Source organism: Panthera tigris, chromosome C2 (assembly GCF_018350195.1).
Source record: "Panthera tigris isolate Pti1 chromosome C2, P.tigris_Pti1_mat1.1, whole genome shotgun sequence".
Lineage (NCBI taxonomy): Eukaryota > Metazoa > Chordata > Mammalia > Carnivora > Felidae > Panthera > Panthera tigris.
Window position 1 is genome coordinate 14541520 of NC_056668.1, and position 72089 is coordinate 14613608.

The 72089-nt window shown below is 38.3% G+C and overlaps 7 protein-coding genes across 7 annotated transcripts; 2 read left to right on the forward strand and 5 right to left on the reverse strand.

Annotated features, from left to right (window-relative positions):
* Nucleotides 1-7458: 7458 nt before the first annotated feature.
* Nucleotides 7459-7923, reverse strand: LOC107180887 (keratin-associated protein 15-1). Its single transcript, XM_015543469.2, has one exon. The coding sequence runs from the start codon at nucleotides 7909-7911 to the stop codon at nucleotides 7459-7461; it is 453 nt and encodes a 150-aa protein (XP_015398955.1). The 5' UTR covers nucleotides 7912-7923.
* A 3488-nt stretch (nucleotides 7924-11411) lies between these two features.
* LOC102968132 (keratin-associated protein 13-1-like) lies at nucleotides 11412-11927 on the forward strand. Its single transcript, XM_007075054.3, has one exon. It carries the CDS (start codon nucleotides 11421-11423, stop codon nucleotides 11925-11927), a length of 507 nt encoding a protein of 168 aa, XP_007075116.1. The 5' UTR covers nucleotides 11412-11420.
* A 6603-nt stretch (nucleotides 11928-18530) lies between these two features.
* Nucleotides 18531-19040, reverse strand: LOC102950131 (keratin-associated protein 13-1-like). The gene has a single exon (XM_042956772.1). It carries the CDS (start codon nucleotides 19023-19025, stop codon nucleotides 18531-18533), a length of 495 nt encoding a protein of 164 aa, XP_042812706.1. The 5' UTR covers nucleotides 19026-19040.
* Nucleotides 19041-24590: 5550 nt separating this feature from the next.
* LOC102949839 (keratin-associated protein 13-1-like) lies at nucleotides 24591-25037 on the forward strand. Its single transcript, XM_007075066.2, has one exon. The coding sequence runs from the start codon at nucleotides 24606-24608 to the stop codon at nucleotides 25035-25037; it is 432 nt and encodes a 143-aa protein (XP_007075128.2). The 5' UTR covers nucleotides 24591-24605.
* Nucleotides 25038-40953: 15916 nt separating this feature from the next.
* Nucleotides 40954-41412, reverse strand: LOC102949536 (keratin-associated protein 13-2-like). The gene has a single exon (XM_007075065.2). The coding sequence runs from the start codon at nucleotides 41395-41397 to the stop codon at nucleotides 40954-40956; it is 444 nt and encodes a 147-aa protein (XP_007075127.2). The 5' UTR covers nucleotides 41398-41412.
* Nucleotides 41413-50401: 8989 nt separating this feature from the next.
* Nucleotides 50402-50962, reverse strand: LOC102949247 (keratin-associated protein 13-1-like). Its single transcript, XM_042956287.1, has one exon. The coding sequence runs from the start codon at nucleotides 50915-50917 to the stop codon at nucleotides 50402-50404; it is 516 nt and encodes a 171-aa protein (XP_042812221.1). The 5' UTR covers nucleotides 50918-50962.
* Nucleotides 50963-56852: 5890 nt separating this feature from the next.
* LOC102967836 (keratin-associated protein 13-1-like) lies at nucleotides 56853-57365 on the reverse strand. Its single transcript, XM_007075053.3, has one exon. It carries the CDS (start codon nucleotides 57336-57338, stop codon nucleotides 56853-56855), a length of 486 nt encoding a protein of 161 aa, XP_007075115.2. The 5' UTR covers nucleotides 57339-57365.
* Nucleotides 57366-72089: the final 14724 nt, after the last annotated feature.

A 72089-nucleotide genomic window follows, 5' to 3' on the forward strand; every position in this document is an offset into this window, starting at 1 on the left:
ACTTGTTTCAATGAGAAATAATAGAATAAAATGGGTTGGGATGGGATGAGAGGGGACAGAAAATGTTACCGTCGCCTTATACACTTTTTTTTTTCTGAAAGTTTGGTTTTTGAAAGAGGGGAAGAGGGAGAGAAGTGCATAGATTGTGAAGTAACATCTGTTTCTCAGTATGGGACAGGATGACACAAATTGGAAAGCCTCTGCTCTGTGAGAATCTTCCTTTGGGCGCATTGCCCAACTGCATGGTGAGGCCGGCTGTGTCAGGGATGGTGTGGACATTCTGCGAGAAGAGTTGTCCCGGATACATTTTTAAAGATTCACATACATAGAAGGAGAAATAATAAAATTCCTACTCAAAGTGTCCATTTGAATTGTACACTATTTGAAAACTATTTTCTTCCTTAGCAAGATAAAACTTATTATTTCTAATGTACTTAAATACACATGGGGATTTTCTTTCTACTACTTTAGGTTTTTTTTGTTTTTTTTTTTTTTTTTTTTAACTGCCCTGTGTTTTGTTTGAGGATAAGAACTGTCTTCTCATCTTTGTAGACCCAAGAGCAGTGCAGTGACGACCACACAGTTGACATTCAGTAAATGTTTGCTACCTATCCTCTAATGAAATCTTCATGTTTTAGGACATGCAAATCAAAACTAATAAAATAATAGCAGGAAGAATTGATTATCAGCTGCCTTCCATCAGTTAACAAGTGTTTTTTTTTGTTTGTTTTTTGTTTTTGTTTTGTTTTTACGTAATGTCTTGTTTTGTTTTAAACATTTTTTAACGTTTATTTATTTTGGAGAGAGAGACAGAGACAGAGTGCGAGCGGGGGAGGGGGCAGAGAGAGACACACACACAGAATCCGAAACAGGCTCCAGGCTCTGAGCTGTCAGCCCAGAGTCTGATGCGGGATCAAACCCACAAACCACAAGATCATGACCTGAGCTGAAGTCAAATACTTAACCCACTGAGCCACCCAGGAGCCCCACATAATTTCTTCTTTAAATCCCTAGACTAATCCTGCCAAATAGATGATTTAATCTAATGGTAAAAAATGAAGAAATTGAGGCAAAAATGTAAGTCACCAAACTCACCAGCTCGCATGCCAGAAAAAATCGTCTGTGATAACTAAGTTTAAAAGGAAGAAAAACAGGGGCACCTGGATGGCTCAGTTGGTTAAGCATCCAACTTTCAGCTTCAGGTCATGATCTCCCGGTTGATGAGTTTGAGCCCCGCACTGGGCTCTATGCTGACAGCATAGATTGGGATTCTTGGTCTCCCTCTTTCTCTGTCTCTCTTCCTCTGTCTGGCCCTCCCCTTCCTCGCCCTTCGCACATGCACAAGCGAGCCCTCTCTCTCAAAAATAAATAAAAACATTTAAAAAATGGAAGGAAAACAGTTAGATTTCTCAAGAATGTGTGGAAACTAAGAAATGGGATCTTAAGTCATCTTTCTACCACATCCCAGCTCATAGGGTGCTCAGGATCTCAGCCTTTCAATAAATACTCTCTGTCTGTCTTTGTCTCTTTGTCTCTTTCACTCTCTTCAGTTACTTGGTCTTAGTGGTTTTAGAAAACACTTTTAAAAAAGGAAAACATTTTTCTTCTTAATAGAGCTCATGTCAAGTTTTATTTTTAATAGATCCCATTATGTATATCAAATACAACATGGTTGTGTACATAAAATGAGTGTATGACTTCACTCATATGAGGACTTTAAGGTACAAAACGATGAACATATGGGAATGGAAGCAAAAACAATATAAAAACAGGGAGGGGGACAAATCATAAGAGACTCTTAAATATGGAGATCAAACAGAGGGTTACTGGAGAGGTTGTGGGAGGGGGATGGGCTAAATGGGTAAGAGGCATTAGGAATCTACTCCTGAAATCGTTGTTGCACTATATGCTAACTAACTTGGATGTAAATTAAAAAAAGAAATTAAAGAAAGAAAACAAGAAATAAAAAATGGTTGTATATGCAACAGAATAAAAAATATAAAGAAGTAATGAATAGTTATATATACCCATTGAAATATAGGGTATCTTTGAGGATTGAGGGGAACAGTGGAAAAACTAAATAAATCCTAATTTCTCATAATAGACTCTGTACAAAATTGGCATATTTTAAGGAAATGAAATGAATTTATAATTAATTGACCACAGCTTCACAGCAGCCCGGTAGTATGAGCTTGAGCAATTTAGATTTATCATTATAGACTTCCATTACTCTGTTTCAATATGCAGCAAAAATATTCTGAGCATGACATATGAAAGAGGAAAATTAAAATGTTCCCTATTCTTAATTTTCTTGCTTTTTTGTGTTCTTTTTGTGTTCCCTGTACAATTATGTAAAATCCAATTACTTAAGTCAATATCATAATAGTTAGAAATCTCTACTTTAGTAGTTATGAGAATGTGGTAGCCAAATGGGTTTATAGAGAATGCAGTGTATCTTATACAAGAAAAGCTGCTCTTCGCTTACGTCTTCTGCATGAACACTCCTGTCTTCGCACAGAGATGTAAATCTAGGTGGGATTTCTCTTCAGTTGCATGCAATATCATCTACTTCTCCACACTATTTCTTTTTTATTATTATCATTCCTCCATTTGTGCTCTACTTATCCAAATAAATATTCTTCTTAAAAATACTTTTATTGTGTATTTATTTTTGAGAGAGAGAGAGTGCAAACAGGGGAGGGGCAGAGAGAGAGGGAGACACAGAATCCGAAGCAGGCTCCAGGCTCTGAGCTGTCTACACAGAGCCTGATGTGGGGCTTGAATCCACAAACCACGAGATCATGACCTGAGCCAAAGTTGGACGCTTAACTGACTGAGCCACCCAGGTACCCCTCAAATAAATATTCTTAAATACTTCATCATATATCCTGCCACATCCTTGTAGAATGTTTTTTTAGCATTCATTTGCCTTTTCCAGAGAATAAATTTGTAGAAATGCAATTTATTAATGGCACAAAATGCTAATAACTAAATACTCCAATATCTAAGATCTTTGAAAAAGTACTGCTCAGTATTTCCTTGATGTCAAATGCTTAGATAATGTTAATAAGTAAAATATATACTACTTTAGTACCTAGAAGATTGTGACAGTTCACCGTTCTCAGGATGCGTACTCTTTTATTTATTTTACTCCTTGTAGTGGGTTATATGGTTTTAAAATAAATAGAGTTTTAAAAGTAGAACTGAGTTTATAATATACTACTAACTGTGTGATTAGAGACAAATAAACTCCTTCGTACTTCACATGTCTTAAAAAAAACAGACAAACAAGCAAACAAACGAACAAACAAACAAAACCAGATACCCAACCCAACTCTTTATGTGGCTTCATGGGTTATAAGAATATATTGTTATAGCATGCATTATTAAAAATAAAAGCCCACAAAATTTTGACCACTGCTTTTAGCAATAACATAAAAGTGAATAGGCTAATGATTTCAATTTTTTATAGCTAATTTTTATTTTTAGGTATAAGGATGGATCAATTGCTAACATTTTATTAAACAATACCCTGAAAGTAACAAATTATGTGGAAGACAACGTCCCTGTCATGAGGGCTCCTCTCAGACAAGCTGGCAAGAGTTGGAAAGTAAGTTATAGCCCACAACCACAAAATAATTCCAGTACCTTCCTGACCAGAAGGATTCTACTAACAAAACATGAAAAAAGAAAAAGTGAACTAAAAATCCTATTGCAAATGAAATATTGACTAAAACAATCAAATGAAAGTTCTCATTTTAAATTATATCCCCCCAAAGCATATTCAATTTAGGTGACAGAAGGAAATTCTAAAATTATTACTCAGGAATTTCCAGTGTTCTCCAATTCCTTATGCAGCATAATATAAATTTGTTAGCATGATATCCATGGCCAGATAACCTTTCTGGTTCCAGCTCTCTTCCACTTGCAAAGGGAAAAGGAGGGCCCTTGAACTTCCTCAAACAAGTGCTTTGCACATTGAACTTGTCCTATTTTCTTTCCTGTGATTTTGCTCTGCCTGTCCAAACGCATTATCCTCTAAGTCCCAACCTGAGCTTTACATTTCTGGAAAAAGTCCTCCGATCTTCATTTCTTTTCTCATGAGATTATGTCAGTCTAACTACAGTTATAGTTAGTTTGTAATGTTGTTGATAGCTGCGTGTCAATTCCATTACACTGTTGCTTAAACTTGTACCCTCCAAGACCTAGCATAAACCCTGGCATGTAGCAGGGACAAATAAATATTTATTTAATGAGCTTGTCTTCTTGTATTTGAAATATGAATCCCTTTGAGTAGATGCTTGTTAGCATGAAATATTTGGTAGACACACCTGAAGAAGTTCATAGACAGTAAAGTGCCCATATGATGAACTGAAATGAGGTGTCGAGATACTTAGAGAGTAAAGCTCGTGGTACCAGCTTCAAAGCTTCAAAATGAAGAAATGTAGCTTATGATCAGCTCCATCACTTCTGGTAGATACTAAAAGAATTGAAGGTGTTTTGTTTTGTTTTGTGTGTGTGTGTGTGTGTGTGTGTGTGTGTGTAGTGTGCATAATGGGTCAGACCAACTGAAGAATGCTCTCAGAATACCCAAAGGTATTAAAGCAGAGTCCATAAACCAGAAATTGGTCTCAATTGGTCTTAATTACCTGAAAGAAAGTAAAAAGGTAATCTAAGTCTTGCTATTTCTTCTAGGTCTAGGATGATCAAAGAACGGGTGTGATCCTAACAGACAACTTAGATGTTCTGGAACCGAGAAGTTCATCACAAACAGTGCCATTTCCCCCCTCTAATTGCAGTTGAACCAGTCATTGAAATTATAAACATCATCACAATTACCACATTCATCTGCAACAGTGGAATAATATTTACCAAGTGAGTAGCTCAACATTATTTTAGATTTATGAAATATCCATGCATTTATTCAGTAGTCCTCACCCGTAATACTTTATTCATGCAGGGAGCAATACAATATTGTATTTTCACTGTCCTACCTCCATCCCAATTGGGTGATAGGTCCAGTGTTCACCGTTAAGAACTATCCCAAGCAGCTCACGTCCCAAATACCCATCTAAATCAGAGGTTCCAAACAAAAGAATAATTTTGCCTCCAGAGGACAATTGGCAAGGTCTGGAGACATATGCAATTGCCACAACAGAGTATGGTGTGTGTGGGGAAGGTGGGGGAGGCAGTGCTACTGGCATCTAGTGGAAGAGGCCAGGGATGCTGCTAAACATCTTAGGACGCACAAGACAGCTCTATCCTAACAAAGAAAGATCCAACCCAAATGTGAATAGTGCCAAGAGCCCTGCAAACCACGGAGACAGTAAATGCTTGGTTAAAGTGCAAGAAACAAAGCAAAAAGGTAGAGAATGATAAGAGAAGGGCATGACCAAAGGGGGGGGTGTGGATCATGACAAAGTAAGCGAATAGAGCAAACATGAGAAATATGATGATGCGAAATAGCACAAGATGGGCAAACAGATTAACATTTATCGTGGAAAATAAATTCTCCGAACGTTGCCCTCTGCTCTAATATGTTTCACGTGCCGAGCTAGGCCTGAGTTGTGTTTTTAGTAGTACTATGCTGGAGAGTGTGGGGTGATCATTAGCAGAAAGGAAATTATTCCTATGAATACACATAAATGTGTATTAAGAGGTTTCAATATTCCAGTGAGCCATCACAAAACTGCTAGAAATCTCTCTTACAAATTAGACATGAGTATCTGAGAAAATGATCTTAAAAAACTATGAACATAATTTTATAAACTGAGAGGAAGATTCTTTATAAGTAAAATTTTAATTTAATCTTGCTTAAAGTCTTGGGCATGAATTTAAACTATATATTTTAGGAGATAGGTACTGTCAGCCCATATTTTCAAGAAAATGGAGACCATGGTAGTTAATTTTGTTTAGTGTTTATTATTATTATTTTTTTTGAGAGGGGGGAGGGGCAGTGAAAGAGGAGAGAGAGGATCCCAAGCAGACTCCATGCTGTCAGCACAGAGCCTGACTTGGGACTCCATTTCACAAACTGTGAGATCATGACCTGAGCTGAAATCAAGAGTCGGATGCTTAACTGAGCCAGCTAGGCGCCCCACCAATAAATCCCTTTTAGGGAAAACCCTATTTGGCATCTATTTATCAAAGGACTACAACTAACACATTGGATCAGCAACCAGGTTTGTTTATTTTTTTTTTTAATTTTTTAATGTTAATTTTTGTTTTTGAGAGAGAGATAGAGCATGAGCCAGGTAGGGGCAGAGAGAGAAGAAGACACACAATCTGAAGCAGGCTCTAGGCTCTGAACTGTGAGATCATGACCTGAGCCGAAGTCAGACACTTAACTGACTGAGCCACCCAGACACCCCAAGATTTGTTTATTTTTTTATATGAAGTGGTAACTTACTCTTTGGATTGTCAGTAATGAGTTTTGTGTGATTTACTCATGTTTTTTGAAATCATTTTTGTTTTATTACTATTGAAACTTAAATTTTTTTGTCTCCATTAGTGCACTTGCTACATGATGGTGAGTTAGAATTGTATGTGTGTGAACTTCATGAAGGCAGGGAATTTAGGCCTTTGTTCAGAACAATGTCTTGTCTATAATCAGAAATCAATAAATATTTTTCCATCGAATGCCTAACTAAAATAATTCTCTAAAGCAATCAGATGAACAAATCCACCTACCAGGGGAAATAAACCTTTTAACATGCAATATATGACATGTATTTGAATTGTGCTTTAAATTTCTTGTTTCCTATTGAGTAACTTATGTCATATGAAACAGATAATACAAAACAAAACAAAAAGATGCTTTCCTAATGAAGACAGTCAAAGGTGCGTGATGCATTCAATACATGTACCATATGAATAAAAAAAATGGAATGCCATAATTCATGGTAGAAAAAAAGTTTATTTTAAATGCCAATTCTAGGGATGCCTGGGTGGCTCAGTCGGTTGGGCAGCTGACTTCGGCTCGGGTCGTGATCTCATGGTCCATGAGTCTGTGAGTTCGAGTCCCGCATCGGGCTCTGTGCTGACAGCTCAGAACCTGAGCCTGCTTCGAGCTCTGTGTCATCCTCTCTCTCTGTACCTCCTCGGCTCACACTCTGTCTCTCTCTCTCTCAAAAATAAATAAACGTTAAAAATTGTTTAAATGCCAATTCTATTTGAAATTTAAGTGAAAGAATTCTAAGATAACAATAAGAGAAAAATCTTAGAAAGAAAGTAACAGAAGGGATTCTGGGCATTGACATAAGAATGAAACTTCAACATATATCTCATATGTCTGATTTAGAAAAAAAGGTCACTTTGTCCACAGTGAATCACAAACTTCTGGGAGGACTGTGACTGCAAGTCCTGCTGAAGGAGATGGTCAGTGATTGCAGATATTGGACAAGCTGCATGTTAACATTTCATAAGGTACAAACATAACCGTGAGATAATGGGGGATATTCAGTAAGCTGACCTAACAAAGTGAGAGCTAAAAGCTGGTTGGTTACAAGTTGACTGGCAACTCCTGGAAGAAAAATAAGTTGGACGACAGAAGCTGGACCCACAGCCCAGAGATTGGAAACCAGTGCTCCCATAACCAAAAGACCCAAGGCCAATGTTTCCACATCCCAGAGATCCAGTGTAATTTGTTTGGCAGGGTCCGAAGAAGATGGAATTCTTTGGATGGAAGCAAGATGTCTGGTAGGATCTGGCCCCAGTACAGGATGTCCAGCAGCTGGTGGGCTCACAGTAGGTCTCCTGGCAGCCACCAAAGAGAGAGGAGTCCAGCTGGCAGGTGCTGGGAGAGTAGACTGCATTGCTGGGGTAGAAAGAGTCATAGGTGGAAACGGGGTGCCCCAGGTAACCTCCAAGAGAGCTGGAGGAGAAGCTTCCGGAACTGCGGTTGTAGTGCATGTTGGGGGTTCTGAGTTCAGCTGAGTTGCAGAGAGGTTTGGTGAGTGTGACTGTTACCTTCTACTGGAACCTTATTATATACCCTAGCAATGGGGTAGTAGCATGTGCCCTTTTTAATAAGAATGCTTAATTAGGCTCCAGTCAAAATGAAATCCATTAACCATCAAAGCCCTTTTTTATGAACAAAGACTTTTAAATGAAAGAATCTCATTAGTTTTTCAAAGCGATTGTTCATGAGGTAAAAATGTCACCTCTCATTCACCTGGTTTGGGTGGATGAATGTAATTGTATGGTAAGTGTCCCTTTAAGATTGGTGTTTTATTCATCTACCCCTCAAGATATTGTATCGAATGGGTAACACAGTCAGAAATTTGCCATGTTTAAAGTTCTCAAAAAAGTGCTTTGTAGGCTGGAGGGGATATTTATTTTGTTCCAAGTTTAGGAACCCAATTGAGAACAACAACAACAAAATCCGTACTCTCTGTTTCCTCTCCCAAATCTTGTGGCCCTTATAGAAGAAATAAACCCCTATGCACTCCTAATTGATGGAAAAGCTAAATGAATATCCTACACATTTGGATTTTGGTTTTCCTACAACACAAGTGCCCAAGCTGCTTTTGTGTGTATAAGTATTTGATTTAAAAATAGAGGGTCTAATATCTGCAGGAGTACTTTGAAGATTACATTGTAAAAATACTGAAGTCGGGGAATCCTTGCCCTGAAGTTGACTTGCTTCCTGTTAGAGTCACCGATAAATTGTCAAAAACTCTTCATCCCTATAAAGTTTAAGTAATTTTTTGGTGGTGTTGATGTGATTGAAAATGAGAGAATAAGCACTACACATAAAAAAAAATGGGTCTTTTAGCCTCACAGTTTCCTCTCATAGGGTGGGAATTTTACTATAGAAGGTAAAGGAAATCAAGAAATTAGGAAAGTGTCTATGCTATGTAGACTTCAAAGAAATAACAAATGTTTGAAGAATTCATAGTTACAAATGACTTTTATAAATTGAAATGGGGTGGGGGAAATCAGAAAAGACGATAATGTGAAATTCAGAATGAATGCCTTTGATTCTGCCCAGAGAATTAGTATCATTAGTATCTTTCTAGACTCTCCGGCCAAGGTCATCATTGACTGCAAGTGGAGTAGTGCATGGTTACAGGAAATGGCTTAAAATATCCTGTGGGAATGGGCAAACCTCCTAGGATGCCCATCTTCAAAAATTGAAATGTTGTCCAGTGGAAATGAGCTGAGACTCATTCTAGAAAGAACTGAGATTACTAGGTGGAAGCTTTAAGGTAAGATTCAGCTAAAAATCTAAGACAAGCCACTGTTGTAGGTACTGAGATTTCCATCTTGAGGGCACTGGGAATAGCTTATCAGGATGTTGTCAATGGGATTCCAACCTGGTAGAGGACTGGAGATAATTGTTAAACTCCCTTCCAAATTGTAGACTTCATGGGTCTGAACTTTTTGAGTAGATGAATTGGTTTTCAAGAATGTTTCATATATTACCCAACATAGTTTGTCCTCTTTCTAAAATAAGCAAATCTTATTTATTAGACTTCTTAATTATGAATAGCAGAAAGCATTCTACTATATTCCAAACCTTCCTATTTTATTTGTGTATAAAATATTGAACATTGGGGTGCCTGGGTGACTCAGTCAGTTGAGCATCCAACTCTTGATTTTAGCTCAGGTCATGATCCCAGAGTTGTGAGAATGAGCCTTGTGGCAGGCTCTATGCTGAGCGTGGAGACTTCTTAAGATTCTCTCTCTCCATCTGCCCCTCTCCCCCGCTGACAATCTTTCTCTCTCTGTCTCAAAAACAAAAATAAAAACAAAAACGAAAATATGGAACACCAAAACATCCGTGTATTCAACTCACCTAAATCGAATTTGCTTGCTTGTTTGGATGTCATCTGCTCTTATATAAGCTGTTTCTGTGGAAGAATATTCTATAAGTCAGGTATTAGGGAATTTTTTTTACATTCTTACCTCCACAAAATGGAGGTTTTTGCACTCCAACACTTTTGTTCAGAAGTGGAAAGGAAATGCTCTACGGTGAAATGAACAAATCAAACAGCACAGAAGCCACAGGAAGATAAACTTTCTCAATCTCTCTACTTCCTCAAGGTATCAATCTTCATTACCCTACTACATTGAGGTGGAATATGAGTCATAGAACAAGAAAAAATATGACCATTATTTTAGAAATTTTGTAATGCTTGTCAGAAACACCTGAAAACAATTTAAGTCAAAGTGATGTATGTTGCTTTCTGAGGCAAGGAAGAATCTCCTTAAGATGGCTCCTTTGGTCCAATACTTCAAGGCAATTACCTTATAAACTTTCTTTAGAACAAGAACATTTTCCAGAGTCTGGGGAGTTTTTTTTTTTTTTTTAATGATCAACACTACTTCTGATTAAAGATAGAAATACATTGGGCATTTTTGCCACGTTTTGGTTTTTTAATGCTTTTTCAGCAATCCTAGATGAATCACCTCTAACATTGCAAAATAGCATAAAGCAATTTATAATATTTAATTTATACCACAGTAAACACACACATACACACACAAGAAAGAAAAACTAAGATTGATATATACATATATATATATATATATATATATATATTTAAGTTTATTTAGAAAGAGAGAGAGGGAGCAGGTGGGGGAGGACAGAGAGACAGAGAGAGAGAGAGAGAGAGAGAGAGAGAATCCCAAGCAGGCTCCATGCTGCCAGTGCAGAGCCTGACACAGAGCTCGATCCTATGAACTGTGAGATCATGACCTGAGCTGAAATCAAGAGTCTGACATTCAACTGACTGAACCACCTAGGCGCCCCCAAGATTGACTCTTACTAGTTTTCATACACTTTAAGCAAACCCTGAATTCCTCAATTCCCTGAAATAAGGGAATCTCGGTTAATATTTCACTGAAGCCATTCAAATTGAGATCTGACTTTTAAAAAATCCTCATACATCTTGCATATTACCATTGCTGCTTCCTGATGGCACCGTTCATTAAGGAAACTTGCTTGGCAACAATCAATGTATGTTTTTGTTTAAAAGAAATGACTATGAATAGATCAGTTAGTTAGCAACTTTGCCATCCAGATGGCAACAATTTGAGGCACATTGTGAAAGGGGTATCAATTATTTTTAATTAAGCCAGCTTTCCTCCTCCCAGACACTGTCTACCTCTAAAGCAGTTCTGTGAGTGATCTGCTGGGTGACCTTTGGTAGAGGAAGATGACTAATAGCTTTGAAGATTCAATGCTATTACCTGAATTCCAAGCCACAAACATTACTGTGCTTTCCAGTTGTAAAACCACAAAAACTACATGCGTTTGATTATGATGATCTTTTCAATTCAATTAAAAGCAGAAGGTAACCTGTTTTTATGTGTCATGCAAACGGCACACCCAATGATAAGGGTATATAAATGCCCCAGTCCAAGATGTGACATTCAAAATCAGAATCTTGCTGTAAAGCACATCTCCTGTCACCATGTCCCACAACTGCTGCTCTGGAAACATCTCCTCTCAGTCCCTTGGGGGGTTCCTGCGCTACCCAGGATCTTCCTGTGGATCTCTCTACCCCAACAACCTGTTCCTCAGCACTAATCTCCGCTCTCCCAGCAGGTGCCAGCTGGGCTCCTCTCTCTACAGTGGCTGTCAGGAGACCTGCTGTGACCCCACCGGCTTCCGGACATCCTACCTGGTGTCCAGCCCCTGCCAGACGTCCTGCTACCGACCAAGGACCTCCATGTTCTACAGCCCCTGCCAGACAATGTATTCTGGGTCTCTGGACTTTGGCTCCAATGGCTTTCAATCTTTTGGTTATGGCTCTCCCTTTCTGGGTTTTGGATCCAGTGGTTTCCAATCAATGGGGTGTGGTCCCAATGCTTTTTCATCCCTGAGTTGTAGATCGAGCTTTTATCGTCCAATGTCCTTCTCTTCTAGAAGTTGCCAGTCTGCTTTTTACCAACCAACCTGTGGATCTGGCTTCTACTAATCTTATGGTTGAACATAATACCTCCTATGTCTAGAAATTTAACGCAATAACTACTATATCAAGATCCATGCGACCTATTGATCTCCTGTCCTATCATTAGCTTACAAATTTGACTTATACTGTTACCTATTATGGATTAGAAACAACTTGAGTTCCAGTAATTGGAAAATACATTCATTGAAGAAAGATGTTGAAGCAGTTTTCTTGTAGTTATATAGATGTAGTACTGAGGCATGTTTCTTTCTTAATATCAACTAGTTATTTCTTCTAGTGCATTTGTTTCAAATTTTACAAAATGGAAAAATATAAGTTTAAATAAAAATATATTATATGGCCTTCACATATAAGATTTTCATATTATTTGTTTACTCTGTGTCTTCAAAACTACTTTTAAACATCTGAATGGATATTTCTGATATTTGTGTTTATCATTTAAAATTTTTTTATTTTAGCCAGTAAAGTCATCAGGGCACCTGGATGGCTTGAGTAAGCATCAGACTCTTGATTTCAGTTTGGGTCATGGTCTCACAGGGTGTGAGTTCCAGCCCCATGTCAGGCTCTATGCAGACAGTGCAGAGCCTGCTTGGGATTCTCTCTCCCTCTCTCTCTGCCCCTCGCCTTCTCTCATGCTCTCTCTCTCTCTGTCAAAATAAATAAATAAACATTTTTTTTAAGTCAAATCATCACCTGTCTTTTTGGTTTGAAAGAAATGATTTCATCTTTAATGTCTACTCCATATCTTCACATGATAAAATCTAGACATATATTTTTTATTGAAAATTTTTTTACATTTATTTATTTTTGAGAGACAGAGTGAGACAAAGTGAGAATGAGGGAGGGGCAGAGAGAGAGGGAGACACAGGATCTGAAGCAGGCTCCAGGCTCTGAGCTGTCAGCACAAAGCCCGACGCGGGGCTCGAATCCACAGACCGTGAGATCATGACCTGAGTCGAAGTCGGACTCTCAACTGACTGAGCCACCCAGGTGCCCCTAGACATATATTTTTAAGAAAACAAACAATTGTGGCCTTTTTTTCTGTATGGAGTGAGAAATTTCAATGTTTTTATGCAGAATAATTATAAATTGTAAAGGATATTAAACATACTACATAATTTTAGAAAGAAGATTACTCTAATAACTGTATCCTAAAATATAAGAGAAAGTGGACTGAAGTTCTCCAGTAGTAAGTTAGACGTTAGTGAATTAGATTTGGTGAGGCTTCCATTAACCCCATTCTGCTGACATAGAAGAAATCAAGTCTCAAGTGTTGAATCACTACATTGTACATCTGAAACTAATATAGCACTGTGTGTTAACTACAATGGAATTAAAATAAAATTTTAATAATAATGGGAAAAAAAGACCAAGTCTCTAAATTAAATATCTAACACATTCCAATATTTATTAGTAGGTAAGCACAGCAGAGTCAGTCCTGTAAGTTTGGTGAAGTCCCAACATGCTCCTGCTTTGCGGTTGTTTGGTTGATAACACTCATTGGAAAACACCAAGGACAAAACAAAACCCAAAGCCAATGCAGATATTCTGTTTCAGCATTCAGCCAAACATCCGGGCAGATGACAACCTTCGAATCAGCACCTCTGTCCCAGATTTTTACCCTCTCAGTCAAGGGCAATGTTACTGAAGGCACAGAGAGCTAAATTCTTACCCACAGGGTAACCGTATGTCTTGGTTTATTCTGTCTGGCTTAGCATCCAGTCTCATTTTTTCATGGTCTTAGAGTTTTTACTTATGAGTGATCATTGAATTAACATAAGTGAGATAGGTTTGAGAGGCCTCCACTTTACTTTGGTCATGCTTTCATCTAGTAGGGTATAAGATGCATATACAGTGAACAGAGTCTTTGCTTTAACCAATGTTAAATCGGAAAGAAGACAAGCCTTTTCTTATCCTTCCGTTGTTCACCCTTTTTGAATAAAATCGGATTATTGCTTTTCTTTCGAAGACAGTGTGCCAAGGGATCGCTGAGAAACAATTACACTCCGATACAAATGGTAGGACAGCTCACACATTCAAATCTTGGTGGAGGGTCATTTGTTTTTCTAACCTGGTCAGACTGCTTTGGCTCTCTTGATGGTGCACAACCTGTAATACAATATATCGTGTTGCCAGTGGGTGGAGTTAGTGAGAAATTTGAGAATTACTGATTAGCTGTATATGAAATGTGAGCATGCACTTGAGGCTGCCACACCACATATAAAGAATAATTTACATGCCCTTGCTGCCGTCGTTTGACCGCATATTATATTAGTTAAATCTGCAGCTATTAGTTTTGTTTGGAAACATTTTCTTCTTTAAACTTTGCAAAATTTTATTCTCAGGAGCAATTACTCAAATGAAAAGTTCATATGCAATGAAAAAGGTAAATACAGAATTTCTGTTATTAAAGCAGTTGACGGTAAATATATAATCTGAACCATAATTTGAAACTATTTACTATCCACTATGGAGGTCAGCAATGGCACTGACCACATGAAAAGTTAGAGACAATTTTGCTGAAGAAGCATCAGTAGCTACTTCAAAGTACAAGTTTTTTCCAAGTTTATTTATATTTTTATTTAAATAATCTCTGCACCCAACGTGGGACTCAAACTCATGACCCCGAGATCAAGAGTCACATGCTCTTTCTACTGAGCCAACCAGGTGCCCAAAGGTAGTTTTTATGATAATGTGAGGAGAGAAAAATTCTCTAAAGGCCTGATACACAAGGGAAGCCATCTTAGACTTACTTCTAAGTCAGCCTGACTGTACATTAACTTTGTTCAAACCAAAAGCCTGATTGATGGCCGCCATAATGCATTGTATACCTACTTTGTGAATGAGGAGCCTTAAGGAAAACCATCTTGTCCTTGAGATATCGATCATTGCTCCTACTTCCTGCATTCCTTCATTTTACAACTCATGATTTCTACCTATTTGTCAATCTATAATTTTTTTGAACTTTTCCAAGATTGTAAAAAAGTACATAACCCTGTAAAGACTGTTCATTCTCAGGAGCACTTTCTTTCCAGTGAAGATTGTGTTTTCCGGGCAGCTGTCCTAATTGGGGCTTGAGTAAGACTCTATTTTCATTCTATATTAGAGTTCTTGCTGGCAAATCTGCATCACCAAATGCTTCCAAAGATGATTATCATTAGCAGTTGCAAAAGATGTGTTAACATATCACTCGGATACACACATTTTTATTTAGGTCGAATAACTATGCTAATGATCTTCACGCATGTTAAACCCTAAGTTTTCTCGTGCATTCGAAAAGAACACACACGCAAAAGCAATAGCTGTTGATGTGCTCTTCCATTAGAGTTGTGTTTGTTTTACTCTTGTTCATTTGTTTCATATCAATTTAATTATTAGACCAGCCGAAGAACCTGAAGAGTGAGAGTAAAATGTTCTCCCAACACCATGTGAAGAATCCAAGGATGAAAAGCTATCGAAAATTCATGATGCTCTATTTGACAATGTTAATGTGAAGCCATTTAAAGAGTTTAACCCTGGGGCGCTTGGGTGGCTCAGTCGGTTAAGCGGCCGACTTCAGCTCAGGTAAAGATCTCGCGGTCTGTGAGTTTGAGCCCCGCGTGGGGCTCTGGGCTGATGGCTCAGAGCCTGGAGTCTGCTTCTGATTCTGTGTCTCCCTCTCTCTCTGACTCTCCCCCGTTCATGCTCTGTCTCTCTCTGTCTCAACAATAAATAAACTTAAAAAAAAATAAAAAAAAATAATTCAACCCTGAAGCTAAAATCATTGGTTGTTGCCTCAGTAATAATAAAAAATACAAATATGGTGAAGGGCAACATCATGGCAAAGATGAGTAAGATTCCTGTGGAGAAGCAATAGTTGTAAGTACTGTAAACAAATGACTCCTAATTGTATCCAAAAAAGCTTCAGTATCTTGCTAATCAAACTGGAAGCAGTAGTTTAAAAACTTTAAAAGCAGTCACATATGTACCCACAGAAGGTTAGTTCGGCAATCAATGCTTTTCCTCACCTCATCTGTAACCTCTGTTGTATTATTAATTATCTTTGTGCTTTTGTGTTGCTGGTTTTAAGGTTATTAGTACGTTATTTTTACTTGACAAAGCACACACAAAGAATTTTCTTTTGTTTCTTGCTTGGGTTAAGTACTCTGCCATGCTGGATTCTAAATCTTTTTTTTTTTCCTACACCTATGCTATTTCTGCATCTATAATATAGTTTTCTCTACTCAAGGACTTTCCCGTGATTTTTCTCAGATTGTCTCCTTCAACCTGACTCACCAAGATGGGAATACAGTTTACAGTATCTGGGAGATGTCACAAGAGTTTGGTGATTTAATTTTTTTTTAATTTCAGAGAAAAGTTTCTAGGGGGTGACAGGATTTGCGTTGGGGAATTTGAAGGGAAGATAAGAAATCTGTCAAGTTGCATAAGAATTATCTTCCTCTTCTTGTTTATTTTATCTTTTTAATTTTCAACAAGAAGCTAATTATCTCCAGTTTTTAGCTGCTGGTATTGAACTTGAATATACCAAGTGAGATGTAAGGGAGCTTTTTTTTTGTTCTTTTTTAACTATTTAAGTGTTCATAGCGTTGGGTATTGAGGAAGGGAACATCATATCATGATGTGACACTAATAATGGTAATTAAACTGAATTGTCATAGCACTCAGGATTTCTAGCGATATCTTCCTGAGAGGAAATCAAATCTTTCTCTCTCAGTGTATTATTAGGTATTATAGTTAATACACATATTTTTAAAAGAAATTAGCTCATCCTTCCCACAGGTTCTTCTTCTAAACTCTAAATTTATTTTCAGTTTTACTCTTTATTATGCATATCGCTCATGAGGCTAATGAAACAAGATGCCATAGGAGTTGAAGTCTATTCATATAAAACAATTTCTGTAGCACAAGAGGTACTGAGGTGAGGTACAGAGGTACTCTGGTGAAATAAGGGGTTGCATATTAAAAAAAATCAGAAAAGAACAATAAAGTAGCTTCAGGAGATCAAATTCTGCTAGATCTTTGATTTATGAACTTCGGCAAGCTTCTAATCCTTTGGAGTTTTTATTCCCTTATCTCTGGAAAGGTCTATAAGACAATGTTTATCTTTCTCACAGGGATGTTTGAACATTAAATGGAAGTGGTATATCTGATACTTCTTGTGTCCTCCATTATATCCTCATTCTCTCGCTCGGATCCAGGCACAGATATGGTGAACAATTTCATGCAGACTTCAACCCTCTTTGCCCAGACAGTTCCTCCCCTGCCGAACACAGCACATCTTTCGTTCTTGACCTGGGCTTCTCTGAGGTTACAGCCAGGAAAACAAATGGAGCTCACGGTGAATCCTTCTTTGCACAATGAATAAAGTTCTAGGAAGTTAACACACATCTGGGACAATCTCAAACCAATGGTAGAGATGGGAGCTATTGAATAAATGCTTCCACCTATCGATCAGATCCCGGCGTAGACAATTCCAAGAGTCATTCTATACATTTCTAAAAAGCCCCAGGAAGATTGGGTCCCCACTGCCCACTGTAATAACAACTAAAAATATGTCCCTTAATGAGATTTTCCTCTCTGATTCTTTCACCTTCCATGATCTTCCAAACCTGCTCCCTGGGATCTTGTGCCAAGTAAACCACCTGCACCCAGGTTTCTGACTTCAGCTTATTTTGGGGAGACAGAGATTGAAGTTAAGCCTCATAAACATAAATGCTTGTTCAACATTGCTTGGGTGTGTTTCTCTTTGCCTGATTCAGGTTGAACCTTGGAGAAGCATTAGGAGGTTATCCACACTTCCTTAACCCAGTTACTACCCATCTAAGATCACTGTGAATCTTACACATGTTTATAGGCAAGGCTCGGGAACACTTCACCTGTGGCAGGCAGAGACCCTGGCACTTATGCTAACCAACAGAGAGCATACATAGCACCTGACCTGGGAGCTCATTTTTTTTTTTCTGCTGAAAATCCACACTCAGATTCTAGACTTTGAGATATGTGTCTGATGATGTGTAGCCTCACCTTATAAATTACATCATATTCTTGTTGTCTGCATTTCTAGTTTATGCACCAATTTCTTTGTGTTCCCTTATCAGCAAAAACGCATGTCCTTTATTCTTAGGCAAATGTCACTGACAGTGAGACACGTACAATATAGACATCCAGGAAATGACTACCCCCAACAGGAAACATATCCAATGTCAACAGAAATGTGCTCAAATCTATCATGTGGTAAGTTCACAAACTTGGTTTCAGAGTCATATTGATATTCATCTAAATCTCCCAAATCCATAAAATACAAACAACTACAAGCAAATAATAATAATAAAAAGAAGATGAACAATATATTTGAGTGCCGGATTACATACATTTATTAGATTAAAATTTTCATTTTCAATTGCATTTCAATGAAGCATGTATTCAATCACTAGTACAGAATTTAGAACTTAATTTGAGAATACGCATTAAGTTCAGAGTCAGCCAGAAGTCCATGATGCAAGAAACTGATGATTTAGGAATAAAAGATTAGTAGTAATTGGTGGAAATGAAAATGATGGCTGTGCCAAGTAGAGACTTTGACATCAATCCTCAAAAGCATCTGGACCCTCAACAAGTTGACGTATAGAAGCCAGATTCACAGGTTGGCCTGTAACAGGATTGACAGCTCCTCGAGGTAAAGTAGGTAGGGCGGCAGAATCTGGATCCATAGGCCAGCAGAGGGAAGCAATGGACTCTATAACCCAGGGGTCTGAAGCCCTGGGATCCATAGCCCAGTGAGTAGCAGCTTCTGGACCCAAAGCCCACAGACCCAGGGTAAGCAGTCCAGCAGGGGCTGCAGAACGTGGAGGTCCTCGGGAGGGAGCAGGACGTCTGGCAGGGGCCGGACACCACGCAGGACGTCCGGCAGCTGGTGGGCTCACAGCAGGTCTCCTGACAGCCGCTGTAGAGGGAGGAGCCCAGCTGGCAGGTGCTGGGAGAGCAGAGGTCAGTGCGGTAGACCAGGTTGCTGGGGGAGGAAGAGCCACAGGAGAAGCTTGGGTAGCGCAGGTAGCCCCCAAGGGAGCGGGAGGAGAAGTTTCCAGAGCAGCAGCTGTAGGACATGTTGAAGGGAGATGTGAGTTCACCTGAGTTACGGTGAGAAGGCTCTGAGGTTGAATGTCACCTCCTAGACTGGGGCATTTATATACCCTCAGCAGCAGGTGTGGTGGCCTACATGGTCATCCTTTACGTATTTGTGCGTCTTCATTTACATATGTGTAACTCGGAAATCTCTGTAATTGCAGTTGGATAGTCTCCCACATCTTGTATTTATGGGTGCTATAATTTTGGTGTTACAGCCAAAGCCAATGAACTGCTCCTAGGTCAGAAATATCGTGACTGTATGACATTAATGATCATCCCATCATGATGAGGAAAGCACCAGAGCCAGGAGAGATTTTCCTCGGGCTTGTGCTTCCTGCATCTGCTTCTTGTGTATCAACATCTGGTTTTGTTGATGGATGCCTTCCTCCTAAGAGTGGGGAATGAGACACATCAATTTTTTTTTTCTGGTGCATGGATCGGGGGCACAGTTTCTACCTAGATGGAGCCTTCCTTGAAAGATCCCCCTTGTCACCATTCATTCCCATGCTCCAAAATTACTTGGTGGGGATTTGTTATGCCAACAATGGAGAGAGATGCACCAAGCACTAGTTACCCACTGCGTCTCTTGTCCAATGAAGAGAGACAAAAGACGTAAAACAAAGACCGAGAGAGATGACCGGACATTGATGGGCACCTTGCCACATACCTAAAGATGGGGTGACAACAAAAGGGCGCGGTTGAAACAACCCAGGGGAGGATCAATCTAAGTCCCTCTCCGGGCAGTCAAGAAAAACACACCACTATGGTGAGGGCAGGGAAGAGCGGAAAGAGAACCCTATAAGCTTAGGGAGTTTAGCCTTTTTTCTAGCGCATTCTTAAATGATGATCTGTTACACCCTGATGTCTTTATACTCAAAAACTTTCAACAGTAGTGTACCTTATGAATTTTGATGTGCTATCCTTTTTTATCATCTTCATTTATAAATATCTAGGTCTTCTACCATCTCAGAATGTCTTAGCTTTTTACGGCACAGGGTTTGAATGTTATTTTGGTAGTTGCACAGCCAGGTACCTCCCTACGTTTTCTTGCCTAAATGTTTCTTTTCAGTCCCTTTTCCTCAGGGTACATGAATATCTCTCTCTTTGTCTCTGTCTCTGTCCCTCTCTGTCTCCAACTCAATCTGTGCCCCCGCCACTTTCCACTCTTGTTTTTTCTGTGTTAAGTTTGATTATCTCCTTTTTTCTTTCTTTTGTTCTTTTTTGCCATTGTTGAACTAGAAATTGAAAGTGTTTTTTAAGTTTGATAATCTATCGTATTCTTAGAGTATAACCAACTGCTTTCTAAGTTCCATGTTAAAGTAATGTCAGTTAAAAAATAAATAAATAAAATGAAACCAGTGAAATAATATTTTAGACCCGGGAGAATGTAGTATCATGGTTGATGTCAATATTTTCTTATTTTACTTTCTAATAAAACTCTAATACACTCACAACGGTAATGATAACAACTATCGAATTTTCTCAATAATTTGTACCCATTTTAAAAGTAGCATCATCTAGACCTTCTAGAAGGAAGAGGACTGAGTAGAGAAGTAAATGACCTCAATTCAAACTGCTACTTGGTGAGTCCTTGATTTTCCGTCCTTCAAAATTGGAATTTCTCCTTGCTCTGTGCATCAGCAAATGGGCAAAGTATCCTACTGATACAGTATTGTGGGTACTATTACTTCCCAATTTTTTCTGCTTTTAAACATAACTCTTTAAAATTATCTTAGTGTTGGCCAAAGAGTACAAGGTTTTAGTTGTGTGGGATGAATACATTCTGAGGATCTAATGTACAACATGGTACCTGTAGTTACTAATAATACAAATACCATGTTAATATAGTTAACATGAACATGTTAATATAGTTAAAATTTGCTAAGAAAGATATTCTCAAGTGTTTTAACCACATGCACAAAAATTGTAACCATGTGGAATGGCAAAAAATCAAAAATTGTTTGATTTTGATAATCATTCACAAGGTAGACTTATATCTAAATATCACATCATACACCTTAAATACATATAGCTTATTTGTCTCGTGTACTTCAATAAAGCTGGAAAAAAGCAAAATAATCTTGAAGATAAAACTTGTGGGTTAAAAGGGAGCATAGATGTATTAGGCAAATTGCAAAAGTTAATGAATTTGTCTTCAGTTACTCTTGGTTCCTTGTTCAAGTATCCTTCTTAACAAGAGGTATTCTTCTCATCCTTTTGCCTCTAAATCTCTAAATCTTCATCCACATTAAGCTAATATAATTTTCAAAAAGATTTGTCAATTCCCCAACCTTGGGCTAATTCCTTAACCTTGGACCCAGAGATTATATTGTTTGTTTTATATAGCATAGACTTCCACATTTTTTTGAACTGATTTATTTATCAGCAATTAAAAATTGTGATACTTCACATAAAATTTATCACTCGGGGCTGTACCTGTAGTGGCTTCTGATCTTTTGATAGCAGAGTCCCATCATGAAACTCTGAATAAAATGGATTTCGTATTTGAGGCATGTTTCCAACAGAATCTCATCCGTAGTTGAGAGTTACAACGTTTGGCACCGACTTGCTGTTCTTCAAGTGACCAGTCACTAACATGCTAGGGACGCTTCTTTTACTAATTTTTTAGGTTAGAAGTTCAATAAGCAAAAACCCATACTTCTTAATTAAAGATTCTCTCGACTCACTATGTATTATCAATTATAGCCATAAAATGTATGGTTATTTTCCAAGATAGTTTAGAAGCATTTGAATTCTGCATTCTTGAAAGTATGTTCATTAGACAAAGATGTCATGGCTGCTTTTCTTATATGTGTTACATGCAGTTATCAAGCACATTTCTGTCTGTAATATATTCTTGGTATTTCTCCCTAGGGATCATTTAATTTAAATTTTATACAGCGGAGCAACATTGAAGATTTCTCAATAAGCATATCAGTGAGGTATCCAAGTATGTGTTTTTTTTCTTTTTCTATAAATTATCCAGAAGCAATGGCTGAGAACATGGATTCAAATGCAAGTTGTTCCTCTGGGAGTCGATCTGGTAATTACCTGCAGGGAGTGCGAAGTGTGGTAGACAATGGAAGGAAAGCAATGCAGGCGAGTTACCAAGCCAGGACGACTGGAATTCAATCTTAGTGGAGAATTCCCTGCACAGGGCTCACCAAGCCCTTATGGAGTGAAACAAATCCTCGGGTAGAGTTTTGTAGCTACCCCAGTAATCAGTACACTTTGGAGCGTACAGATGATTACCCAGGGGAGGTAGGCAGGATACGACAGCTTTGGTTAGGGATGGGGTGTCACTAGATACAATAAATATGAAAAGATCTGGGAAAATAAAATGGGATGAGAAAAGCAGGCAGGGATGAAGGGACATGGTCAATTTAGGCCATATTGCAACGCAGGGTAAAGTGTGTGTACGTGGTACGGAAATTGCAGACAGAGTTGGAAAGAAAGGCTGGACGCTCACAATGGTAGCATTTGAATCTCCTGGATTTGGTAGGTGTCGTCTACTACCATTGAAACTACTATAACACGACTTTTAAATGGTCATCTTCACTGTAGCAACTCACTTATTTGAATCATTCCTATGTATCGTTAAAATAAAATTTTTCAAAATTACATATAATTAGCAAGTTAATGTTGCTTAAAATATTGAAACTTTTCTCTCAATGAGAATAGAAAATACCTAAGTATGCCAGAGTCCCAGAGGTACTATATGGGCCAGAACTAAGTCAAAAGAAATGAACCTACATCTGGAGTTGCCATTCGCTTAAAACTGTATGTTGATTTTGAAAGTACTGACTGAGAGGCTAAGAGAATTCCATAAACTCACTGGGCTTAAGAAATAATATTGGAATTCAGGATCTACCAGAGTTGAGGTCATGGCAAATATCCCAGACCTTGGAGAGCCAATTCCTAGAAGTAAAATTGAATTGTTAATAAACAGCTTTTTCATACGGACTGAAGCCCAGGTATGAACTATCTCAACCACTGATTGGATTAAAATGACCCAGGGTGCTGTGACCTTATCCTAGAAGGCTGCCTGAAGCATAAGTCAATTCTTTCTGGAAGAGGGTACATCATTCTGGGGTGTGTGTGTGTGTGTGTGTGTGTGTGTGTGTGTGTTTCACAAATATATATCTATTAACCTCTCAAAATATTGTGGGAATATGAGAAGAAAAGACAAACAAAAGAGAACACCAGAAAACACAATCTGAAATACATGGTCTACTTTTCAAAATCAGACATTAAAATAATTATGTGAAGAAGAATTTAACAATAGGAAATAGGAAGGTATTATTAAGGAATGATTACGTTTAAAGAAGTAAAGGTAAGATTGAGAATTTTGGCAGAAAACTAAAAGCCACACAACAGAACCTCATTGAAATATTGGAAATTTACAATATATCTGATTTATAAAACTTAACTGATATGTTTTATCAGGAGAGGGAACAAAGCGGAACAGAAAATGAATGAATTGGGAGATGGGGTAGAAAGAAATTCCCAAGCTAAAGCATAAAGTCATAAAAAGAATGAAAACAGAGAAAAGAGTCTAAGAGGCATATGTAACATAGGTTAATAGTGTACTTTGCTCATAACTGGAATCAGAGACATCCCATGTGTCCTAGGACCTAGTTTCTCTAATATCTCTGCTGTATCATAGCACAATGGGGCCCTTAGTCAACTAAGCCTCCTGCAGTTGAGGATCTGAGAAGGAAATTCTCAGGGCTGATACACGTATGGATGAGAATCTATTAGGACTACAGGCTTCGTATCAGATGTATGGAATCTAAAACCCAATTATTTTCTTCCCTCATTTAAATATTGCTTAGTTCTTTGATTCTCCTCCTAAAGGCCCCCACTGATCTCCACTTGCAATTCTGTTTTGGTACTGTCCCTCACTGTAGCCATGTCTCCAAATAAATGTCCAGGCTTCTCTCTGTGCCTTTAACAGTCAATGATTGGCTGGCATCTTTTCCCCCTTCCAATGGATCTGAGACATATTGTGTAAGAGAATGTGGATATAGATGGACAATAATTTTGGAAAATGAGAAAACATGGTGACAAGTAAGGTCAGTATTTACTATGTTCCTATTAAAGCCAAAACTATGCCTCTGATCAATTGACAAAGAAGGAAAATAGTTATATTTTATTTCCTACCATTTGAGAAAAGTATGTGCCCATTATTGCTGGAAACAAAATACCTGAAGATTCTGATTCTGACAAGAGGAAAGGAAAGGCTTTCCTGGCTTAGATGGGATGATCATTAATGTCAAATGGTCACGGTATTTCTGACATAGGAGCAGTTCATTGGCTTTGGCTGTAACACCAAAATTATAGCACCCATAAATACAAGATGTGGGAGACTATCCAGCTGCAATTACAGAGATTTCCGAGTTACACCTATGTAAATGAAGACGCACAAATTCGTAAAGGATGACCATGTAGGCCACCACACCTGCTGCTGAGGGTATATAAATGCCCCAGTCTAGGAGGTGACATTCAACCTCAGAGCCTTCTCACCGTAACTCAGGTGAACTCACATCTCCCTTCAACATGTCCTACAGCTGCTGCTCTGGAAACTTCTCCTCCCGCTCCCTTGGGGGCTACCTGCGCTACCCAAGCTTCTCCTGTGGCTCTTCCTACCCCAGCAACCTGGTCTACCGCACTGACCTCTGCTCTCCCAGCACCTGCCAGCTGGGCTCCTCCCTCGACAGCGGCTGTCAGGAGACCTGCTGTGAGCCCACCAGCTGCCGGACGTCCTGCGTGGTGTCCAGCCCCTGCCAGACGTCCTGCTCCCTCCCGAGGACCTCCACGTTCTGCAGCCCCTGCTGGACTGCTTACCCTGGGTCTGTGGGCTTTGGGTCCAGAAGCTGCTACTCACTGGGCTATGGATCCCAGGGCTTCAGACCTCTGGGTTATAGAGTCTGTGGTTTCCCTTCCCCGAGCTATGGATCCAGTTTCTGTCGCCAATCTATTTTCCTTTGAGAAGTTTCCATCCGTCTTGTAATGCGCACTCTGTCGATCCGGCTTCTACTGATTAGTGTGTCAAAGAGCCAAATCCATTTGAAACAGGCAGATTCTGTGATGAGATTATCTATTGTCTTAATTTTCTCCATTTGAAAGCATCTAATATTCCCTGATTGCCACCAACTTTACCTTGCCTGCTCTCAAACACCGGCTGATAGAAGAACCCTGTCAGACTACAAGATTAATTAGTCATTCAAATTGCATGTTGATAGAATTTATGGTTTTGCATTTCTCTCAAAAATAGAAGAAAAGTCAAATGATTTTATTTTAATAAACTCTTTTTTCTGCTGTCTAAATCTTCTGTCAATGTTGTTATTTATTAGTGATGTGTCAAGTAGGAATTGTGTTATCATTACTGAGGGTAATGGCCATTGGAAATCTCAGATTTTAAAGGCTGTGCGCTAATTTTGGTTGGGCTTGGGTATTTTCTCCTGTTGAAGCAGGACTTCCTTGGATGCCGACAGTTTCTAGGTACAGCCTTTTTCTCAATGATATCTCAAGAGATTTGAATGTCTTGTTTGGACAATAAATATAGACCATGCATAAAAAGACATCATAGAGACATTATGCATCAGAGAAATTTGAAGAATGTGTGAACAAAATTTAGATTTACATGATGAAGCTGTGCATGCAGGTTATTCAAATGAAAGACTAGGGTGTGGGTGTAAAATTTCAGAAAAGAGCACCTATGAGCTTTAGCTAATCACAGTGAAGGTATGTCACGTATTTTTCTTAATTGACTAAATCTCTGTACTCCAATTACTGTTTTCAATCTGCTCAAATTATCTCCATTTGTATAAGAACAACTTAGATGGGAACAAACCTAGCTGGGAAGGAACTAGGCTCAGCAAGTGTGAACTTGCACCTGGGTTCTTTGCCAACATACACAGTGAATCTAACTCTATACATGAAACCTTTATTATCATTGAAAATGATTGTTTCCGCTGCATATTGAAATGAAATGAGATATTCTTTATTTGTACCAGATTCTCTCCTACATCCAAGTGTTATAAATGTAAGGTGCTAACATGTAACGTAGATACTAACTATATAGTAGATAACACGGACAGCATAACATACTACCATAGACAGCACGATAGCAACCAGAGACATTATATTCACACAGAACAAGCAATGTTTAAATATTTTTTTGCCTATTTTTATTTGCTATGGTCTTCAAACATGTCGAAATTAGGAAACGGATTGCAGGGTACTCGAAGCTTGGAAAACACCCAGTCTGCTAAGTTGATCTCAGTATATCTCACCATGCTCTATTTACTTCCTCCTTTCCTACCTACAGAATAAAATCTGAATGTAAAAGGAGCTGTCGGGTTCATCACGTTCAACCTACTTCCTCTATAGAGGAGGAAACTGAGAGAAGAGCCAGATAGAATTTTACTAGATGACACAGAAGATTATTGTAGAGTTATTAGTAGAATTGCTTTATTCCATGCATTCTCTCAGATCCTGTCTTCCCTTATATGCTCCTTCTCTTCCTCATCTTCTCCCCTCCTCCCCCATCATGTTTAGGAAATGGTCATGACACTTACATGGCTAGAGGAACACATAAAGGCATAACGAAAGAAGATTTGGGGGAAAAAATTCATCGTCCGTCGCGTTATAAAATTTAAAATCAGCAAACTCCTCTGTAAACGGTCCTGCTCGTGAATTTTAACGATCCAAGTTGTTATCATGCCCATAATCTTCAACCAAGAGAAAGAATCCAATTTTTACCCCAAAACATAAGCAAGGGCATAGCAGTCATGGGGAGCAGCCAAAACTTTTTTGGCCAAGCTGAGGCCAAATGTCTCCTCTGTTAATGGCTCCAGATTTTAGATGTAGTGGTGGAAATTTTTCTGGTTTTCAGAAATATACTAGTGTCTTAGTTTTTCTGTTATCGCCAAAGCAAACTACATCAAATTCATGGAATAAACAATACTCATTTATTATCTTATAGTTCCATAGGTGAGAAGTCAGGTACAATCTCACTGGGCTAAAATCACTATGCTGGCAGAGCCACATTCCTTTCCAGAGGCTCTATGGGAATATCTACTTTCTTGCCGCTTTCAGTTTCTGGTGCCCAGATGCATTCCTTAGCCCATTTTCTCCTTCCTCCGTCTTCAGATACAGCAATGAGGGTCAAGTCGATCTTACTCTGCCTCACTCCGACCTACTCTTCTGCCTCTCTCTTCCATTTTTCAGGATGCTTAAGATTATGTCATGCCTATCTGGCAATGTCCCTATTTTAAGGTCAACTGATTAGCAACTTTAATTCCATCTGCTACCTTACTAACCTTTTCCGCATAAAGTAACATATTCACAAATTCCAAGATTTAGAATATGGGTGTATTTGAGGAACTGTTATTCTATCTACGAACATTAATAAACAAGCAAATTTATATATTTAAAAAAAAACCCTTGGGGCGCCTGGGTGGCTCAGTCGGTTGAGTGACCGACTTCAGCTCAGGTCACAATCTCACGGTTTGTGGGTTCAAGTCCCGCATCGGACTCTGTGCCGACAGCTCGGAGCCTGGGGCCTGCTTCGGATTCTGTGTCTCCCTCTGTCTCTGCCCCTCCTAGCTTGTGCTCTGTGTCTCTCTCTCTCAAAAATAAATAAACAATTAAAAAAAAAACTCAAAGACTGATTGACTGTGAATAGATAGCAATATTATGAAGTGCTCAAAAAGAGCAAAATTCAACGGTGAGGATAGCAAACTTGCAACACCACAATTACACTTGAAGTTATAACCATATCCCATTTCACACTGATAGCCAAGGTAAGAAACCTGTAATATTCTACAAGAAACATAACTCCTGAGTTGATGTCTTGCCACGACCATTCAGGAAACTACCCCCTTCTCTATACCATGTCTCTGGCACATACTAAATTTCCCAGAGCACAGACTTTCTTCTTTCTGTACTTCCGTAGAGTATAGTGAATCGTGATCTTCCAGTTTTCACCAAGTTAATCCTACTGCACATAATGGACAGAGACCAGCTGGCACTTATCTGGCTTCCTCCTGCTGCGTCCTTTGACGGAGATGCTCAGCACCTCGGATTTTGAACCTAGGGGTTTAGGTCCCGGCTTCCGCAGCCTGCACAACTATAATTCCGGAAGCTGCTAATCATCTGTCTGCCAACTGGTTTCCAATTCTGACTTCCAAGAATAAGTGTAACCAGTTTCCCAGGAAATGCTTCCATGAATCCTTTCTAGGAACTTGATTTCAACAAGTTCTATTTATTAATGTTTATCCCATTAGTGATTACAGACAGTAGCTTGATCCTCCCCAACTCCTTGCCCTCATACTTGTTTTTTTTTTTTTTCCCTAATTAGTCATGCCTCAGAACACATTGCCAAACATGTTGTCAGTATCATTAGTTTTCGTGACATTTTCACTGAGCCTTTTCCATGAGTCAGAGTCTGTGAAATGGAAATGTGTATTATTGAATATGTTTTTAATTTAGATTATATTTGTGTATTACTCCATAATTTAAAATATAGTAAGAAAAGGTGTGGGGTCTCTGTTCTAACTGGCCTGAAAATTAATAGAGAAAGCAAATACTAAAGAAATATTTAACTATAGTAACAATGAGCTATGAATGAGTTTCTGATACTAAAATAACATCGAGAGATATGCACCTAGTCTTAGAGCTCAAGAAAAGTTCCCCAGAGGAATAGAATTTGAAATAGCTTGAAAGAGTAAGTAGGGAATGGATAGATAGTGCTTGGAGAAGAGTATCTTGAGGACCCAGTCTTGAGATGTACATTATAACACCGAATGACATTTTGTCTTGTCATTGAAGGAAAATGAAAAAATGCCTTGAAATTAGGCCAGAAAGATTTGGGGGCCATTCTTTGTCTTCAGTGGTCTAGCTCAGAATTGCACTTTCTTCTGAAAGCAGCAAGGGCCATTGAATGGTTTTAGGCAGAGGTATGAGATTGTCCGATTTGTTAGTTTTTTAAAATAGTTTTTGTTATTCAATTAGTATTGACACACGATGAAATGAACAGATTTTAATGGTAGAGTTTGATGTTTTGACAAATATATACACTTATAACTAGTTACAGCTACCCGATCAAGATATAGAACATTTTCCCATGGCAGAAAGTATCCTTATGTTTCTTTTAAACCAATCCCTGCCAACTCGAGCCAACTATTGTAACGATTTCTGTCATTGTAAAATGATTTTGCCTCTAGCATTTCCTAAAAATTAAACCATACAGTATGTTCTTAGATGTGTCCATCTTTTTTCATTCAACATAATGTTCTTGAGATTCTCCATGATACATATGTTTTATTCATTTTATTTCTGTGGACATAAATGTGCAAATAGATGACAGTGTGTTTAGTCCTTCACCTGTGGATGGACATTGAATTGTTACAAGATTACAGAAAACTTTTTAAATCAATAAAGCTGCAATGAACATTGATTGTTCCAGTCTTTTTGTGGGCTTATGATTTTAGTGTTTTGTTTGTTTGTTTGTTTGTTTGTTTTTAGGAAGACCTCTGAATGGAATTTCTGGGTCATAGAGTGAGCATATGTTTAACTTTATTAGAAAATGTTGATCATAAATAAATATTAAAAAATTAAAGAAAAAATTGCTGATCAGTTTTTCAAAGTTAGTTTTATCATTTTATTCTACCACCAGTGATGTTCTACATTTCTGGGAGTTTCACATTCTCATCAATATTGACATCATTCTTTCTCTTAACCATTTGCTGGATGTGAGTAGTATTTTATTGTGATTTTAAATTGCATTTACTTGGTGAATAATGATTTTGAGCACCCCTTCTTGTGCTCATTGGCTATCCTTGTGACTTCTTTGTGTAGTGTTTATTCGTGTTTTGCCATATTAATTTTTTTACTAGGATATTGGAATTCTTTATTTACTCTGGAAATCAGTCCATTGATAAATATACTGCTAATAATCTCATAGTTATGACTTCTCTCATTTTAGTGACAACTTTGGATAAGAAAAAAAATTCATTTTGATGAAATCAAACTTATCAATTACTTTTCTTTTATTGTTTTTTTTTTTTTTTGTATTCTTCAAGAAAAGTTTTTCTTCACATCAGGTTGGAAAGATATCCTTATTTTTGCTAGAAGCTTTAAAACTTCAGTCTTTATATATGTCTATGAAAGGTATCAACACATATATTTTCTTAAGTTCTTTACCTATATCAGTGATTCTTTTTTTAAATTATTATTTGAGAGAGAGAAAGAGAAAGTGTGAACAGGTGTGGGGAGGGGCAGAGAGAGAGAGAGAGAGAGAGAATCCCAAGCAGACTCTACACTCAGCAAGGAGGCCAACACAGTCCTTGATCCCTTAACCCTAGGATCATGACCTGAGCCAAATTTAAGAGTTGGACTCTCAAACAACTGAGCCACCTAGGTGCCCTGATAACCACTGGTTCTAATATAATTTTTGAAATGACATTTTTCCCCAAAAAGATATTTTTTACAAAGATGTTGATTTGACATCTCCATTAAAAAAATTTGACAGTATACATGTGAATCCATTCTAGAACTCTATTCTGTTTCACTGATTAATTATCTATACTTATTTCAGTACTACAATATTTTAATATACCTTTATATATCTCTCTTTAAATGAGATAATGAAAGTCTTCCAACTTTACTCCTGTTTCAAGATGATTGTGATTTTTCTTGCTTCTTTGCATGATATAAATTTTAGAATCAGTTCTTCAATTTTTATAAAAATGCCTCCTGGCAGTTTTGTTCAGAATGTGTTGAATTTATAAATTAAGCATACTAAACGTCTTTCAATCCATGATATGTGTCTCTACTTATTTGGATCTTATTTAATTTCTTTCTGCAGTATTTCATAGTATAAAATATACAAATCTTAAATCTTGAAATGTAGATTATATGTTTTGTTATTCATATAACATACTTTGGATTTTTCACATATTTTTGGTTATTATATAGAAATAAAACAGATTTTAATTGTAATTTTATAGATTCATTACATTTTTTTTATGTCATTCTACCTATGAATACAGAAAGTTTTCCTGTTCCCTTGCTAGTGTTTATGCCTTTTATGTGTTTTTATTGCCTTATTGCTGTGGCTAACACCTGTAGTGCAATGGTGGCTAGAAATGTAGGGATACGATGATGTGGCTGATTTTGTGTGCATATATGAGTGTGTAGGTGTGTGCTACCCTCTCTGCTCACAACATTAATAAATATGTATCTTTTAAGTTTTAAGAGCTTGTTGTTTATGGGATCAGATTACATCTAACCATGGAAATGGGCCGAAATTGACTGATTATTAATTGAGTCCATTTAGAGGACGTTTGCAACAAAATCCCTGCTTTCTCATCCTCCACGAGCCTGGGAACTCCAACTGCAAACTCTCCTCACATCAGGAAATGGGAACTTTATACATAGAAATTTACTAATTGAACTTCTAATTAAGATTAGCATACTCATGATACCATCCCATCTCTAACACCTCCCTCTTTAAATTTCACTGTAATTCAGTTTAGCCCAATTTCAGAAGATGGAGAGATAACACGTATTGATAGGGAAGCGACATAAAGGAAATGGCATTTAAACATGAGTCTAGGGGCACCTGGATGGGTCAGTTGGTTATGCGTCCAAATCTTCATATTGGCTCAGGTCATGATCTCACGGTTTGTGAGATTGAGCCCTGTGTTGGACTCCACACTGAGCACGGAGCCTGCTGGGGAATCCTCTCTCTCCCTTTCTCTCTGTTCCTCCCTCACTTGCATGTGTGCATGCCTTCTTTCTCAAAATAAATAAATAAACTTAAAAAGCAATGAATCTAAAAAAAAAAAAGGGCAATGAATCTAAAAGGTAGGATGATCTTAAATATCAAAGACACGAGAACTATGAGAACAGATAAGAGGGAGTATAGGAAGAGGGTGTAAAATGACCAAAGCAGGATAGAAAAATGCTTGCTGTGTGTTCAGGGAATAACTGAAGTTCAGCTGGTTTATGGCAAAGGGAGGATTTATATAGCAATTGGAGACAAAGATTAAAAAAAAAAAACAATACGGGTTGTATACATGTAGATATGCTGACTATTGGACCTCATTATCATAGATTTTTCTCATTCTTGCTCAGATTAGTGCAATCATCTTCCCATTGGATATCCTTGCTTCAGTTTCTACCTTGATCAAGCAATCTTTGTTCATCCTCCTGCCACAGCTTGTAAAATACTTTCTCGTGGAAGCTCTGTTAAGTTCTTAAGATAGTTAAGTTCTCATTGTTAAATTCATGTCTATGTTGACGATTTGCTTGTTTACAGCTGTTAATCACTGTTATTTGGTTAACCTTGCTAGATGGTAAGTTCAAAGAAACAGGAACCACATTTTTGAATATTGGTTTTAAAATGTCTCACTACACAGTAGCAGATAAATGAATGCAGTCTTTTTTGAAAAAAAAATATAATGGAACATTTGTTGATCATACATTTCCTATGAGCAGAGTCAAATGAATATTATTTTGAGAACTGACTGGTATCGACAAGATGTTTAACAACATAGTACCGAGGCATGACTAATAAAAAATATGGGAGTCAAGGTTGAAGGGTAACAAAGCTGTTATCTGCAATCACCAATGTGACAAGAATAAATAAATAGGAATTGGTGGAATCAATTGCATAGAAATGACTCATGATGAGTTTCCTGGGAAACTAAATACATCAATCCCTAGAAATCTGAACCACATGCTGGCTGGTAAAAAAGATGACTGCCAATTCCTGGAAATAGAATTGCTTAGGCAGCAGGAACCTGGGAACTGAATTCTTGAGTTCAAAATATAAACAGCCAGTGGGTGTAACAGATCGGCACGAAATACAGCAAGAGAAACTTGGAAGTCTGGTAGGGGTAGGACCTATAGGAAATCTAGTAGCACTTTGGTAGAGAGCAGGACTGCAAGGAAACAAGACCTAGAATAATTGTTGCTGGAAACAAGACCTAGAATAATTGTTGCTGGAATATAGAGGGAACCTTACTTTGATCCTGGTAAACTCAGAATGTTGCAGAAGACTTGGACATAGGTGTTGGCTGTTTCGGGAGCAGCTTTTATATGGGATTGAGACAATTTCTTGATATGCAACGATAGTTTTTATACTTTGATGCTGATATCCGTAAATGGAATGTTGTATTTAACCTAAGTATCAGTTGTGCTATTACAAATGTACTGCCTCAACATTGTAATCGCCAGCTGTGTGTATTGCATTATATTGCGGTGTAATGACTATTGAATCTCTCCCTGATTTGCCTTTAGAAGGTTGTTTTTTGGGCACTTGGGGGGGGGGCTCAGTCATTAAGCACCTGGGTCTTGTTCTCAGCTCACGTCATGACCTCACGGTTTGTGAGATCTAGCCCTGTGTTAGACTCTGCGCTGATAGCAGGAAGCCTGCTTGGGATTCTCTCTCTCTCCCTCCCTCTCTGCCCCTCCCTTCCTCCCCTACTCTCACTCTCTCTCTAAATAAATAACTAGAGTATTTCCCGGAGCCAGAAAACCACTTTTACGTTTTTAACCAGGTAATGGTTTTAATCATCAGCGATAGCTCCGATTTAGCCAAAAAATACTCCTCCGTGTTAAGGCTATTTTGTCCGTGTTCTGTATTTCTAGAATGACTGTGGCCCCCATGTGGGAATGTGCATGTGGGGATTACGTGGATTATTCTATTTTAAAAAATCGTGGAAGTTATAAGCAAAATAAAATTAAGTTCATAGAAGAGTACTGGACACTGCCCTTTCTATTTCTGTCAGGGAAAGCCAAATGAAATTTTCTACACTTTCTCTCAAAATTTCAATCCCTTTAGATTTCCCAGTGACAGTGTCGAAACCATGATCATTTCTCAAGCAATTTAATGGCGAGTCTTTTTGACCTCTTCTATTCCACTGTCCTCAACATGATGACTTTGAGTCTTGTGTTTGTTGCCTCATGGTCTTGCATGGTCACAACATTGTCCAAAATGGGTATTATGAGCTGATTTGTGCCCCTCCCGTCAACATTCCCATGTTGGATTTCTAACCCCTAAGAACCTCATAATGTAACTGTATTTGGAGATGGGACCTTTAAAGAGGTAATTAAGGGAAAATGAGGTTAAATGGGTGGGCTCTAATCCAACATGACTGGTGTCCTTCTAAGAGGAGATTAGGACCCAGAAACTCATGATGATAATGGGGAGCGGGAGAAGGAAGAGGGATGGCTGGAGGAGAGAGAAGATGAGATTACATGGCACAATTGAAATTGCATTAAAATGAAACTTAGGAACCAGGGGTCTATCCTTAGCACTGCCATTAACTTTCTGTGAGACTTAGAAACTAACTCTTGTAGGTCTCAAGATCCATGTGTATACAACAAGTTAAGTTTGACGTGGTGATCTCTACAGTCACTATGCCTCTCATATTTAATGCATCCAGGAAGAGAGTGGGACATTTGTATTTCCTCAAAGAAATGGCACCTTTGGCAAGTCTATGTTTCTCCTCGAGCTTCTATTTTCTCATATGCTAAAAGGACGTTAGACTATCATGAGTGAATTCCACACTGGGATGCTTGTGGGTATGATGAAAAAACGCACAGAAAATTTATTTAAAGATTCCCTGGCTCTGTGCAAAGTTATCACTTTATTTTTAGGTTCGGCTCATTTACAACAAGCCCTATTTTTAACAGCTTATCATTTCCTGATATACTATATTTATAAAAGTTTAGGAAGGAATCATAAAATAACTGAACCTCAGGTTGAGATACAACGGAAGCAGACATCTGGGCCGTTCTAGAAGCCCATTTGGCAAGGCACCAAGATGGAATCCATGTCTTCTGAACCTGACCTTCTCACCTGGCTTCAGTGATAACGTCATACACGCTTGGAGAAATGAATCAGGCTTGAAACTGGTTGTTGGAATGCAAAATGCAGACGCCTTTAACCAAAATGAGATAAATTCAGTTTTAGTTATTGAAAGCTCATAGGTAGCCTTCTCTCAATTTTACAAACACATAGCAGTTTTCTGTTTACTTCTTTCTTTTTAATGGACCAAACCATATAAACTTATTTCCTTGCTTTCTATATTCCTGGTGTTATGTGGCAACTTCTTAATTCCTTCACTCTGCCAGCACAGATACATGGTCAACTGTTCATTGAGTAAATTCAACTCTCCTCTGCTCCTCAGATTTATTGTCAGAGAAACCTGCACCTTCACACCATGAACTTCCAAGAAATTACTATGTTAAGAGAAGGAAAACTCTACAGATATCAGTTAAGACCTTGCATACACAACCTTTCAAAGCCCTTTCGCAGAAAAATAGAATCTTTCATTTCAATTTCACAAATATACAACAAAACAAAATTAGAAAATAAACAAATAAGAAACCACCATATTATTTGTGGATTAAGACGTTTATTAGATTTAAATCATGTAAATTTCATTTAGAGAAGCTAATCTATTAAAATTATTTCTTAAAGGCTGGATTTAGAGTTTAAATTTGGGTTATTCAGCTTAGTGCTGGAAATATGTTGTTTAAAAGTTAAAAATCAGTAGAGATAAGGCACAAATAAAACAAACTTTTAACTTAAAACCTCATATGATTATAAACTAATCAATACCATTGATTATAATCCAAACATCGAAGAAAAAAAAACAATGAAATTGGGAAATATTTTGAAATGCATGATAACAATGATATAACTCAGTAAAATTGGGGAGATACAGCTGCAAAGAACGATACATTTAAATTTTAACGTATATACAAACATACAAGAAAGTTTGAAATAAAATTTTAGTACTCTACATGAGGAAGCTTGAAAAAAGAATAAAAATCTAAACCAAAAGAAATTTTAAGATAGGAAATTATAAAGACAAGAATAGAAGTCAGTGAAATAGAAACAGACAAAGCCAACAGGGTCAAAATTCGGATTTTGTGAAAACTAATAAAGTTATTTATTTCATTTAAAAATTATATAGGAAAATAGGTGACAAATACCTTCAGAAAATTTATATAATCATTTGGAAGAATATTTATTTTTATGTATTCCAAAGCAGAATTAACTTTTCCTTCCTTTCTCTCCAGCAACTAAGGTATGTGTCTTTGTCTTTCTCATTCTTACTGACTTCCAAATGCTTTTTCAATAGCCCTCGTGACAAACTTAGGAGTTGCTAACCACAAGATGAATAGGCTTCAGAACTACTCTTAGACAAAATGGAAAGTTAAATAAATATGTTTTCAAAGAGTACCAAGTCTTAATCCAGATCTTCTGCACCATAGAGGCTTGTAACCTCATTCCCTTCCAGTTAATTCTTATCTCTAATTCTATTTCATATAAGTGATTGAATGGAATCCAGTTGAAGGAGACTTCCCATGTACTCAGATCCTGGTCTGCTTGTTTATTGATCAAGACTGCACACTACTGACCTCCAGAGAGAGTTTTCTTTTTTTTTTTTAAGAAAAAAATAAAACCCTAAATTATTTGTCAACACTATACAACTGGACAGTTTCAAACTATGTGTGCTGTTTACTATGGAAATATTGACTTGCATTTTTTGTTTGTTTGTGAGTCTGCATCCTTTTTTTTTTTTTTTTCTTTTCCCTGAGTCTGCATTCTTGAGATATGGAGCTAATTGTTTCTGATCTGAGCAGTGTCATGCACTGATTATAGTACTTATTTTTTCAATTGCACACACTTCTAGAAATTACTTTTAATGATTTTTTTCCCTAATGTTTATTTATTTTTGAGAGAGACAGAGACAGAGCACAAGCAGGGGAGGGGCAGAGAGAGAGGGAGACAAAGAATCTGAAACAGGTTCCAGGCTCTGAGCTGTCAGCACAGAGCCCGACGCGAGGCTCGAACTCATGGACCGTGAGATCATGACCTGAGCTGAAGTCCGATGCTCAGCCAACTGAGCCAATCAGGTGCCCCAAAATTAATGATTTTATGGTTGGAGGATACAAATTTTCTGAAAATATTTTTCTTTTTCTTTCATTTTTGAAGGATATTTTGAACTGATATAAAATTCTAGGAAGCTGAATTTTCTTTTTCTTTTCAGCCTTTTAAAAATATCATTCCAGGGACACATGGGTGGCTCAATGGGTTGGATGTCGGACTCTTGATTTCAGCTCAGGTCATGATCTCACGCTTCCTGGGTTCAAGCCCTGCATCAGGTTCTGTGCTGTGTCAGCATGGAGCCTGCTTGGAATTTTCTCTCCCCCTCTCTCTGCCCCTCCCCTATTCATGCTCTCTCTCTCTTTCTCTCAAAATGAATAAACTTAGAGAAAAAAAAAATCATTCCATGTTCTTCTGCTGTTAAGAACATTAGCTGTATTTCTTATCACTATTCCCCATATGTAATGTTTCCTTTTCCCCTAGCTAATTTATGATTTTCTTTTTATCTTTGCTTTTAATCAATTCACTATAATGTGCCTAGTGTGGCTCTTGATTCAAGTATCCCAAGATTCTTGGATTTGTAAATTGGAAGTTTTATTGATTTGTTTGCTGTTATTTTGTTTGTTGTTAGGCAAATGTACAAAAGTTTTTACTATAGTTTTTTTTTTTCTGCTCAATTTTTTTTATGGGACTTCTCTTACACAGTTTTTAGATTGCCTATGTTTTTCAACAAGTTTCCAAATCTTTACTCTGCCTCCTTTTTCAATCTTTATTTCTCTGTGTAGCTTAGTTTGGATAATACATAGTTTTTAAAAACCTATTTTCAAGTTCACTTATCCTTACTTCCGTTTTGTCAAATATTCTCATAATCCTATTTTAATTTTATGTCTTTACTTAATTTTAAGCCTTTAACTTTCTGTTTAGAGATATCCATTAGTTTTTTTTTTAATTATTTCCATCTCTTATAATTCCCATGTGTTTATTAATTGCATCCATCTTTTTCTTAATTATTTACATGTTCATCATAGTCTCTTTCAAGTCTGTGCCAACTAATTCTAATATTTGTAGTAAATGTGAACTTGCTTCCATGGATAGTTTTGATTGGGTAACATTTACATGCTCCTTGAAATTTTTTATAATGCTTTATTACATTATAGACATTATAAACAAAAGACCAGTGGATTTTGAAATAGAGATACTTATATTTATAGAGTCACAATTGTAGTTATAAACACATATGATTATATGATCAATACATATGCACACACAAAATAAACATATGCAACTATATTCCTTTATTGTTTTCCAGAGAACGTAAGTCCTTCCCTCTGCATGTTAGAAAGGCAAAGGACTTAACAGTAAGCTTCATTAAAGAATTGAGTTAAGCAGGACTGTCCCCAGTTTAAACCAGCTTGAATGCATCTCCACTTTGCCCACACTCCAACCAGATATGTTGACACTCTGATATCTGCTCATTATTTTATTCTCTATTTCAGCTGAGGACGAGGCTGGCGCAGAGTTTCAGACTGTTCTAGTGTGCCTTTGAATTCACTTGAATTGGTTCATTTTAGTTATTGTATCTTACAGTTTTAGTATGTTTTTTAAATTACATTTATTTATTTTTGAGCGACAGTCTGTAGGCAGGGGAGGGGCAGAGAGAGAGGGAGACACAGAACGTGAAGCAGGCTCCAGGCTCTGAGCTGTCAACACAGAGCCCGACGTGGGGCTCAAACCCATGAACTGTGAGATCATGACCTGAGCCGAAGTCAGACACTCAACCGACTGAGACACCCAGGCACCCCCAGTTTTAGTATTTTTATGCTCATTTTTATATATTCTAGTATTTTGCCAAAACTCTTAACTCTTGTCTTTAATTGCTTAAAAATAATAACCACAGTTATTTTTCTGTACATTTCTAATATGTACATTATTTAGATACTCTGTAAGTTTGCTTATGCTCTGTGTTGTCTCTTGGTTTGGTCTTGTTTTGCCTGTTTGTAGCCTTAGTAAATTTTAATCAATTACCACAGGTAATTTGAAGCTCTGAATGGGTCTATTTTTGCAAGGATTTATTCTGGTTATGCCAAGCTGAGGTAAGATTACTAACACTCTCAATATCATAAACACTGATGCAAGTTGAAGGTTGCCTTCAGTTCCTATGAAACACACTCTATGTTTGCATACTCATAAAATTCTGGTAGAATCTTTCAAAGCCCAGAATGTTTACCTGTATTCCAAGCTCCTTAAAAATGAAGCCCTGAAATCTGATTCTATTCATTCACACCAATAGCTCATTAACATTTTTGGATTCAGTGGACAACTCAGGAAGAAAGTAGCCCAAATACCATTTACTTTGACTTAAAACTTGTCTTAATTCGATCTAGCAATTCTTAGCTGATAGTACTCCAGAGTTTATGTATAGATTACTTTCTTAAGTCCTACTAAAGTTTTTATTCATAAGAGTGATTAAACTATCTAGTTTAATGCTATCAAAAGTTATATTGGTATAAATATCACGTTAAGTTTCTATATATGAGGGTGATTGGTAAGAATATTCATTCTGTGATATATGCAAAATTATTTAGAATAGACAATAAACATGGAAGATTATCACTAGAAATCTGTTCAAGTAAATTTAACAGGTGACTATGAAACCTAGGATTATTGTCACTCAAAACTCAGACTGAAAAATGACAGAGTAATGTGCACGCATTATTAATTATTCATAAACATACCAGCTAACTTTATAGATCTCTGCTTTGTTCATTTCATTTTATCTTCCCAAACTTCCTCTATTCCAACCCATACTAATTCTGTTTTTGCTTTTCATAGTATGCTCCAACTTTCAGGAAATTGTGAACATTGATTTCTCCATAAACCTGAGATCTTTGGCCAGACCTTGACTTACTTTGAGCTTCCATTGCCTCATGTTTAAAAGAAATTTAGCACATAAACTATATCTCTCTCTGAGTGCTGTTCAAGATTCTAAAGAAGCAATGACTTGAAAATCTACTTGAACATTTATTTAGCATAACTCAAAGATAGTTCTTTTTGATTATTAGATTTATCTTTTTATCAAACTGTGTCTCACATATCAACATATTGTTTTCTGGAATACATGGCCTAAAAAAGATTAGCACACGTCTATAACAAAATAGAAATAAAGGATCTCCATTTTTTCTTGACATTAAAGCTGTGGTTCTCAGCTATGTAGTTTAAGTCATTGGAGAACATTAGGGTAAATACCCACACAAGCTGATCCAAAAATCTTTACACCAAGCATGATTGGTTTCCTTCTTATATACCATAAAGAAATTAATTCAATCAAAATGTACTCACTGGGATTCAGTGAGTTACTTTGGTTACTTTCCCCAAGTAATATTGGATGAGTCTCATGGAAGTTATTCAACATTTATATTTAGTAGTTCCTGAAAATATACAGTCACAAGTTAGATTTACATTTAATTTTTTTCATGTGCAAACCTACCATTGTATCTAAATTTTATTCTTTCCCTCTGCATTTTGCATATATCTACCAACTTTTGTGCTTTTCTTCTCCTATGAAGAGAGATACAGGGTCTCACATGATTTAAGAGATTAGATTTTTATAGATCTTGAGATACTCATTTATACAGTTTATATAAAAAGGAAAATATCTAAAGACAAAAACTTTAAAGCTTTTTTTTTAAAGTTTATTTATTTATTTTAAGGAAGAGAGAGAGTGAGAATAAGCAGGACAGGACAGAGAGAGAGGGAGAGAGAGAATCCCAAGCAGGGATTGTGTATGTAATAATTGTATGATTTCCATCACCAATAGAGCTATATGATTGAAATCTTATGTTTATTGCTTAGTTTTACATATTGCAGGAACCAGTCTGAAAGCTAAGCTCGTGGCCACAGAAAGGGTGAGGAATTAGTCTCTGGAGACCATAGAGAGTTGTTTCTTGTGAAAAAAAAAATAGTTAACATTCTGCAAAAAGATCCAGACATTCAACAAGTTAATCTGTAGAAGCCAGATCCATAGATTGGTTTGTAGCAAAATGGCTGGAGATGCCGAAAACCAAAATAGGTTGGGTGGCAGAATGTGGATCCATAGCTCAAGGTGGGGAAGCCACGGACTCCACAACCCTGGGGTCTGAAGCCTCTGGGCCCAGCATAAGTCATCCAGCAGGGACTGCAGAGTGTGGAAGTCCTTGGGCGGGAGCAGGACGTCTGGCAGGGGCCGGACACCACGCAGGACGTCCGGCAGCTGGTGGGCTCACAGGAGGTCTCCTGACAGCCGCTGTAGAGGGAGGAGCCCAGCTGGCAGGTGCTGGGAGAGCAGAGGTCAGTGCGGTAGACCAGGTTGCTGGGGTAGAAAGAACTTGGGTAGCGCAGGTAGCCCCCAAGGGAGCGGGAGAAGTTTCCGGAGCAGCAGCTGAAGCCCATGTTCATAGGAGATGTGAGTTCAGCTGAGAAAACAGAGAATCCTGAATTCACACTGAGAATATTCTGAGGTCTATTCTATCTCCGGGACGGTGGCATTTATATACTCTCAGCTGCAGGTGTCGAAAGTGACAAGAGCATCATCCCTATGTTTGTACTCCTTCATTTGCATAGTATTAACTCAATCATCTTCTCTGTAATTGCAGCTGCGTAGTTTCGCACCTATTGCATTTATGAGGACTATAATAAATTTTGTTATAACACAAAGCCAATGAACTATTCTTATGTCAGAAATGTTATGACCGTTTGCATTAATGGCCATGTCATCTTGGCCGAGAATGCCCCTCCTTTTCTTCCTGGTATATGCTGTACCTGTATCTGATTCTGGTTTGGCTGGGGTATGAGTTCCTTCTAAGGGTGGAGATTAAAATGACATCACCTTTCTCTCTTTTCTTTTTTCTTTCTTTTTTCTTTCTTTCTTTCTTTCTTTCTTTCTTTCTTTCTTTCATTTGGTTATAGGCATAGCTTTGACCTTGCCAAAAAACCTTCTAAAAATCGAAAAACTACTTGTTTTAATTCATTCATTTTTATCCAAAAATTATTTTCCAAGTATTAAATATTAATGCAGAGTATCTCATACTGGATGAAGGCCTAACAATGTTACAAGTTGAATGGAGAAAGGCTTGGAACAGAAAGGATCCAGGACAAGTATTTGGAAGCAAGATAAAAGAACAGTACATCAGAACAGAGTTACAGATGGAGACCAATTTGAGCCCATGACAAGAGAATCAGAGTATTTATCAGTTGAGGTGAGGGGGAAAAGTAAATGCTCAATCTCATGAACCGTGAGATCATGACCTGAACCAAAATCAAGGATCAGATGCTTATAAAGTAGTGAAAAATGCTAGAACATAACTAGAACATCTCCAAATGTTGCCAATTTGAAAAAATATATATCTATATCTATATCTATCTATATATAGATAGATATAGATAGATATATATAGATATATATAGATATATATAGATATATATAGATATATATAGATATATATAGATATATATAGATAGATAACTTGTCTTAGTCCATCCCAGCTACTATAACAGAATATCACAGACTGAGTCACTTATACACAACAAACATTTATTTCTTACAGTTCTGGAAGCAGGGACATCCAAGATCAAGGCATCATCACATTAAGTGTCTGATGAGATCCACTTCCTAGATGATCATCTTTTCACCTAACCTCAATGGCAGAGTGCCATCTGGGATCTCTTCTTCAAAGGGCTAATCCCATGCACCAAATGCAGTTCAGGTATCATATTGGCACAATGTACACCTCCACGCTAGTTTTTTTTTCCCTAAAGTAGAATTATTTATCCACATTTAAAATTATTGGGATATTTTATATTAAAATGCTGGCTCTGAGTTGGGGAACTAATGGCTTCCAAATAGGTAGGTATTTGATTCCCATCTCTGTTTTCTACCTAATTTTTTTTCTATCTGTGGTTTGTGGAACCAACAGATTCCCATCATATACTTTAGATACTACTTTTGCCACCCATCTAATTATTTTATGGGAGTTGCTTTTCATCCTGTTACTAACCATCTGGAAGATTCAACTCTAATTAATCATCTTAACAAGTAGCCAGGAGCTTAAAAACCATGACTTGGGATATTAAGATTTATGCCATCAGATGATGTGTTGTCTATGGGTTATCTAGAAGGTATTTTTATTATATTTGCCCAATGTTGGCTAGGGCATTATCTCCACTGGGAAGCCATACCGTAACCAAAAAAACATAATGGCTTTTAAAAAAGGAGAAGAATGTAGCTCATATCTGGATTTCAGACTTTTTCCTCCTCAATAACAGACAACATCTAGTACATATTTTTTTTTTTTTTGCCAGTCTGCTGCTTAGATATTCTCTTGAATTTTTCGTTGTCTGAAATTATCTTCAGTTTTGAAGCACACATTGATTGAGCATAGCATTCTAGGATGACATCTGTGTTCTTTCAGAATTTTGAATATTTCATTCAATTATCTTTGTAAATAATTCATATTTTAGTCCCATCATCACTTTTTTTTCCTTTTTAGAAGGAAATTAGCTTTCTTTCTCAGGTTTCCTAGAAACATTCCTGTCACTGGTGTTCATGAGTTTTATTAGCGTGTAGATGTATTTTCTCGATTTTTATCTAACTTTTAGTTGGCACTGTTTATTGGCTTTGTTTTGGAAAATTTTTAGCGGTTTCTCCCCAACATATCATCTCCCCAATTCTCTCTCGTACCTGTTTTAGGACTCCAAAGACAAGTATGTTCAATCTTTTCACTGTGGTCCATATTTGCATAAATTCTTTTCACCTCTGTCTCTCTCCATGCATTAGTTTAGATAAACGGTTCCTCAAACAAGAGCAGTTGTGCCTTCTATCCTCCAAGGAATACTGGGCAATATCTGGAGAGACAATTTGGGTTGTCATGACTAGCGAAGTCTCTGATCCTCCTACTTAAAACACCTCAATTGTATTCTTTTCCTCCTACTTAAAACACCTGAATTTTAAAAATAGTCTTTTCGTAGATCTATTTGAAGGTCTAAGGAAATAATGAGTAGGATATTCTTTGAACCCTGATTATGGCACTAGATAAGGATAATGTCTTTTTGTAACTTGTTTTTATTCCTTGGTAACCTGCTGCTGTTTTAGTCTCACAGGGGCTTCTTTAGCTATTTAGCCTGTGAAAGCTGAGAATGTTACCCAAAGAGTAAACATATAGTGTCCCCAACTTTATAGTGACATCCAAATGAAACAGTCAAGTCTGTTGCCATAAAAAGCTTTTTTTTCACCTATATTTAGTTTGGGCTTGACTAAAGCACTAATAGGGCATCAGACACATTTTCCCCACCAAGAATATCTTTCCATACGTATAGAAAAGTGGAATGACATTGGACCCTCGTCATCAGATGCATGAATCTGGCCATTTTAAAATAAGATTTGAGTAAGCTCATTAGAATTTAAGACTCTTACATCTTTTTAAACTGGCTTTTAGTTTTTCTTTCATTTATCATACTAACCACGTAAACCTAAATGTTATTATTGTTAATGAAGTTCCTGATGAATCTGTCAACTAGTCACATTCTCTCTGTACACATAGATAAAATCCATTTTTTTGAAAAACACAAAATATACCCTAAGTCTCAGAACTTTATTCATAAGACCTAAAACTGTAAAATATATTGGGACACCTGGGTGGCTCAGTTGATTAAGCATCTGATTCCTGGTTTTGCCTCGGGTCATTATAGTGCAGAGTCTGCTTACGATTCTCTCTTTCCCTCTCTGTACCCTTCCCCTGCTTGAGTACACTCTCTTGCTCGCTCTCTCTCTCTCAAAACAAATAACTTAAAACAAAACTATAAAATATGGATGTCCAGTAACTATAGTTTGAATGAGAAAAATATCCATAGTCGGAAGAAATTAGATCAAATCCAGACTTCCAAAATTTACTCTGAGATGCAAATTGAGCTCTTATTAAAACAGCCAAATCAAACTTAACACAAACTCTGGTCAATAATGTATAAATAATAACATACACATATTTCAATGCCAGAATGCATTAGTTTATTGGGTTATACTTATTTTACTTTTTATCCATTTGGAAACAAATTTTCATGAATTCAATCTGTAATGCTGATATTATGCTTATTTTTGAATTAAATCATTAAATTAAAAGGGTGCAGGAATCAGTCTGTTAGACTATGATTGATGGAAAAAGATTGGTATGGAACTGGTGATCAAAGACTAAGATAGTTGCCACTGGAAATAATGAGCATGATGGAACTACATTTTGATGATTTTGCATAAATGTACTAGATCTCAACAAGTTGATTAGAAGTCAAATAGATAGATAGGTTGAAAACGAGATGGGTGGAGGCTACTAGAAGCAAAATGTAGTGGCAGAAACTGGGTCTATAGCTCAGGAAGGAGAAATCATGGACTCCATAACCTAAGGGTCTGAAACCACTGGATCCATAGTCCAGTGAATGGCTGCTCCTAAATCCATAACCCAGAAAGAAGTCATTGCTGGACCCAAAGTCCATAGATAATGGGATAAGTTGACTGGCAGGAACTGCAGAGCGGAGCAGGATGTCTGGCAGGGGCTGGACTCCATGCAGGATGTCTGGCAGCTGTTGGGCTCACAGCAGGTGTCCTGACAGCTACTGCAGAGAGAAGAGCACTGCCTATATTCTGGGAGAGCAGAGGTCAGTGCTGTAGACCAGATCGTTAGAGTAGGAAAAACCACAGGAGGAACCTGGGTGGCTCAGGGAGGCCCCAAGGGAGGGGGAGGAGAAGTTTCCAGAGCAGCAGTTGTGACTCATGTTGAGAGTTGAGAAAATTCTGAGGTTTAAGGTGATCTTGTGCACGGGGTATCTTATACTCATCAATTGGCATGGCAGAGTCACAGTGTAGGTACAATCTTCTTATATCATCTGTATACCCTCTTCTGCAATTGTGTAAATCATCAATCTTCTCTGTCATTGCACTTGACTAGACTCGTACCTATTGTACTTGTGGGTGCTATAATTTGTTATTATAACACAAAACCAATGATCATTCCTATCTTAGAAATTCCAGAACTATTTGTCAGCGATCCTCAACCTGTTACAGCCAGGAAAGCTCCTTCTCTCCCTGGCTATGACTGCATGTATATCTATTCTTGCTTCGCTCCGGGATTCTTGCTGTCACTTTTCTACTGTGCCAAGTGATAAGTGACATAGATTTATTTTTTATAAGGATGCTTCTAATGATTGATTCTACTTGTCACCACTGATTTACATTCTCCAAATTTATTCTCCATCTATCACATACTCCATCTATCACATATTATTATACAGTACTTCTTACATCCAATGGAGGGAAGAAAAATAACACATAATGAGAAGTGGCTAGAAATAGGAAGGAGCCAGGCAAACATTTAAAGGCAAAGAGACTCAAAAAGACTGACTCGAGACGGTGTCACAAGAAGAGGTTGACTCAGGCCATTAGAAGAGGGAGTGGGGGTGATGGTGACAATGTGGGAATCTGGGAAAAAGGAAAAGACAGGGATTTTAGGTATCTCTTCTACCTACTTTTAGCCTATGGAGATCTTTTCATCTAAATGCCATTTAAAACAAATAATATCTTTAATGTATTTTCACATTCAGTAAAACCTTGGGTTGTGAGTAACTTGTTCTGTGAACGTTCCACAAGATGAGCAAACATTTGTACTAAATTGTAACTTGATAAATAAGTGATGTCTTGCAATATAAGTAGTATGTGATGCTGGATGTCACATGATCACAACTGAGCCAATGGTTCTCTCTCCTCTCTTTCTCTCTCTCTCTCACTGCAAGATTGTGGGTGATCATCAATGCAATGTCACATTTCTGTGAAATCTTCAAAAGGAGGCAAAAGCAAGTGTCATTGGATAGGTTCTTTGTTAAATTTGCACAAAAAGAAAAAGATTCCATTGAGCCAATAGATAGCAGTGATTCCATTAGTGATAGCGAAACTCATCCTACACAACAACCCTCCTTTCTCTCATCTCCCTCGCACCAGCCATGAAGGTTTTCAAAGTTAAGTGCAGGTTAATTTGTTTATTTTTCTTTATAATTTGTATTTTCTTTATTATTTTGTATTCTATTACAGTATTATAATCATTTTTATATGAATATTTTTGGGTTGTGCAACAAATCACATGACTTTCTACTGTTTCTTATGAGAAAATTTGCTTCGATACACAAGTGCTTTGGAATACAAGCATGTTTCTGGAATGAATTATACTCACAAACCAAGGTTTTACTGTGTTTTCATTTGCATCATCCAAATTTTAAAAGAACCTGGGATTCACCTCCTAGAACAACTTTTTCTTTTGAATAGTAAAATAACTGAGCTTTAATTTCCAATGGGTTCACTATGTCAGATAAATTTTCACTGTAATAAATACTAAGAGAGATTGTGGGGGCTGAAGGAAAATAATCTTAGGTGGAAACAACAAATTTCAAAAAAAATAGAGAAACAACTTAGTAGTTGTATTCTTCAGGAAGCAGGCACTGAGACAGGGATAGAAGGACAAAACGTTTATAAAAGAGTAGCACCTGTGAATGAACAAAGCCATTCTACCACCTCTTTCAGTCACTGACTGCCATGAGAAAAACTTGACCTTGGCTAAAAGGGGAGGCAGAGCCCAAAGAAGCCAACAGAGAAAGCCTGTCAGCTGGCTTCCCTTGTCAAAGCCAGAGAGCTATTCCTCTTGTGCAGCACTGTGATGTGAGTTCCAGTGCCGATCTGTACCCGTCACAGTCCGCTGGTGGCACCTTCAGGGTCGACGTGTCAGGAGAGAGATTCTCCATGGCTCTGGTAGGCCTCTATTCCTGAGGGGAATAATAAAAGGGCAAGGCCGTGGCATGAAACACAGTCCCTGGCACTGCATTTGATCTTGTGGCTCTAGATGGTGCTCACCATCGCCCTCGTTCACCATCCATGAAACATTTGCCTCGCCCTCCATTACCGCCTCTGGTGGTCATGGTGGATTTCTCGATGGTGTTACCCAAGACTTATTCTTGAGAAGTATGAATACTGATAACTGTACCTTTTTCTTGCGAGAATCACTGCATTTGACAAATCATGTCCACAGTTGGATGGGAGGTTCTAAGAGCCATTCAAGTAGATTCACTGAGCTGCACACATATTCCCCCTTCCCTCACTGTGTAACAGTAACATTAGCACTTTCTACTGATCAGGGTCACCTACCCAGAGATAGACGGATGACAACTCTTTTTTATTTTATTTATTTATTTATTTATTTATTCATTCATTTGCCTTTCGGTTCCTGACAATAAGGAGCCCAAAGGGTTCAGGCAGCAGCCATAGCTACGGTTCCGCGAGATGCCTGTTGTGTTCCTTAAGAAGTCTGCCTTTGAGAACTGGGTCTCCATCCTTGAAAATTCCAGCTGTAGAAATAGGAAGCACAAAGTTTTTAAATGAGTCACTGAAAGTAATAGTAGGTGGATATTTGGAGCTCAGTCTTTTGAAGGCATTGCCTCCATGCTCAGTTTTGCAGTCAGTACACTAATCCAACGCAGTATTAGGCAGGTAGCTTCAGGCTGCTGTGGTTTTTGCTAAAACCTGTGGATCTCGACATACACTGTCCCTACTGTAAAGTGGATTTCCTGATTGGTCGCTACAGGGGGAGCAGTCCCATGCTGGCAGATGGAGCTATTCATTAACTCCTGAATAACGGCGCTGCTGTGGTAAGCATAAAAAGCAAACTCATACTCTGAATACATATCTACACGTTTGAGAATGAACACTGATCTTTCCAGGGCAGAAGAGGACCACGTTCAACTTGCAACCAAGCTGCCAGTTGGTCTCCTTGAGCACTAATGTCATGGTGAGAGTTTAGCATTAGCCTCCGTTACTGAGATTGGACAGTCACAGGTGGCATAATTGTATCAGCTATGTAAGTAGATTCTGCTTATGTTACTGTACCCATTCATAGCCTCTGGGTCATTTTGTGCACTTGTTCATCTTGCCAGCATCGTAGGGACTGCTGATGGAGGTAGGCTCACGTCAACCGGCGGAGTCATTTTGTCTACTTGATTGTTTCTTCCATGGTTGCTGCATTCCGGTGGGCACTAAGAAGAAATACACACTGTGTGTCCACTGCATGTGTCTATCCACATGCCTCTACACCAGATTCCTTTGTATCAGTATTCTAATATTCTCCTTTCCAGGTCCCTAATTAGCTGACCGGGTCAATTGCCACCGTCCAGGAATTTAGATGTATCAGATGTATTTTTTCCTTTTGTCAGCCAACACCAAGGTCCTGCATCCTTTGGAGGAAATATGCTCTATACTGCTCTTGAGATTATTATTCATATAAAGTTTAGGTATGCATAAAAAAGGATTACAGAAAGGAAGTGTCTTTAAAAATTTTTATCTTTTATTTTATATTTGAGAGAGAGAAAGAGAGAGAGAGCATGAGCAAGGGAAGGGCAGAGAGACAGAGACAGAACCTGAAGCAGGCTCCAGGGTCCGAACTGTCAGCACAGAGCCGAACTCAGGGCTCGAACTCACGAGCAGTGAGATCATGACCTGAGCCGAAGTCGGACGCCCAACTGACTGAGCAACCCAGGTGCCCCAGAAAAAAAGTTTTAAAGAAATAAATGTCTAAAGCCCCAAATAAATTAGCTCAAATTCATCAATCTATTATTAGGTTTACAAAGTTTGCTCCCACAGACATGGTAAAAATTGACTTATTAAATACCCCCCAAAAAAGCAAAAGCAAAAAAAAAAAAAAAAACACCAAAAACCCAAAAAACAAAAAACCTCAAACACCTTACCCAGTTAAAACTAACAATAAAATTAGCATAATATTTGGAAGGCAGAATGAATGAGTTTATTACATTATGTTCATTTGGGTTTTCATCTCTTGTGAATAAAATGCATGAACAAGAGGGGTGCCTGGGTGGCTCAGTTAGTTAAGCAGCTGACTTCTGCTCAGGTCATGATCTCGCGGTTCATGAGTTCGAGCTCCATGTCGGGCTCTGTGCTGACACCTCAGAGCCTGGAGCCTGTTTCGGATTCTGTGTCTGCCTCTTTCTGCCTCTCCCCACTCGTTCTCTCTCTCTCTCTCTCTCTCTCTCTCTCGCCCTCTTTCTCTCACAAATAAATAAAACATTTAAAAATTATTTTAAGAATAAAAAATAAACACATGAACAAGAATCCCACTATTTCATTAATGATAATTCATGTTTATTAACATCAATTCCATTAATTGATCTCACCATTTATTTAATTCCAATTCTATCAATTAATCCAATAAAATTAATCATTAAGTTCAGTATATGTTAGAGACAGGTTTTTTGGTCAGTGCTTTGTGGCTGGAGAAAAGGTGACTGAAGACTTTTTCCTGAAGATCATGAAGATGATAGGTTCCCTGTTTAGAGATTCGACACACTCCTCAAAATGTCTGCACCCTTAACAAGTGGATGTGTAGAATCCAGATCCACAGGTTGGTCTGTAACAAGATGACTGACAGCTCCTGGAGGAGAAGTAGGTTGGGCGGCAGAAACTGGATCCATAGCTCAGGGAAGGGAAACCACAGACTCCATAACCCAGGGGTCTGAAGCCACTGGATCCACAGCCCAGAGAGTAGCAGCTTCTGGATCCACAGCCCAGGGAATGGCAGCTTCTGGATCCACAGTCCACAGACCCAGGGTAAGCAGTCCAGCAGGGGCTGCAGAACGTGGAGGTCCTCGGGAGGGAGCAGGACGTCTGGCAGGGGCCGGACACCACGCAGGACGTCCGGCAGCTGGTGGGCTCACAGCAGGTCTCCTGACAGCCGCTGTCGAGGGAGGAGCCCAGCTGGCAGGTGCTGGGAGAGCAGAGGTCAGTGCGGTAGACCAGGTTGCTGGGGTAGAAAGAACTTGGGTAGCGCAGGTAGCCCCCAAGGGAGCGGGAGGAGAAGTTTCCAGAGCAGCAGCTGTAGGGCATGTTGGCAGGAGATGTGAGTTCAGCTGAGTTACAGTGAGAAGGTTCTGAGTTTATTTTTTTTTTTTTAATTTTTTTTCAACGTTTTTTATTTATTTTTGGGACAGAGAGAGACAGAGCATGAACGGGGGAGGGGCAGAGAGAGAGGGAGACACAGAATCGGAAACAGGCTCCAGGCTCCGAGCCATCAGCCCAGAGCCTGACGCGGGGCTCGAACTCACGGACCGCGAGAACGTGACCTGGCTGAAGTCGGACGCTTAACCGACTGCGCCACCCAGGCGCCCCAAGAAGGTTCTGAGTTTAAATGTCGCCTCCTAGACTGGGGCATTTATATAGGGTCAACCATGGGTGTGGCATTTTTTACAGTCACCTTTCCCACACTTGGAATCTCTCGTTTTCCTATATGTACATCAGTGATATTTTCTCTAATTGCAGATGATTCCTTCCATCTCATATTTGTGGGAGAATTCATTGTGATGTAGCACCAAGCCAATGAACCATCCCAATGTCAGAAATGCTATGACTGTATGTCATTAATGCCAACTAATCACGACCAGGAAACCCCCTACTCTTCTCCTTGGCTGAGACTCGTTGTGCCTTTTGCCTGTACATTGGCTGGGGAATGCTTAGCTCTAAAGGCAGGGATTGAGATGAAGTCACTTTTTATCTACCTCAGTGGAATAGAGGCACCTTATTTGTCACCAATGATTTTCTTTCTATAAATGTATTTCATTCCCTAAAATTACTTCTTATACATTACATTACATTATATATATATACCTCTCAAATCCATTGGAAAGGGGAAAATAGATACAATAAATTGATTGAGAAATATGATGGGTCACAGAGAGAAATCAGGAAAAGTGTTTAAAGGCAAAATGACTAAGCAAGATTAATTTGGGACAAAGATCTCAGTGGAGACCAGTTTGTACACGTGTGAAGAAACTCAGAGTCAAATACTGTTGAGGTGAAGGAAGGTAACTAGTGACACTATGGGTCTTTCCATCTGTGTGTAATTTCAATAAAAACAGGTTCTGTATTAATATAGTTTATGGCTTTTCATATACACATTGTCCCTTTTGTCACCTGTAGTTACAATGTGTCCAGTAATCCTGCTCTCCTAGGACGAGTCTTATTACACAATACTTTCTGGTCATTTTTATCTTTAGGTTCTTATCTTATGATTATCTCCTTCATTGTAAAAACGTTCTTCCCTACTTCAGTTTTCTTTAAGATTATTTTTCCATTGTAAAATATCCAAATATTTTCTTTTGTAGAGTTCTCCACATCAGGCAAAACTTAACTAAAATGAATCTTGAAGCATTTTCTCCGGTTGGAAAGACAATTACCCCAGAGGGGAACTTGTAATTGCAGGAGGCAATAAAAAAGATTGAAATATAAGTGAATTGTCTAAATACTCACTGTGCATAACACTAATAAAGTGGTTTGTGGTTCTTAATATATAGGTAGAAGTAAACAGTAATTAAGAATGATCATTAAAATCTCTTGAAAACTTACTAACAATTTTTGAAATTATAAAAAAACAACTTAAAGGCTAAAATTCTAACTTTAACCATTTTATTACCTCTCCCAAAAGTGAGAAAAGTGTGAAAATTTATTATTACACAGAGAAAATGTGTAAGGAGAAATTTGAAATTATCAATAATTAAGTTAACTATAATAGACTAAATAATCTGTAGAAAAGACTTAGACTATCAGATTGGACTAAAAACCAAAACTATTGTCTACTTAAAATAGAGTTTCTTCAATATAAGGAAACAGAGAAGGGAAAAGGTAAAAAGAATCATCAGGAAAAAGAAACAAAAAATGCTACCTCCGTTTTACTAACCCCAAAGTTTGCTGTATGACAAGACATGAAGATTATTAGATGCAATACAAGATATTTCTTCACAATCATTCTGTCAGCCTTTCAGGATGATATCCATGACTTTGTAATTCATTTAGAGGATACCCTAAAGCCACACCATCCAACAGACTAGCTACTATCCACATATATCAAGTTCAATTAACATCAATTAAAATTAAATTAAATTAAAAGTTTCGTTCTCCAGTCATATTAGCCACGTCTCAAGAGCACAATAGATACACGTGGCTGATGGAAGCCATATATTGGAAAATGCAGATAAAAATATTTTCAACAACACAGGAGATTCTACTGGACACAGCTGCCTTAGAGTTCACAGCATGCTTTGTTGACTTGCTAATATAAATGAACACTTTTACTATTTCCTGCCCAATGCAAGAATGTCAGAAATCTTTTTTTAAATTTTTTTAGTGTTTATTTATTTTTGGGAGACAGAGAGACAGAGCACGAGCAGGAGAGGGGCAGAGAGAGAGGGAGACACAGAATCTGAAGCAGGCTCCAGGTTCTGAGCTGTCAGCACAGAGCCTGATGCGGGGCTCAAACCCACAGACCGAGAGATCATGACCTGAGCTGAAGTCGGATGCTCAACCGACTGAGCCACCCAGGCGCCCCAAGAATGTCAGAAATCTTAGGGTCAGTTATCTTTACCCCAATTCATGCACTATTATTTTTAATGACAGCTTCTCTTTTTTTAAAATTTATTTGTTTATTTTGAGAGACAGAGAGAGAGAAAGAATGAGAAAGGGAGGAGCAGAGAGAGGGAGAGAGAGAATCTCAAGCAGTTCCCAAGCTGTCAGTGCACAGCCCGATGTGGGGCTGGATCCCACGAGCCATCATGACCTGAGCCGAGATCAAGAGTTGGATGCTTAACCAACTGAGGCACACAGGCATCCCAATTCGTGTATTGTTATGTTAGGATATTCATTATTATAATTTCAGTTATGCTTATGTATATTGATAGGTATTTGCTTCCTTGTTTTTATGACCCAAATTTGCTTACATCTACCCAATATATATCTTTTCTTTACTCTTCATTTCTTTTTAGATCTTTTTTTGTATGTTCTGGGGTTATTTTGCTTCTGACTATATATAACTTTTATTATATATTTTAGTGCTGGAAAGGTAGCGACAGATTCTTTATGTTTTTGATTGTCTGAAAATTCTGCATTTCTCCTTTAGTTTTGAAACAAATACTCACTAGTCAAGTATTCTAGCTTTAAAGTGTTCTTTCTTCAGAAATTTGAGGATATTTAATTATTGTCCTGCTTTCCTTTTTCTATCTGTTTAGAATGCAGCTGTCAATCTTACTGCGGCTTTTTTGAAGGTAACTTGCATTTTCTTTCTCTGTTGGTGATTTTAAAGTTTTCTCTTCCTTTTTGTTCATCAGTTTTGACTCCGATGCATTCTCTTTATTTGTTAGTTTGAATATGTTCTCCAGAACAATCTCCAATTGTCTCTCCAGCTGTGTCTAATTTCTTCTTAATCCATTCAACAATTCTACATTTAACTTACTGCACTTTTCAATTTTAGAATTTTTAGTTGGTTATTTTAATATGTTTCTCTCTCTCTCTCTTAAAATCTTAAATTTCTCTTTTTATTTCCTAAAGTGACTTCTACTACATGATACATATTTTGGATTTAATCATTTCTTAACTTCTTAAAGCCTGGTGAATTTCCCAAGGGTATCAGATGATCTCTATCTACATCATCTATCTTTATCATCTATATATCCATCCATATCTATATAAAAGTATATCTATAATTATATCTATACCTATAAAGCTATACCTGCATTTACATTTATATCTATATCTGTCTCTGTAAAGAAATTATTGAAAGTCGTCTCTATACCATGCTAATATAATCAAGCATTGAAATAATTTGGAACTGAGCTTTAGTTCATAGGAAGGGGTCAATATTTGAGGCTTACCCTAGTCCTAAGGTTTTGTTCAGAATCTCAGACAATTTTTGTCAAAATCATTAGAAGTTTGTAACCTTCAGTTTTGGTTACCTAAGCTCATGAGTTGCATCAGCCTCTCATTTGGATTCAGCAATATTCCTAACCTAAAAATAGTCACAAATTCTGAGACTTTGTTGCTGTGGTGGTTGAAACCTCCCTGATGTTTTGTCCCTGGTAATTTCCGAACATGTCACATATATTTTGCTTTATCCGAGCACTAAACTATTTTAATGGTTTGAATGGAAAGGGGTGGAAACAAGAATTATTGTGGTTTAAAATGTAGTACCTCCAAAAAAAACCAAATAAAATGTAATACCTCTAAATGATGGAGTGACAGTTATTCATCAACTATCTTTTTTTCAAAAATGTTAATGTTTATTTTTGAGAGAGAGAGAGACACAGAGTGTGAGCGGGGGGAGGGACAGAGAGAGAGGGAGACAGAATCCGAAGCAGGCTCCAAGCTCTGAGCTGTCAGCATAGGGCCTGACGCAGGGCTCAAACCCATGAACTGTGAGATCATGACCTGAGATAAAGTTGGACGCTTAACCAACTGAGCCACCCAAGTGCTCCATTCATCAACTATTTTTAACCATGTATTCCATTGACACACCTCATAAATATCTCCTTCAACTGTAAGTTAACTGAATTTTCAATAATTTCTTTTCTTTAAAAAAATTTTTTTAATGTTTATTTATTTTTGAGAGAGAGACAGAGAGACAGTGCATAAGCAGGGGAGGGGCAGAGAGAGAGGGAGACACAGAATCTGAAGCAGGCTCCAGGCTCTGAACTGTTAGCACACAGCCCGAGTCGGGAATAGGTTCCTTATCAAAATCTATCTATCTTTGCATTTTTTTTTAATTTTTTTTTTTAACATTTATTTATTTTTGAGACAGAGAGAGACAGAGCATGAACAGGGGAGGGGCAGAGAGAGAGGGAGACACAGAATCTGAAACAGGCTCCAGGCTCTGAGCTGTCAGCACAGAGCCCGATGTGGGGCTCGAACTCACGGACCGTAAGATCATGACCTGAGCCGAAGTCGGACGCCCAACCGACCAAGCCACCCAGGCGCCCCTATCTTTGCATTTTGATATTCCTGGAAACACTTTGCCTAAAAAAACAGAGAATGATATCATGAAAATGAAAGATAATATTTGCCTATGTTTCTGTGTGTTTAAATACGCATTAAATCACCATTCCTGACGGTACCAAATGCTTATTATCTTTTAGTTTGAAACATGAGTCAAAACCAAGGTGGAAATCATCCTTAGGAATTTAGATTCTTCACTCTAATGTTAAGGCATCACTCATTACACATACGTAGAGAAGATCATATTGAGAACTCATCAGTGACACTACAGGTGCTTATCACCTTTACCAAGAAAGGGTGGGTGACTTCAAGCCAAACTACCTAAAATTAATACATAGTCATTTTCATTTGTGTTCGATTCCATTTTTCTTTCATGTGCAAGCCTCACCATATAAATCTAAACATTATTTTTGTTCTCTGCATTCCTTATATAACTATCAGCTAGTCTGCTACCTTACCACTTCTTGTGAGGGAATCAATCCCATTCCTGAATCTGAGATTTCCATTCGCAAAATAGTCTTCCACTACCTGTAGTTTGAGTAAGAAAAATCTCTGAGGTCCCTCAAAATTAGTTCAAGTCCCCAATTTCTCAAGATTTCCAATCTATTTCCAGGTGCAGATAGATAGTTTCATAATATCTTCTTTATCTATCACAGTAAAAAAACTTAGCCAATAAACAACTAACAACAATAAACACAGCTGGATATCAGAAGCAGTAAGTTTATTAGATTATAGTCATTTGGTTTTTCATACAATTTTGGAAGAAAATCCAATAACATGAATCTTATCTGCAATGCAGGCTTTAGACCTTATGTTCAGGGAGTATATTCACTGGAGAATTTTTCAAATAAAGTCTGTCAGCCAGTATTTGGGGGCAGACACTAGGTGAGAATTTGATAATCGAAGAATAAGAAGCTAATTCTTCCTGCAAGTGATGAAGAGAATAAAGGTTATGAGTAGAGGTATTGATGAGATGAACAATAAGATTAGAAATTTAGTAAAGTGATCAGTAGAAGCCAGATCTACACATTGGTTTGTAACAAGAAGACTGGTAGGTCCTAGAAGTCAAGAAGGATGGGTGACAGAACTGAGATCCATAGCTCATGGAAGGGAAACCTTGGACTCTGCAAGCCATGGGTCTGAAGCCACTGGATCCACAGCCCAGAGAGTAGCAGCTTCTGGATCCAAAGCTGGCAGACCCAGAATAAGTCGTCTGGCAGGGACCGCAGAACGTGGAGGTCCTCGGGAGGGAGCAGGACGTCTGGCAGGGGCTGGACACCACGCAGGACGTCTGGCAGCTGGTGGGCTCACAGGAGGTCTCTTGACAGCCGCTGTAGAGGGAGGAGCCCAGCTGGCAGGTGCTGGGAGAGCAGAGGTCAGTACGGTAGACCAGGTTGCTGGGGGAAGAAGAGCCACAGGAGGAGCTTGGGTAGCGCAGGTAGCCCCCAAGGGACTGGGAGGCGACATTTCCAGAGCAGCAGCTGTAGGACATATTGGCAGGAGATGGGAGTTCAGCTGAGTGACAGAAGATTCTGTGCTTGAATATTGCTCCTCAAGTAAGGCATTTATACACTCTCAGCAATGGGTGTGGCACTTTACAGTGCCGTCTTCTCCAGATTTGGAGTCCCTCATTTGCATACATGTAACTCAGTAATCCTCTTTGTAATTGGAGTTAACTAATTCTCTTCATCTTATATTTATGGGTGCACTCATTTTATAGCTCTATGTCAAAGAATTACATCCATGTTACAAATGCTATGACGATATGTAATTAATGCGTACTCCGTCATGGCCAAGGAAGCCCCTCTTATTTTTCTGGTCATGACTAGTTGTACATGTGCTCAGATTTGGCCGAGGAATGCTTTCTTCCTAAGGTGGGGATTTCGAGGAAGTCATCTCTGCTTTGTGTCAGTGTCTGAGAAGCAGAAATCTGGTCTTGATGAGGAACCTTCTAAAGATTGCCCCTACATCAAGCCATTGATTTACACTCTCTAATAGAATTTTGCATCCAGTACCTACTATTAACGATGCTTACTATGTCCAGTCTAGAGGGCTGTTATAACAGGAAGCCAAAGAGATTGAAAGAGAAGTTAGAAATGGGCATAATCCTGAACAAATATGTTGTAAAAATCTACTGTTTAGAAAAAGAAACAAGATACAGTGGTAGAAAGAGGGACAGGACTGTCTGGAACTTCTTCTATCCCCTGAGAGAACTTGTGGATATTCTGTCTTTTAGTGCAATCATATCATATTGGTTCAAAATGAACTTAATTCATGGCTTTTATATGATACATTTATGTGCAAAATTTCCGGGGGTCTACCTTCCCATAATACTTAAAATTTTGAATGCTTTCTGAGTATCTCCAGTCATGGCAGATTCTGTTTTTCTCCCTGATTTTGGTACATGATTCTGTCCCTGCTTTCTAACTAGACAGGACCCCAGCTTGCAATCTGGAAGTTTATAATTTGGGGGGACCTCTTTAAGAAAAAGAATACATTATGAATATAGTAGTAGATATAAACATGAATGCTAATTTAGAATAAAAATAATATTAACAAATACAAACTTACAGGATGACAATAAAAACACAAATATCACAAAATCAAGACAACAATATGATATCAAAATCATCACTATCTTCTGTAACATTTCCTCTATATGGCCTGCATAGTCTTTGATCACTTTCACATATGACAATGATTTTGTCAACATCGTTTTCTGTAGAAAGAATAGACTATAACTCACTTTTTCTTCCATAATTATGTACCAAAAAATACTCAAATTATTTTTGATGACACAGAAAAGGTCCTTTCAACATTGCTATTTATTAGTAACGCCACATCTGTAACGTCCTGTGTCATTTCTCCTCAGCTGATGCTTCAATCCTGGGATCAGGCTTATCTCAGCCTTGTGTCCCTGCCTCACCTCCCCATCCCAGTCTGCCGGCCCTGGAGGCTGCTGACTTGTGTGAGAATCAATCAGCTATGGATCCTCAATTTTAGTGATCTTCTACTGGATAGCCAAGTAGTGTCTTGGTTCTAATCGTTCTTGAACTCAAAACTCCCTAAATGTCTTTTATTTCTTTTCAATTTATTTATTTGTTTTGAGAGAGAAAGAGAGAGAGAGAGAGGCAGAGAGAGAGGGAGAGAGAGAGAGAATCCTAAGCAGGCTTCATGCTGTTAGCGCAGAGCCCGACACAGGACTCAATCCCAAAAATCATGAGATCATTACCTAAGCCGAAGTCAAGAATCAGATGCTTAACAGACTGAGTCACCCAGGTGCCCCACAACTCCCTGAAGTTCTGAGGTTCATCAGGTTGATTCTAGAAGCCAGTGGTAGCACAGGCAGCCTTCTGGATCCACCTACAGCCCCAGAACTACTACAAGGGCAAATGATTGACTCCCAGACTATGGCAGCACAGCCAGAGTGGTGGGTTCCCCCGAGCCTCCCTAGAGGAGTGGAGTGGAGCCTTGGAAAAGGTCAGACAAAGAAACCCTAAAGAAGACCCTCATGTTCACGCTTCATTAGGTTAAATATGTCTCTGTCTTTACCTTAGTTGCTCTATCCAAAATGCTTCAACATGTGCTGGTGATATTCCGTCTGAGATATTGGGAACCCGCATGCAGTGCCCAGGTCTCTCTTCAATATACCTTCCATGGAAACGTCTCTGTCCAGAGTCCCAACCTAACTTTCAATAATTGCATTGTTGTGGTTTGTTGTTGCTTTTGTTATTTTTCGCTGGTCCTCTTTGACTCCAAGTTTTTTTTAACAAAGGAAAATATCTGATAGAAATATCACATCGTTTGAGTCTCTTGCCGTTTCATGCCAATTTCAAGACCAATGAACTGATGCAACAGACACCAAAAGTCAAATATGTGGTGTCAGACACTCAGAAAGTATAGTGCGGTGGCTTATGGCATTGAGTTGTAACTCTACTTGATAAAATGACTGTACAATTTTACTGTATATGTTTAAATTAACAACTTTCCTCATGTAAAAGCAGGTTCCATTGCAGCGTTACAAAAAGAAGCACTCTGCAGGACTTCTATAAGTCCAGGGAAAGATGAAGTAGCTACATTCACATCAAATAGCTACTTTTAAAAAGTTTATCTTATGATCTTTACATTTTGAATTTTTCTTCCTACGAGCTTCCAACTACTGAAACAAGAGTCCTAGCCTACACAGTGCTGTGAGCACCATGCTTTTCTCAAATACTGGTTTTCAAAGAACTTCTTCAAAACGGTTGTCTTATCTCAAGTAAGAGTGACCCTTTGCTCACTGGATATAGGACAGTTGTTAACCAAAATAATAAAGTCAGCAAAAATTGTCCACAGTGACACAACCCTCCAGCTGTCCTCACAGGCACGCAAGGATGCCCTTCTCTTCCCCACACATCTGACTCTCCTCGCGTCGAGGAGGAGTGTTATACTGGTTGAGATCACAGATCGCAAACTGTCAGGTCCTCTACCAAATCCAGCCCACACACAAGTTTCTTCATCACACAGGTATAGGTCCCCATAGGCTTTTCATCAGACTCCAAATCAGTCGCCAATATTTAAAAATCAAAAGGGAATCACACAGAATATGGAGGTCTGACATCTTCTAAATTTCTGACATTCTGGTTATGCTGGGCTCCCTTGCTTGCGGCTCCCTGGAACAGACTACAAACTGCCCCATTCAGAGAAGATGTGCTCCCCCCCCGACTTCCTTACAACTTCAGTTACTCCTCTTTATTTAACAGCTCCGGGGCCAAATTTCAGCGGCCATTAGTCATTAAGCCCGCACTATTATTTTGTTGTGTTAGTTAATGTCTCTATCACACGTGGGAGAAGGAGAGGTAAATGGAGATACTTGGGGTTTTAGGACATTTTGTGAAAACACACTGCCTGGGCACTTGAAGGATAGTCTTCCATATTTAATAGAGAAATATAATGTGTCCACGTTGGCGGATTGGGACGTAAAACATCGATCATGAAACAAATCACAGGTCAGATGGACCACCTCACTTATGTTTAAATACTTCACACACCAGCAGAACTTGACATGGACTTTAAATACTGGGCAACAACTTAAACCTGTGGTGTCTTAATTCTGAATATGCAACAGAATTAACAAAGGGCCATTTTAGACATACGAACCAAGCAGAAAATAAACAATTTTATTTATTGACTTAGGTATGTATGTATATATGTATGTATGTATATATGCATTTATAATTTTGGGGAAAGCACAAGCAGGGGAGGGTTAGAGAGGGGGGACAGAGGATCCAAAGCAGGCTCTGTGCTAACAGGCTGACAGCAGTGAACTCAATGTAGGGCTCGAACTCACAAACCGTGAGATCATGACCTGAGTTGAACTCGGACCCTCAACCAACTGAGCCACTCAGGTACCCCCCAAAATGAACAATTTTAAAAACCAAGTGATTGAGCTCCTCAGGCCGTTCCACATGTGGTTCTGATGTACCACCATGGTTAGATTAAAGGGTTAACCAAGTTAAATTAAATTAAATTAAATTAAATTAAATTAAATTAAAGGGTTAACATCTAGCCAGGAGCCCACAGGAGATGCTCATAGCTGCGTGACATCATACTACATGCCTGACAACTGTAACCACCTCTGTGCAGGGATTGTCTTTCCAAGAATATAAAGTACAACATTACAAAGAGAGAAAAGGAAATCTATTTTCTGCTTATAACATCATAAGTCTATTGTAATGGGCAGTTGCTGCTAATAACCCGCTGCACCCTCTCTTCTTGCTACTGTGCAGATATAATAGCTGTTACGAATGCTGTTGTTTGGAAATGTTGAAGATGGATTTAGTAGCATTAATATCCATCCTGCAAGATGCAGCACCCTAGGGTTTGAACAAAGGCTACGTGTCACTACCCAGCGACATTGTGCAGATGGCCTCATGATGAGTAGTAATGACTCACTATAAATACAGGAGAGAAGAATAGCAATTGTGACAGACTGTGATAGCTAAAATGGAAGGCAGAATAAAAAGGGCTTTTGCATTAGAAATCGGATGTGGAATGTATGAGTGGAAGGAAGTGCAATGGCCTGTAGTACATCCATGTAGGCACTCCATAGACATATGTTGATTGCATGTAAAGGGAAATCGTCTTCATGTTTTAAATGTCTTAAGCAAAATAAATCATGTAAGAGTGTTATGTAAATATTTATTTTTGTTCCTTCTTTGATTGGGCAGCTTAGTGAAGGTTGACTATGTGTATCTATCGGACACAGAAGCTTTTCTACTCCGAGGCCACGGCTCAACTAAGACCCATAGGCTTAATGTTTTCCAGATGATAACAAGTTTTGACCCAGTGGAAAGTAGTGAAATGAAGAGAAAGAGTAGAGACTAGTAGACGTGTGTGTGTGTGTGTGTGTGTGTGTGTGTGTGTGAACACCTTCCTCTCCTGCTACTTTGTGGAGGTCTGGCCTCTTCCTGAGGCTGGCGTGTCCCTGTCTCCTGCTTCATTTCCTTCTCTCCCAAGCCTTTGCTGACTGAAAGCACAGGAGTGGCATATAGAAGGCAATTCCATATTTACTCTGCATTTATTCATCTAACCTCTGGAAAGTGACATAGGATTAGGTGAGCTCTCTGTTCATGAATTTCTTCCCTTTCCAGTGCAGGGGTGAGAGGGGACGGTACGTGAGCAGGCATGGGTCGTGGCATGCAGAGGGGAGCAGGAACAAGAAAGGTAGAGGAAGAAGTTATTCCAGGGCACTTCTGGATGTTCAGCGGCTTCAAAGTAGAGGGTACTTGAGGTTTCTTGGTCCCCAAGGCTCCTTTACTCTTATAGTTAGGCAGGAGCCCTAGACAGAAAGACAGCTGATTTTCTCTAGAGAGGACCTTGTTTAATACTGCTTCATTGACTGAGCTGTGTCACGGTGGCTGGCTGGAGGCACAGACATAGCAGAGGTCATGGTTTCCCCGTGTCTGTTGGAGGCAACTGGAGAGAGCGCCAACATCAGGGACACCTCCAACCCAGGGTCTTGTTTTGGTGTCTTTGCTTAACTCCACTGACTCATTTTCCCATTTCAGTGCTTAAATTCTATGATGCTAAAATTTGGTTCCGGTGCCCAGAGACTAATTCCTTTGCAAGTTCTGCCTCATTCAAAGTAGACTCAGGTTTCAATGAGAGGGGATAAAGGCTGTAAAACAAAGTTTAGCTCACGTATTCCTCAGGAAGTGTTGTCCACGGGTTACGTCTTTCTTGCTGGCTACCTTTCTTGACATTGACTTTTTAACTCATCTTAATATCAGGATCTGATTTGTTTGTAGAGATCTGGAATTCCAAATAAATAAACAAGGTAATCTCGGGGCATTGTAGAATGGACTATGTTTGATCACTCAAGATTTGAAACTCTGGTGCGTTTAAGTAATGCCTGTTAAAACATGCAGGTCAGAATCCCACCAGCACAGAGGTGGCTGTGGGGAAGGGGCCTTCATGACTGAGAGAGAAGGTAATGTGAAAACTCAAAAGCAACGCCTGGCATTGCCTTTCCCAGGACTATGATCTTGTGCCATTGACTTGAGCTCTCTCTGCCCCCACTTTTCTCATCTGTGACATGGGAATAAGGGTACCTCTTGCATCGGGTTATTATAATATTATAAAAATTAAGAGATAATATAGGTAAAATACCCACAAAATTGCCTGGCAATTAGCATAGAGTATATGTGAATCTTTGCTCAAATAATCCAAGAAACCATTTCCCAAGTGCTTCCGAGGTATCGAATTTGAGAATCGTTGCTGTAAATACCTTAAATACATTTTTATTGCGTGAGTCATTCTTTTTTTATTGCCTGAGTCATTCTTTAACAAAAGAGCAAAATGTTTATAATTAAATGAGAAACTTGGGATTTCCAAAAGTACACTTGCTTAAAAATAAGAGTATAGCAACTGCAACCCTCTATAGAAAGCGCTGTTTTAAATTTTCAGAAGACTGATCAGCAAAACCAGTGATAAGTGATCTCCTAAGTTAATGGCTTAATGCTGTGCTCACATGCTATGTTTCTTATCCGTCTCGAATGTCCCTTTCTTTCTCTTCCCAACCATCCCTTACTTCCTTCCTTTTCCTTTTCTTTTTCCCCCATCTTTATGTTTCACGCACCACTTATCTTGGTTGAGCCGACCAGACTAGTAATACTGTCAGACCAAAGAAATGTTTCCATGTGTCCCATTGATTAATGTTGACCCTCCTCTATACTTACTTCCAAGAGTAGTTAAGCATTTCTATTCATTTATCTTACAATGCTTGCGGTTTAATTAGTTTTGTTGGAATATGCAAGTTGCTACTTCCGTATGTTATTTCATTGTAGATCAGACGTCTTTGAACAAAAAGTTTCTAGCTCCCATTTAAAATTTCGCAATCTCCATGTCATAATGCCTTTTTAATCAAACATTCCCAAAGGCAAACAATTTCAAGATGATTTGCAAATGTGGCCCTGATGACACTGTTCACAGCTGCACATATCTGGCCTTTACAGTTCTTAGTCTGTTGCTTTTCCAGAGTATTTTAGGAATTGCCAGCTTCATGCATCCCATCTTAATTTCCCAGATAGAGTTGACCTAGAAGAAGGACCACCCTCCTCCCCTCAGTTGCTGTGTCACCGTAGACTTGCAGTAATGTTTATTAAAAAGATGATGCAGGCAGTCTTATTAATGGTTTTATTATTTTTACTTGTTGACAATTGAAAATACGTGATCCTCGGTTCATGAACCCAGATTCTGCTGTTTGGTTCCTTAGGAAACATAAATAGAAGAGTCTGGTACCTTGTCAGTATGAGACACTAGGAAGTGAAGAGTGGCAGGCACGCTGTGGTGCTGCATGGATGGTGATTACTGGATTATTGGCCATGAAAATAGTCACCTTCGTCCTATATGTGAGAAAGGGATGATCTGTGTCTCTTAAGCAAACGAATAAAACATATTCAGCCATGTCTGTGCAGAGGGAAATCAATTTCTTTTTCATTAGATAACTGATTTAGTGAAACCCCGGAGGACTTTACCAAGTTGTTTTCCTCATACACACACCCAATGGAAAGGGTTTATAAAGTTCCTGAGGAGACAATTCACCCCAAGTCCTCATTAGACCTAGAGAAAATTGACGTTTGGAGACACTATCTAATCAAAATTTTGAAATGCCTTTTTTTCCCACTTTAATGACTGTTTGTCTCTTGTTATGAGTTAAATCGTGTCTCTCAAGATTCATATGTTGGAGTCCTAAACCCCATTACCTCAGAATGTGACCTTATTTGAAGATAGGGTCTCTAGAGAAGCAATCGAGTTCAATACTGAGGTTATTGTGATGAACTGTAATCCAATATGACTGTTGTCATAAAAAGGGGGAAATTGGGGCAAAGAGATATTCGTGCATGCATAGAAGGAAGGAGATACTGAGAGACCCAGGGAGAAGAGGGGTGCCTACAAGCCAAGGGGAGCAGCCTGGAAGGGATCCTTCCCTCACTGCCCTTAGAAGGAACCAATACTTAGATCTAGGTCATGCAGCTTCCAGAGCTGTGAGACCATGCATTTCTGTTGTTTAAGCACCCAGTCTGTGGCACTTTGTCAAATTAATACATCCTTCATCTGTCAGAGGGGGGTCCTGTCTTCCCAGGAATTGAGTGACCACGGTCATTGACTCCATCTTCCCATGTCTACCAAGTTTCTGCCGGTCACCAGGGAACCTTCCAGCTATCGTGTGCCCACTTATTATCACGCTTCCTCACCAGTCCTTCCAGAGGATGGGACCATGAGCTTGGGGCTGTGGACTCTAGTTTCCAGTGTCTGGGCTGTGGATCTGTGGATCTGAGAACTTCCTCACCTCTCATGTTGAATTGGGCCTCTTGACACACCTGTTGTTTCTCTAGGAGAGATCTGTCTCCTTTTTCTTCACCAAAATGTGTTCAGAGGTCCATAAATCAGCATGTTGTATTTCTAAGATCTCAAACAATGAATTTTTAAAAACTTTATTACTAAGGAAGCACTAGATCTTTTAAGTCAGGAACTGCCTATCCATTTCTAATAAATGAGACCTATTTTAATTCACTGACAACCTATGCCACAAATAGAAATATGCAAGTTGCTACTTCCAAAATTCTCTTTCTTCCCGACCTCACCCCCAACCCCCTTCCTTTCCCTTTCTTAGGACACATTTTATTTTCACTACTTTCTGGATCATCTCTTTCTAGTATGTCACAAAGGAATAGAAAGATACCACCTTATGTTACAATAATTTACTTAACATAGAAATTTGGCTCATGTTTCTATTTATTTCAGTGTGTTTTATATGTTTTTAATCAATTTTCTTTGGCATGAAAATGCATTGGTTCTGCTTCCCTTAAGGTATGCTAACCATTTAAATGTAAGGTATAGGGTTTCTGAAGAATATGCAAACCAGGTGCCTCAGATATTGAAATCACTGCTACAGTTAGATTCTTAATTAGATCTCCTTTTTCTCTTTTTGCTTCTCTTTCTTGGTCTCTATCCAAACTTGGAGCCCCAAGCAAGATATTTTCTAAAAAGCCAAAACAATGATTAGCTTCTCCCTATTCCTCATGAGATAAAGCAAAGAGTACAGCTTAAGAAATGTGCTGAGAAAAGATCTTTCTTTTGCTCTACCTGCTTCATTTGAGACCTGTGTTGTCTCAAAGAAACAGGATCCAACCTAACTCTTATCATCCAGAAATATATTCCAGGTCCCTAACAGAGTCAGTTGGGGAAAATTTGAGAATGGATTTGGTGCTAAGAATCAGACTATAATGATCTCATAGACTTTATTCATTTGCCCATTTTTTTATTTATGTTTATTTATCTATATATTAACTCATCTATTCAAAAGTAGTAAATATCTATCTTGTGTAAGAAACTCATGTTTATGAGAGCAAATGAAATGAATAGAATGAGTGAGCGAGTGAATGAATGAGTAAATGAATGAATGAATGAAAAGAATGGGATTTGGGGGCACCTGGGTGGCTCATTCAGTTAAGAGTTCAACTCTTGATATCGGCTCAGGTCATGATCTCATGGTTCGTGGGACCAAGCCCCACGTCATGCTCTGCACAAAGCCTACTTGGAATTCTCTCCCTCTCCTCTCTCTCTGCCCATCCCTCACTTGCTCTCTCTCTCAAAATACGTAAATGTTTAAAAAATTGGAAACAAAGGGAATTTGGAGTGAGACAAACATGAATGTGAATCTTGATTCCATTACTTAGGTGAAATTATCTTATGTAAGCTTTGTTTGCTCTGCTTCTGTGTCTGGAAAGTGTAAACAACAGTGGAATGTATTTCTTAGGAGAATTAAATTAGTTTGTATATATGTAAATTCCTGGAATAGGTTTTTTTCAAACACATTGATCCTACTTCCTTTCCTTTCCATGTAACTTCTATGTTATTCTATATCCCTTTGTTCTGATCTCTCTTCCAGGAAATCTCTTTCTTACCCAGGCTGACTTTTTGGGCTAAACTTTTTCAACTTCTTAGTATTTGCATCTGTGCTTTCTCCGATATGAGTTTGCTTTTAATTATTAGCAGTCTTCAACCTGTCTTCCTATAGCTTCGTATGCTCATGATATGTGGCATGTTAATTAGAAATTAAAGTGATTTTCAGGGTTGACTCACAGAAAAGCGATGAACATTTTTGAACCAAAGGGGATCTTTTCAGAGAAAAGTTAGAAAAGGCTTCATGGGAGCCATTATTTGAGGGGGACCTAGACTGCAACTCTGGAGTTGCAGTTGAGTCAAAAGAAGGATATATTCTGAAAAGACATAAGGATTTGTAAAGGTTATATAATCAGGGTGGAATTAAAATAAAATGTTTATTGAGAGAGAGACAGAGAAAGAGATGGAGAGAGAGAGAGAGAGAGAGAGATTCCCAAACAGGCTCTGCACTGCCATTGCAGAGCCCCACATAGGGCTTGACCCCATGAACCATGAGATCATGATCTGAGTCAAAGTCCAGAGTTGGACACTCAACCGACTGAGCCACCCAGGCGCCCCCAGGGTGGATTTTTTTTTATATTTTTATATTTTCTTTTAGGGGAGATAGATTTTGAGTATCACTGATGTTTAGGGTGGTGGCATAAAGTTGTAGTAGATCTTAAGAACTGATTTTCTGCTTTGAATTAGTAAGCATAGACAACAGTGTAATTAAAATTTATTTTCAACAGGGGCGCCTGGGCGGCTCAGTCAGTTGAGCGCCGGACTTCAGCTCAGGTCATGATCTAGCGGTCAGTGAGTTGGAGCCCCTCATCAGGCTTTGTGCCGACCACTCAGAGCCTGGAGCCCGCTTGAGATTCTGTGTCTCCCTCTCTCTCTGCTCCTCCCCCGCTCGCGCTGTCTCTCAAAAATGAATAAACGTTAAAAAAAATTGAATTTGTTTTCAACACAATTGTTGAAACGAGAAAAACTGAAACCCAAAACAGGTACTGAGCATGCCCTAATCCTGATCATTCCAATATTTCTCACTTTGTGCTCCTAATAGTTCTTCAGTCTTTACCCTGCCCCCATTGTGAGTTAAATAGAATGATTTATGTACCATGGACCAGGTACCAGCACAATGCCTGGTTCATATAAATTGCTTCTTAAATATTATCCACTATTATTAAGAGAGAAAATGAAGATTCTGCATTGTATTCCAAAAATAATCACTAAACTCTCTGTTTTACCTGCATGTTACAAAACAAACAAACAAACAAACAGACAAACAAAACAACTGGAAATGCTCTTAGGTGTGTTTCTAGTTCCAAAGAACTCGTCAGGACTTTCACGCAACTTGAGTGAGAGTTAATGATAGCAAACTCAGTGACGTCAGAACGAAGATGTAAATAATCACGAGTATAGTGTGTGAAAACTCACATTTTACAGCAAATGGCAAATGTGGTTTGCAACTTTAAGTGAACAAATACATCTTAACAAATGTAGTTTCTCCTAACAAAGATTCATAGTCTCATATTTCAAGTCAAGAGTTCTTAAAACTGTTATAATAAACATTTCAATATTACAGGAAATCAACTTGTACTTTTGGTAAATAAATACATAGAATACATCTGTCATTGTGATGAGATATAGAGTATATACAGATTTAATTTACATTGAATAGTACTGGCTTATGAATTATTTTTAACATTCTTTCTTTTATAAAAAGACAAGACTAATGTCTTTCCCAGACGGTGCTTTACCTTTTCAAAACACTTGTGTTGAGAGAAATTTTGATTTCCTTTAAATGTTACTGAGATTTTAAAGCTTGTGATTTTAAATATAACATAATCCAGAATGACCCAAAGATATTGAGATATCTACAAGTTTCATATTATTAGTATTATTGAAATAAATGAAGAAACAATAAATCAACAGAAGTAAATAGCAGAGTGACAAATCATTACACTTTTCTGATGAAAGAATTTTTTGCTAACACTTTAATGTCTGGTAATTCTTTATTTTCTAGTATTTTCTAATGCCTTAATAACAATCTGTCATAGTTAACTATAACATTTCCACTTGGCTAGTTTACAGTGTCCGGTTAGTTTTCAAATACCAATCGAGATGTAGTGATGATTATTACAAAAATCAATAGATTTTGAACATAGCAGGTTACTTCCATAATGTGGGTGAGCCCTATCCAATCAGTACAAAGACTGAGGTTTCTTGAAGAAGGAATTTTCAAGGTTGCACCATAGAAACCCTGCCTGAGTTTTCATCCTGCTGTGGTCTGGAACCCAGACTCAAGACTGCCAAGTCAGGATGAATTTCCAGTCTGCTGACTGGTTTTATAGATTTCAAACTAGTCATTCCCACAACCACACACAACCCTATTTTTAAAAGTAAATCTCTTTGTCTCTGTACACACACACACTCACACATATGATGCATATTACACCTATACATGTGTCTATTATGTAAATTTATTTAAATGTACTGTACCTATAACCACCTGCACCTATTATCCGTTCTGTTTTTCTGGAGAACTCTTTTACGCTCTCCAAGAAATGAATGATGGTCTTCATGTTTGCTATCCATATCTTCTCTGACCAAATTGATCATGTACTTCTTGAATCTTGCTTGAACTTAACCAGGGAGGAAATGTACCCTTCCTTCAAAACCGGACAAAGAGCAAAAACTAAACAACAAACTGTGGTCATATGAAAACTCATTATGAAGACTGAATTATCGGAAAGTAAATTTTACCTTAGAGTCATAGAACTTGGCAATTGTCGGGACCTTCAGCAGCCATCTGGTCCTGCCTCTGATCTATGTAACAGCCTGAAGTCAACTGCTATAATTCAATGTTATTTCCACCATAATACACTAGAATTCACCTTTGTCAGCATAAGAAATCAGATGTAATCTGTGGTTTCATACACTAGCATTTCCTTGATATGTTTACTAATATCTAGTTCATATCTCTGCTTTATTCAGGTCCTAGTTAGGCTGTTTCTGTTTTGGCTACAGTGCTGAATTCAAACAAACAAAGCAATAAGGAACATAAAAGTTGAATGCAATACTGAACGCCCTTTCTGGTCCCTGAATTATTTTTTTTTTTTTTTGCGAGATGGTGCACATCTTTGAAAATTTCCAAGATGGGGCTTTCAGAACTAAGGTTTGGAAACAGTTGAGGAGTTGAGTGTTTTCTAATCCTCTTAGAAGAATCAGCAGAGTTTATCAGCCGACAAGCAGACTGAAGAGTGAACCTCCAGCAGGTTAATGACGCACCCAGCACCCAGGGAATGATCTTTACTTCCAATGCAAGGTGAAACCTGTCACCATATCCTGCCACCTTAGTAACGCACTGCTAAATAAGGTGCTGAGAGCAAGTGAGGTAGAAAAGTGGCCATGTGTGTCCATACGAAATGACGCAGAGGAGAAAACTGGGGCAGCTGCTCAACGGGAGCATGTGTTCTATTTGGAGGGGATCAAGTTCAATACGATTCAAAAGATGTTTGGTTTCGTTAAAATACTTTTATTACAGATAAGCAAGAACGTTTCATTTGAATGCACATCTGAGAGAGGACAGGTCTGTGGCTATTTTGGTGGAAATGATAAGCAATAAAACAAGACAAATGAGATAATAAGTAGGAGATTGTTGGTTTTACGCCTTCTGGATTCATGTTTTGCTCCAACAAGTATCATTGAATTTACTTCGTTTGCTTTCCAGCCAGAGTGGCCCCAGCAATGGCTTATGCAGTCCATGTGGTCGGGAGACAGGTCACCACTACTTCTGCCTTTGTCGCAGCACAAGCATATTTATATGACCACTGTTGCTGGATTCTGAGGTCATTTGCTGGGATATCTTAGGTAAAATGGGGAAATTCCTTGATACATAAACACTAAGAGCTCAAGCAAGAATAATAAGACATCCTGGGTAGCCCTATACCTATAAAATAAATTAAATTGACCACCGAAAACCTTCCTATAAAGCAAATTTCAAGCTGAGGTGGCTTCATGGGAAAATTATTCAAAATATTCAAAAACAAATTCTACATAAAATATTTCAGAAAAGAGAGGCATACACACTTCCCAACTAATTTTACAAGATCAACATTACCCTTTTAGAAAACTAGACATGGACAATGTTATAAGAAAATTACGAACCAATTCCCCTCATACATAACAGGCATTAAAAAAAAGTAGAAAAAACATCAGTAAGTCTAATCCAGTATATGCTAAAAGCATAATATCTGATCAAATGATAAAATGATCAGAGATGTTTTTCCCAGGAATGCAAAGTTGATTTCAATATTCAGAATTACCCCGTGCAATTTACCATATCAGAAGATTAAAAATTCAACTACACAATAATCTAATAAATGCCTAAAAAAGCACTTGGAAAAACTCAACATGCATGCACTCATGGTAAAAGCTCTCAGCAAGCAAGATTTAGGAGAGAACTTACTTGGATAATTGGCATCTACAAACCACACTGGTGGCATCATGGTTAACAAAGAAAGACTGAATGTTCAGGAATAAAGCAAGCATGTGCTTTGCCCACTCCACTCAGCATTGTGTTGAAGTTTTTTTCTTTTTCTTTCTTTCTTTTTTTTTTTTTTGAGAATGAGAGTGAGAGAGAAAGAAAGAATGAGCAGGGGAGAGACAAAGGGAGAGGGAGAAAGAGTCTTAAGCAGGCTCCAGAATCAGAGCAGAGCCCAATGCAGGGCTCGATCCCATGACCTTAGGCAAAATTGAGAATCAGATTCTTAACTGACTGAGCCACCCAAATGCCCTGGAGGTTCTACCCAAC

Coding starts and splice junctions, on each gene's coding strand:
- LOC107180887 (XM_015543469.2), bottom strand. CDS start 7,911: ATGCACTACAACCGCAGTTCCGGAAGCTTCTCCTCCAGCTCTCTTGGA.
- LOC102968132 (XM_007075054.3), top strand. CDS start 11,421: ATGTCCCACAACTGCTGCTCTGGAAACATCTCCTCTCAGTCCCTTGGG.
- LOC102950131 (XM_042956772.1), bottom strand. CDS start 19,025: ATGTCCTACAGCTGCTGCTCTGGAAACTTCTCCTCCCGCTCCCTTGGG.
- LOC102949839 (XM_007075066.2), top strand. CDS start 24,606: ATGTCCTACAGCTGCTGCTCTGGAAACTTCTCCTCCCGCTCCCTTGGG.
- LOC102949536 (XM_007075065.2), bottom strand. CDS start 41,397: ATGAACATGGGCTTCAGCTGCTGCTCCGGAAACTTCTCCCGCTCCCTT.
- LOC102949247 (XM_042956287.1), bottom strand. CDS start 50,917: ATGCCCTACAGCTGCTGCTCTGGAAACTTCTCCTCCCGCTCCCTTGGG.
- LOC102967836 (XM_007075053.3), bottom strand. CDS start 57,338: ATGTCCTACAGCTGCTGCTCTGGAAATGTCGCCTCCCAGTCCCTTGGG.